Consider the following 60,948-nt stretch of genomic DNA (forward strand, 5'->3'; position numbering starts at 1 on the left):
AGAATAAATATGTCTATGTCTACGAAAATCGTTGCTGGGATTTTGATGTGGATTTCATTAAATTTATAGATCAATTTTGAAAAATTGGTATCTGATATCTTTACTATGTTGAGTTTTCCAATTCGTGGACCTGGTATACCTCTCCATTTATTTAGGTCTCTTTAGATTTATTTCATCAGCATTTTCTGATTTTCAGCATACAGATCCTATACATATTTGGCTAGCTTTTTATCTAGGTACTTTTTTCTTTTGGGATAATTAAAAATAGTACTTCATTTCAATCGGCACATGTTTGTTAGTATATAGTATTGACATTGATTTTGTGTGTTAAGCTTGTATCCTGCAACTTTACTGAACTCACCTATTCTAGGAGTTTGTTGTGGTTTTGTTTGTTTGTTTGTTTTATAGATTCCTTGGTATTTTCTATGTAGGCAATCACGTCATCTCCAAGTAAGAACAATTTCAAATCTTGCTTTCCAATCCATATGCCTTTTTTTTCATTCCCTTGCTTTCTTGTACTGGCTAGAACTTCCAGTATTACGTTAAATAAAAGGGGTGAGAACAGACATCCCTGCCTTGGTCTTGATCTTAAGGAGAAAGAATTCAGTTTTTCATCATTAATTATAATGATGCCTATAGATTTTTTTGTAGACGCTCTTTTTTCAAGTTGATAAAATTCCCGTCTATTCCTAATTTGCTGAGCATTTTTATCATGAACGGATGTTGGATTTTGACAAATAACTTCTCTACATCAACTGATAACATCATATACTTTTTATTTCTTAGTTGTTTGATATGGTGGATTACATCGATTGGCTTTTTAATATTGTACCAGCTTTGCATACCTGGAATAAATCCCATTTGGTCATGGTATATAATTCTTTTCCCACATATCTGGATTTAATGTGCTAAAATTTTGTTGAAGATTTTTGTATCTAAGTTCATGAGAGATATTAATCTGTAGTTGGTTTGTTGGGGTTTTTTTGTACTGTCTTTGCCTGGGTATGATATCAAGATAAAACTGGCCTCATAAAATGAGTTGGGAGTGTTCCCTCCTCTTCTATGTTCCAGAAGAAATTGTAAAAATTAGTGTTAATTCTTCTTCAACTGTTTGGTAAAATTCTCCCGTGAAAGTATCTGGGCCTAGAGATTTCCTTTCTGGGAGCTTTTTAAGTTCAAATTCAATTTCTTTAATGTTTATAGGATTATTTGGATTATCTATTTCTTCTTGATTGAGCCAGGTAGTTTGTGGTTTTAAAGGTATTGGTTCCTAGTGTTTAAACTGTCAGATTTTTTAACATAAAGTTGTTCATAGTATTCTCTTATTACGCTTGTAAAGGCTGCAGGATTTGTAGTGATATAAACCATTTGAGTCCTGATATTAGTGATTTGTGTCTTTTCTCTTTTTATCTTTGTCAATCTTACTAGAAGTTCACTAATTTTAGGGATTTTTTTTTTCAAAGAACCAGCACTTTGTTTCATTCATTTTTTTCTATTGTTTCTCTGTTTCTAATTTCATTGGTTTCTGCTATTATCTTTATTGTTTTCTTCCTTTTGCTTCTCTGAGTTTGTTTTGCTCTTCTTTTTCTAGTTTTTCTGGTAGAAACTTAGACTATCGATTTGAAATCTTTCTTTTCTAATGTAAGCATTTAGTGCTTTTTCTCTCTTTTATTTCTAATCTACCTATATTAAATTTGATGTGAATTTCTTATAGATAATATATATTTTGGGGGTTTCTTAATCCATTCTCTGTCTTTTAATTGGTCTATTTCATTTTCATTTAAAGTAATTAATGCTATGGTGGAGCTGAAGTCTGCCATTTTATTATCTGTTTTCTGTTTGTTCCCTGTGTTTCTCATTCCTCTGTTTCTCTTTCCTGCTTTCCTATGTTTTTGTTTTTTTTTAATTTTTTAAAATTCAACTTTGGGTTACTTATAGTAGTTTTTTAGTATATCACATTGTATTATTTTCTTAGTGGTTGCTCTAGATATTACTCTCTCTCTCCCTCTCTATCTCTCTGTGTCTCTCCCTTTCTATATATATACATTATATAATATTAATATAGTTGTAATATATTAATATAATATATATTATTAAATATAATATAAATAAAATACATATTTATCACAGTCTATGGGTTTTGATGTGTTACCACTACAAGTGAAATATAGAAACCTTATTTCCATTTATATCCTTTTATCCTCCTCACTTTTAAAGTATGATTGTCTTAGTTATTTTCTCTACATGCATAAAGAACCTCATCAGATGGTGTTCTAATTATTGCTTATCTATTAAACATGATTTAAGAAACTCCTGATGAGAAGGATTATTTATTATACTTGCCTCTATTTTTACGTGTCTGAAGTTATTCTTTTTTCATTTCTGAAGTTCCTTGTCTTTATCTGTTATCATTTCTTTGGAGAATTTCCTTTAGCCATACTTTAGAGTAGTTTCCTTTGAATGTTTCTTCTTTGTTTTTAACTGCAGATGTTGTCCTGATTCTAAGACAAATCCATTCCTTACTCTTTTTTATTCCGTTCATTTTAGATTTTAAATTTTTATATTTAATATTTCAACAATACCTGTTCTTTAAAAATGAAATATAATAAATATTATAATTACCAATAAATTATACACATAAAACATAATTGTTAAGATTTAGAAAATATTTTGTCATTAGCCATATTTTCATATATTAGTATATTATATAATGATTTGTATGTCACATTTTTACTTAATGTTACAAAAGGATTTCCCTTGTCACAAAATATACTTCATGTGTATGTTAAACTTAATTTATTATTGACTAATATATTTTCATGTAAACAATATATTTCAAAATCTATATTTTAGCCAAGCAGTAGATTCTTGTTGAAAGTTTATTTTCAAATGATTGCAAGTACGAGTAAAGTTGCCATAAACGTAATTGTGCATAAACCTTTCTGCTCTGTATTTGTTTTTATATGGAATAGATTCTTGAAAAATTTTTATTTACATTTGATGTGCTCCTGGCCAGACTGTATATGTACAAAGTGTTAAGAAAATATACATTATATATACTAAAATCATTTGTGTTTTTCAACTACATTGAAAATAATTAAATGAAAATTTGTTAAATTAAGATGTCAATCGCATCACAAGAAAAATTTTTGTAACTATGTATGGTGACAAGTGTTCATTGGACTTGTTGAGGTGATCATTTTGCAATACATACAAATGTCTAATCATTATGTTGTATACCTAAAACTGACATAGTGTTATATGTCAATTATACCTAAATAAATACATAAATAAAGTTGGAAAATAAACCAGTCTTAAAAAAAAAAAAGAGGTCAGTATGAATTAACTATAATTTATATCACAAATTTTTATCCAGCAGAAATGTCTTTATAAATTTTTATTTCTGCAAAAATGATGACCTTCGTCCAATAGCTGGACGTACACAATCAAAGTGCCCACAGCAGTGCTTAGCTGTCAAAAAAATTCAGCTAGGGCAGATCCCTGAGTGAGGTGGAAAGTTAGAGATTAATGACTCTACCCTAGCCCAATCAGTCTGTGATCCTCAGGGATAAACTTGTAGTCCACCAAATTCAGGGTTATTTATTTTTTCACCATTGCAGGGAGGAAGACCAAACAAATGAAAAGTTAGAGTTATCACAGAATTTAGGGTACAGATTGGTTTTAGGCAGAATATAAATAAATCAGTGTTCTGGTAAACTCAAAGTAAAGCAAGGGTGTCTATAAAGGGATCAACATAAGTTCTTGAATCTTATTTTATGGTTCAACTGCCTGAGCTGAAAAAGGGTGGCTAAGCTTTCCTGGTTGGCCTTTGATGAAGCTATTTTATGAATTTTGTTCTGAAAATCTATAATTCTCTACTTGGGCATATGTAATTAAAATTGGGTGGTCAGAGAAGTTCTCACTGAGAAGAGGACATCTGGGCTGAGACTTATGTGATAAATAGTAAGCCACAGAAAAATAGGCAGAGAGAGTATTTGGGGCACTGGATAAAGAAAGTTCAAAGAGACCACGCTTGAAATGAGATGGAAGAGTTAAAAGAAAGGAGAGTCAGGCTTGGAGCAGGTAGTTGTGGAGGTGAGGTAGGAAATAAATTAGGTGAGATAAATAGGAGTCCAATATGGTAGGGCCAAATATGCAAAGTTTAAGATTTGAAGATTTGATTTATAGATTTTTTTTCCTGGTTGATTCTTGGAAAATCACAGGTGAGATGTGGGGGGAAATTAATGCCACGGAAGCAGCGTAAAGAGGAGAGAATAGACAGCCATTTTCAAATCTATTTAGAGGTTGAAAAAGATAAGGAGAGAAAAATGACCATTGACAACTCAAACACATAAATTGCACCATTATTACTCACATAATAAATGTTCTGTGATCTACAGTATAGGGTGATGTGCCACTACAGTCTTTTCAGGAGAAAAAATAAAGTCGTTGCTTGAAATTGTAGGTAGTTAACAAATATCAGAGAAATGACTAGATTCACCATCACAGGATTGGTGGAGTGAAAAAAGTCTGGAAATTTCTGATATTCTTAAATATCGTGATTGTTAGTGTTTTTGAAGAAAAACATGTAGCTGTAAGAACCACACTACATAAGATAATTAAGACACTAATTAATGTTTCTGTCTTGTTGACATAATGGAAATAACGTACCACAAGAGAAAAATAGAATGCTGAATCAAAATTCATTATGTTCAGGAGTATAATCTTTACTTTAAAAATGCTAAGATAAGTTGGTCCCTTTATTTTGTGTATATTCTCAATTCAAGCAAGACAAAAGAAAGTATCTCATTTTGCATTATATACATATGCTACTACAAATTAAAGCCTTAAAAATCCAAAATTAAATTAATCTCAAAGTATAATGAAAAAAATCTATGATCATTTTTTGTATTCAGATGAAAATGGTAGAAATAATATGTCTTTTTGGCCCAAAAAGCATAAATATTTATTCTCTTCAGGCTAAATGTTATTAACTCGTTATTTTTATGTTGTTAAGGCAAGCATGAACCAGTCTCTCAAAACTTTTGCTTTGGATACGACATAGTAGATAATGCCATGATAATGTTCCCATTGTGGCAACTACAAAAAGACAAATACATTGCCAAAATCATATATTAAGTCATCAGAGAGCTAGGGAAACAAGGATAAGACCAACAAAAATTCAAGAGACAGGAGAACCATTGAAAAGCAAGTTGACAATTGCACACCACTTTCTCCCCCCGGAACTATCTGCTGATTCTGGACATGGGCTAAGGATCAATCTCGGCCCAGGAAGAGGGCTTCTCCTAGGGGAAGGAAGAAAAGCCAACAGAGCTTTTGGTAGCCATACAGGACTGCAGTAAAAACCTCAGAACTTTCATGTCTCAAATGCACCATTTTCTCCTACATTTCCTGAGGACTGTGGCTGCTCTCAAAGCTGGGGAACTAAGCCAAATATTCTAAAAGGCAATATGAAATTTCTTGCATTCCTGCCAGGGTGAGGAGGCATGACCAAACCATGTCTTAACCTCTCTTTTCTGTCATTTTTCAAAGTTTGAAGCCACATGGAGTGGAGTCTAAAGAGATAAGTTAAAAGACTGAAGGGAAGAACTGAATCTTCCATAGTTATTTGTAAGACTGAGGAGAAAAGGGCCTTCCAGGATCTTAACTGAAATCTCTAAAGACTTCTGCTCTAGGAATAAGAGTATAGAAGACAAAGACTGAGTCTGACTAAAACTCAAACCTGGTCTTGACTCAGGCCAAGGCCTCAATGGAGTGAGTGGTCAGCTGCTTGCCTTGTTTGTACAACGAAAGATAGAGAAAACACTTCTGATGGAAGACAACATCATCTGCAGCCTCTATAGGTTATTTATTAGATTATCAATCATAAAATAAAAAACTACTAGACATAAAAACAGGAAAAACTTTATGATCAGTGATCAAGGAAAAAGCTAAAAAGAAAAGCAGACTGATAGATGACCCAGTAATTGGAGTTATCAGACAAGGACTATAAAATTTTAATAAATATTTTCTTTAAGAGAGAAAATATGGTGAAATTATTTAAAAGTATGAAGAATTTATCCAGAGAATTAGAATCTGGGAAAAATTTAAATGAATATTAGAAGACTGAAAAACCTGATTATCTGATAATAAGCTTTAATGAATGACCAGATTTTACAGAGCAGAACAGGATTAGTGAACTGGAAGATAGATTGATAGAAATAACAGAAACTGAAGTAAGAAAGAGAAAAAAATAATGACAAAAATAATAATAAATGAGCATAAGACACATAATAGACACACTCAAAATTTCTAAATATATTGAGAGAGGAGAGAGAAAATGGGGCAGAAATAGTGTTCAAGGAGATAATTGCTGAAAATTTTCCAAAACTGATGAAAAGTATAAACTCACATACTCAAGAAGTTCAGAAAATCCCAAGAAGGATACATGCAAAGCAAACCACATATAGACACATGGTAATAAATATTCTGAAAAAACAAAAAGACAAAAGAAAATCTGAAATGTTGCCAGAAATAAAAGCACAATACATTCAAAGGAGCAACAATAAAATTTTTAGGTGAATTCTCAATATAAAAGGAGAAAGATGGCAATAGAAGGAAATTTTTAAAGTTCTGAAAAAAATCCCTGCCGATTAAAAATTCTATACCGATGAATAATTTTTTAAAAAATGAAGACAAAATTAAAACATTTTCAGATAAGCAAAACCTAAAATAATTCATCTCTTGCATTCCTACACTAAAAGAAATAATAATGGTGTTTGATAATACCTCTATTTATGTTTGCTCCTATGGATAGAACATTAATATTTTATTAATATAATGGTGTGGCATATTTCAAAAGCAGTAAATAAATCTTTAAAAATATTAGATCTTACGGCATTAAGTGGAAAATAACACAACAGAAATGTCAAATACACCTTTGGGGAGGATTATAAAATAATAAAGTTGAATGGCCACCACATCTCTTTTTTAAAAACTTTCACTTAGCCTTTTTTGTGTAAATCATGTTCACTGAATAACTGATAGACAATTCAGACTAAAATTTTTACAAAAATCACCTGTATCTTATGATTCATATATATGCACCAATCATATGATTTTAGCATAGGTTTATGCATACATGCATAGAAAATATATTTTAATCCATAATATTTAACTTTCTGATCTGGAATGTACTTCTCTGTCCTAAAAAAGCATATTTAGAGCATAGTCCAGTCACCAAAGACACAGACCCACTATGTGGGTTTATTTCTCACTGGTCTATTATATTATATGTAATTCATGTGCTGTCATTAATTTAGGCAATATTACTCTTTTTTTCTTTTGATGAGAGAGATTGGCCCTGAGCTAACATCTGTGCCAGTATTTTGTCTATTTTTTTTGTATGTGGGACACCTCTACAGCATGGCTTAACGAGTGGTGTAGATCCATGCCCAGGATCCGAACCCACGAACCTGGCCTGCCAAAGCAGATCATGCCGAACTTAACCACTATGCCACCGGGCCAGCCCAAGGCAGTTTACTCTTTAGAAATCATTTCTTATACTTCACCATAATTTTTGGTTAACGATTACTTAATATACTATTAGGTATATAATGTATTTTAGCCAAGCAGTAGACTATTGTTAAATATTTATTTCCAAACATTTAAAAGTAGGAATAAAAATGTCATGAACATAAGAAATAATAAATTTTTGCTCCATTTTGTGTTCCAGGAAAGAGAAGAAAAATATAAATACACATATACATATAATTTATGCTAAAATTATAAGGTACAGATGAATTTTTTTGTAATAATTTGTGTGGGAAGTAAAAATTTGAATATGCAGAGGTTATTGAGGAGAATGGCAGAAGAAATGTGCATAAGAGGAATAAAACAAGTACAGCTCTTCATAGTTTAAAATACATCAGAAAAGAAAATTTTAGCAACTATCCAAGAAGAGCTACTGTCTCCAGTTCATATTATTCCAATAGCCAGTCTAAGGTTATAGGGTATAAGTGGTTTAAAGAGGTGAACTGATCTAGTTCTTAACTCTATGAATGAGAAAACTAAGCACCTAAAGACACTGAGATCTAATGACTAATTAGAAGTTTTGGAAGAAACATGAGCAAAATTGTCCCAATGCTGTTGCTCTAGAGACACCAATACCTGGAGTCATTCAACTAGTTTCGCAGCTGTACATTACCACACCCTGAGACTAAAGCTCACCTCATTCATAGAGAGAATTATTGAGAAAAGTACAATGTTAGTTTCCATCACTACATTCATTTCTGCCTTGTAAAGAACACATGAACTACCTGGTCCCTGATCTGTTTTGTCTTGATCCCATAAATGATGGGATTCAGCATAGGTGGAACAAGAATATAGACACTGGCCAGCAGGACATGGATATGGGGTGAGATATGATGTCCAAATCGCTGAGTGAGGACTGAGAAGATGCCCGGTGCATAAAAGAGGATGATGACACAGACATGGGAGCCACACGTGTTGAGAGCTTTGTGGCGAGTATCTCGGGAAGGGATGTGGAAGACAGTACGGAGAATGAGCACATAAGAAATAAAAATTAGCACATCTATGACCAAGGTTGACATTAGGACAAAAAACACATACCAGATGTTTACTTGTATGTCATCACAGGAAACATGGGCCAAGACAATGTGCTTACAAGCAGTGTTTGGGAGGATGTTACTTTTACAGAAAGTCAATCTTTTCAGAAGAAATACTATGGGGAAAACTGTACCATAACTTCTCAGAAAGATAGTCACACCAATTTTCCCTATAAGTGCATATGTAAGAATAGTGGTGTATCTCAGTGGGTAGCAAATGGCAATGTAGCAGTCAAACGCCATCACCAGCAAGATCCCTGACTCAAAGATGAAAGTGGAAGAGAGGAAGAATACCTGAGTAATACAACGATCAAGGGAGATCTTCCCAGCATGGAACCAGAAGATGGCCAAAGCTTGTGGTACTGTGCATGTGGAGAGGACAATGTCTGCTCCAGCCAGCATGCAGAGGAAGAGGTACATGGGTTGATGGAGGCTACTTTTTGTGAGGATAATGCAGATGAGCAGGCTATTCCCAGGAAGGGCAATGACATAGGAAATGAAGAAGGGGATGGAAATCCACACATGCTGGTCCTCAAGGCCGGGGATGCCCAGCAAGCGGAAGACTGTGTGGCTAACACCAGTGTGGTTTAAGGAAGCCGTGTCTGGCGAGACCACTTGAGACTCCACCATCTGTGTACAGAGACAGAGAAAAATACAGATTACATTCAAAGATTTTCTTTGATATCATCAGCACTTTTGGCACCTTACCTGATCCCATTCAATTCAAAGAATGCCAGAAGCTATGTTACATGTAATGATGAAGACTTAGTTTGTTCTCTAAATGAGATCTTAATCACAAAACAAGATAGACATTTATATAACTAAAGAAAATAAAATTATTTAATTAATATCTTAGTTGTACAAAATAAAATTAATACAGTAACACAAGAGAAGAAGTAATGCATTCTGTATTTGTGAAGTTTTTGAGAATGAGTACATATCCAAAGTTACCCTTGAAGATAGTGTAACATGTCAATAGGTGGGAGGAGTGGCAAAAAGAATTTTTCTTATGGGAGGCACTGAATAGAGCTAAGGAGCTCAGGGATTAAGGTCTAGTCCATAGGTGAACTTGCATGTACTACAGTGGTTGATTGTTTAACCCAAGGTCACTATAAAAAATTTCTCAAATGCTTCATGAAAGTTTTCACAGCCCTGATCCAGATGTCTTCTGCATCCTGGAGAAGTCGTCTCAATGTTTCTGCTTTGTTCTGCTGAGAGAATTACCCCTGTTTGGGGCACTTCTCACCTCCTTCATGACACATCTGCCCTTAAGTTACTCTTTTGCCGGCTTTCACAAGGAGTCTCATATCAGAGTACTTATCTCTCAGATAGGAGCATATCTGACTACCTGTCAATGATCCCCCAATTGACTGTGAACTTTCTGTGGTCTGAGTAGTGCCTTTTTCCTTTGTGTATTTCTGGAACCTAGCACACTGAAGCACAGCATAAGTCCTCAAAATGTTCAACAAAACAACCTAATAACAAATATTAAATGAGTGTGATAATGAGCAAGGAAGTCATGAATAAGGCCCTTTAAATACTTTGGATGTTTACAATAGTCAGGATCTGGAGGCCAATACAGAACCTTATCTGTAGGGACTCAGGGGTCATTGGTACATTAAGAGCTAAACAGTTCCTCAAACCCAGAGTCTCTTTGCTCTCCACTCCATGATAGCACTTTACCTTCTCCTAAGACATTCCATAATTGTGACTCTGGTCCAGTGGTATGCTGGTAAACTGGCTCATCAAAATATATACATATATATACACACACACACACAAATATATATAAATAAAATAAATAAAGCTTGATTTGTAGTGTTTTTCAGCTTCCATGATGCATATACTCCCACCATGGACCATTTTAAGGGACCAATATGATATCACAATATCTACAGTTGATGCTCATAAACCTGTATAAACGGCTCCAGCACATAACTGCTCTATTCTTTCCAACTGGGTCTATTTCACTCCAAAAAAAAAAGGTCTTAATATTTTCAGCCACCTGTTTTATGTCCCATAACATCTAGTCAGGAGCAGGTCTTCCCGCCTGAAATTTCCCCTCACAACAAAAAAATTCACTCACCAGCTTCAAATGGAGTTCTCACGGGCTAAAATGGGATTAGTCGCCAAAGGACTCTCAGAGTGATGGGGGCCAGGGACCTGAGATTTTACACATTTGCCTGAAACCCTCAGGGACAACTATTACCCCAGGCGGTGCAGACATAGCGCTGTCCTTTCAACAACACCCTTTCTGACCCATACATTTGGGTCCCATTGTTATGGCTCTTCAACTCTGCCCACACCACTTCTTCCTCCTCAACACCATTCCTGGATTAGGTGGGCACATGTGCCTTCTTCAAATTAATAAACTGTTAGCATTACTGCACAAATATTCCTGTTTCCATTTTAATGAGAATTAGCAAATATTAATTCCACTTTCAGTCCACATGAATAATTTGAAATTAACATATAAATTATTTTAAGCACTGATTATAACAAATATATTCCTTCAAAGTTTAGACAAACTTGAAATTAAATATATACCATATGTTTAAAGTCATTTAAACTTTGGAATTTATAATAATAATGTTTTAAATATTAACATGAGAATACTTTAATATCTTTTTTTAATCTATTTACACTACCCATGTGAGTCAAGGTCAACAATGAAAAATGTTCTGTACTCTTTTCTCTTTTGGCTACCAAATAGTCTACATTTACTTTTCAGTTATCTTATCTAGTAATGCGCCTCTTATTGACACAACGGTCTCCTCTTTTTTATATTGTGTTCCTTATTTTTATTTAGTTAATCCAAGTAAATAGTACATACATATTTGTAAAGGAGAAACAGCTTTATGTCTAACAATCATCTTCGTGTCTGTGTGTGGTAATAGAACCACAGAATTCTAATTGAAATGTTGTAAGAAGCTGATTCAAAAAAACTCTACTCCCACTTAAATTAGAGAGGAGCTCGATAAAAATTCTTACTTATTTGTTGTTGTTGATGAGTTGTACTTTCATTATATGAATATATCTGTTCTCATTGGTGGAGGCTCTGAAGGTTAATGTTATCCACTAGTCAACTTGCCTAGGCCACAGTATCCAGCCATTTGGTCAAACACTAGTCTGGATGTTGCTGTGAAGATATTTTTAGATGAGATTAACATTTAAATCAGACTTTCACTTTGAGCAAAGCAGATTACTCCTCATAATGTTGGTGGGCCTCATCCAATCAGTTGAATGCTTTAAGAGAAAACAGACTGAGGTCCCCTCAAAAAGAGGGAAGTTTTCCTCCAGGCTGTCTTTGGACTAGAGCTGTAACACTAGCTCTTCCCTGGGTCTCCATCCTGCAGCCTACCTTGCAGATTTGGGGCTTGCCAGCCTCCACAAGTGTGTGAGCCAATTCCTTAAAATAAATAAACACACACACACACACTATTGGTTCTGTATCTCTGGAGAACCATGACTAACACAGAGGCCAAGGGTATTTTTTATGGACATAATTTTTTATTTCTTTTGGGAAAATGCCTGGGATTTGAATTGCTTGGTCATGCAGAAGATGTATATCTGATTTCATAAGAAACTGCCAAAACTTCTTTCAAAGTGGCTGTACCGTTTTACACTCTCACCAACATGGTATGAGAATTCTAGTTGCTACACATCCTCATCAACATTTGTTATTTGTCTTTATATTTTTAGCAATTGTGTTAGGAGGCTACTGGTGCTTCATTTATGTTTTAATTTGCATTTCCCTAATGACCAATAAATACTGAGCACACTTCTTGTGTGCTTATTGTGCATTTGCATGTCTTCTTTAGTGAATTGTCTTTTCTAATGTGTTGCCCATTTTTTAGTACATTTCTTCTATTTTTTTTATTGAGTTATAGGAGGTCTTATATATCCTGGATACCAGTCCTTTGTCAGATGTATGTTCAATGAATACATTCTCTTGGCCTGTAGCTTGCCTTTTTAATTTTTTAAATGTATCTTTTGATGAGAAAAGCTTTTATTTTAATGAAATATGACTTACAAATGTGTTTTATATGTATGGTTATTTTTTTTTGTGACCTAGTAAGAAATCTTTCTCTACCCTCATGTCATGGAAATATTCTCCTGTTTCCTTCTAAAACTTTTATGGTTTAAACCTTTACATTTAGATCTATGGTCATATTTGGATTAATTTTTATAAACAGTGTGAGGTAAGAGTAGAGATCTATTTGTTTCTATATGGATATACAGTTTTCCTAGAACCATTTTTTAATATGACTCTTCTTTACTCATTGAATTGTTTTGTCAACTGTGTTGAAAAATCAAATGTCCCTATAAGTAAGTTTCCATTTCTGGGATCTCTATTCTATTCTGTTGATCTATTTGTCTATTTTTATGCCAGTACCACACTACTGAAGCTTTACAGTAAATATTAAAGTAGAGTAAGTTCTTCAACTTTTTGTTCCTCTTTTCCAGATTGCTTTAGATAGTCTAGGTCCTTTGCATTTCTATCTGAAGTTTAGAATCAACTTGTAACTTTCGGTTTAAAAACCTTCCTAGGAATATGATTGAGGTTCTAATGAATCTATAGACCCTTTTGGGTAGATTTGAGTCTTAATGATATTGAGTCTTCTAATCCATGGACATGGTATGTCTCATCTGTTATTTAGGTCTGCTTTAATTTTTCTCAGCAATATTTTTTAGTTTTCTGTGTGGGGATCCTGCATCTCTTTTACTAAACTTGTTCTTAGATATTTTGGGGGGACATTGATCCTATAGTAAATGAAATAATTCTTAATTTATGTTCTGGTTACTTGATGCTCTTATATAAAAATACAAATATATATAGATATATATAATTTATTTATGTATTTTAAACTTGCATTCTATGACACTACTAAATTCAATTACTAGTCCTGGTAGTTGTTGTGCAGATTCCTTAGGATTTTCACATACCTTATAATATCATCTGCAAATCAATACAGTTATATTTCTTCCTTAGCAACTTGAATACATTTTATTTATTTTTCTTCCATTATTGTAATAATGTTGAATAAAATTAGCGAGACTGGGTATACTTGCCTTGCTCCTGATTTTAGGGAAAAGTGTTTAATTTCACATTTAAATATAATGTTACTGGCTGATTTCACATGGATGCTATTTGTCAGGTTTATAAAGTTGAGGAAGTTCCCTTCTACTCCTTGTTGCTGAGAGTTTTTATTCTGAGTAAATCTTGAATTTTGCCAAATGCTTTCTTCATATTGTACAACTTCACAGAAAATATGGAAACCTCTGCAGCTGCATTCCCTTCATCACTCCGTCTCTTTCTATAATTGTTATATGTATTATGTCTGCCTATACATTATAAACCCCCCAGGACAATGTTATAATTTTTGCTCTAAATAGTCATGCATATTTAAAGAAATCAAGATGAAAATAAATTTTTGTATTTAATCCAATATTTGCAATTTCTGATACAATTTTCTTCCTCAGGAACCAAGTTTCCATCTAGTATCAGTGGTACCATTTCCTTTCAGCCTGAAGAACCTCCTCTAGTATTTCTTGTATTGCAGTTTCCGGACAGCAAGTTTTCTTGGTGTCTTTTATTTGAATATATCTTTATCTCAGCTTCTTTAAAGGGGTATTTTTACTCCAGATTTCTGGGTTAGCAGTTCTTTCATTTATTTCTGCACTTTCCAGATTTTTTCCACTCTTTTCTGTCCCCTCACAGTCTCTTGAAAAGTCAATGGTAATTCAAATTGCTATTCCCATATATAATGTGTTATTTTTATATAATTCCCATATATAATATAATTCTCATGTATATGTGTCGTTCTTTGGCTGCTTTCAGGATATTTCTCTATATTTAGTTTTCAGAGGCATGTGCCTGGGTGTATTGTTCTTTGTATATACCATTCTTGGGTTCCATTGAGCCTCTTGAATCTAAATTTTTTCACCTAATTTTGAAAACTTCAGCAATTATTTTTATAAACATTTTTTTCTGCCACAATCTCTTTTCAAGATCCCCATCTCAAAAATGTTAGACTTATTGATATTATCACACAGATCTAAGGCTATTTTCATTTTATTCTACCTTTTTTTTTTTCTATCTGTTGCTCATATTAGTTAGTTTAATTGATGTATCAATAGGCTCTCACACTTTTTTGTCATCACCTTATTTCTTTCAAACCCATGCACTGAATTTAATATTATTTTAGAAAATGTATTTATCGATTCTAAAAATTTCCGTTCAGATCTTTTTATCCTATTTTATTCTGTGATTTTCTATCTTTTCATATTTTATTAACGTTTTTCTTTATTCACTGAGCATATTTAAAACACCAGCTTTCATCGCATTTAATCTTAAATTCAAGATTTTATTCATCTCAAGATTGATCTCTGTTGATCATCTTATCCCCTGAATTTGGATCACATTTTTCTGATTATTCCTTAGTCAAATAATTTTACATTAAGTACTGGGTAGTGTTAATGATATGTTGTAGAGACCTTTGATTCTGTTAAATTTAGAACATTAGAATTTAGAACATTAGAAATTACCTTATCTGAACAAGAAAGAGAAAATAGACTGAAAAAGAGGAACAGAAACTCAGGGACCCATGGGATTGTAACAGAAGATCTAACATTCACATCATCAAAGTCCCAAAAGAAGCGAAAATGGGCAGGGCTAGAAAAATACTCTAAGAAATCACGGCTGTAAACTTCCCAAATTAAGCAAAAGACATAAACCCACATATTCAAGAATCTGATAAACTCTAAATAAATGCAATGAAATCCATGCCAACGTACATCATAATCAAAACCTGAAAACTAAAGAAAAAGAAAAAGTCTTGAAGCCAGCAAGAGAGAAACAAAACCTTATCTATAGGGGAAAAACAAATTGAATGACTGTGAATGTCTCATCAGAACCATGGATTTCAGAAGGAAATAACACAGCATTTTTCCAGTGCTGAAAGAAAATAGCTATTAACCTGGAATCATATATCCAGTGAAAATATCCTTCAGCAATGAAGAGGAAATAAAGACATTCTCAGATGGAGGGAAACTAAGAGAATTTGTCACTAGCAAACCTACCCTAAAAGAATGGCTAAAAGGAAGTTCTCTATAAAGAAAAGAAAGCGTAAAAGAAGGAATCTTGGAACATCAGTAAGAAAGAAAGAATATGGTAAGCAAAATTAAGGGTAAAAAGAATAGATTTTCTTGGGGCCAGCCCAGTGGCAGTAGTGGTTGAGTCTGCATGCTCTGCTTGGGCAGCCCGGGGTTCACAGGTTTGGATCCCAGGCACTGAACTACGCACAGCCCATCAGGCCATGCTGGGGCAGCGTCCCACATGCAAAATGGGGGAGGATTGGCACAGACATTGCCTCAGGGACAGTCTTCCTCAGGCAAAGAGAGAAGGATTGGCAGCAGATGTTAGCTCAAGGCCAATCTCCCTCACCAAAAAAAAAAAAAAAAAGAACAGACTTCCTTTCTCCTTTTGTATCTCCTAAATATGTTTGAAGGTTTGTATTAGTTTGCTAGGGCCATTATAACAAAATACCACAGACTGGATGGCTTACACAACAGAAATTTATTTTCTCATCATTCTAGAGTCTAGACGTTTGAGACCAAGATGTTGGCAGGATTGATTTCTTCTGCAGCCTCTCTCCTTGGCTTATAGATGGCCCTCTCCTCCCTGTGTCTTCACATGGTCTTCCCTCTGTGTGTATCTGTGTCCTAATCTCTTCTTATAATGACCACAGTCATATTGGATTGAAACCCACCCTAATGACTTCATTTTAATTTAATTACCTCTTTAAAGACCCTATCTACAAATTCAGACACATTCTGAGATACTGGAGGTTAGGAATTCAATACATGAATCGCAAGCAGACAAAATTCAACGCATAGCATGGTTAAAGCAAAAATTATAATACCATCTGATGTGGTTCTCACTATACACAGAGGAAATGTTTAACACATTAATATATATTTTGTTTTATATAATTATATATAATTACTAGAATAATATATTATAAATTTGGCAGAGTGAAGAGATATAAAGGGAAGTACAGTTTCTACACTTCACTTGAGCTGGTAAAATGACACCAGTAGATTGTGATAAATTATGTATACATGATGTAGTACCTGTAGCAACAACTTAAAAAGTTGTACAAATAAATACATTCAAAAACACTGTAAAATAGAGAAAGATGGGCACGGACATTATCCCAGGGCCAATCTTCCTCGGCAAAAAGAGGAGGATTGGCATCAGATGTCAGCTCAAGGCTAATCTTCCTCACAAAAAAAAATAAAAATTTAAAAAATTTTAAAAAACACTATAGGCAAATCAAAATGTATTTCCAAAATGTGTTCCTACAACCCACAGAAAGGCAACCAAAAATGCAGAGAAAAGAAAAACAAAGAAAAAAAACAGAAAACAAAAATAAAAGGGCACATTTAAGCCCTAACACATCAATAATTACATTAAAGGAAAATAATCTAAATACACTAATTAAAACACAGAGACTAGCAGAGAGTATTAAAAAATAACCAACTATATGATCTCCACAAGAACCTCATTTCAAATATAACAATATCAGCAGATCGGATAGAAAAGGATATGCCATGCAAATATTAATCAAAATAAAACAAGAATGGCTGTAGTAACATCAGATAAAATAGATTTAGAGCAAAAAAAAATTAGCAGAGAGAATGAAAGATATAATATAATGATAAAAGGGTCAATCCACCAAAGACATACCAATCCTAAATGTATATGCACCAAACAGTACGTGCAAAATATGTAAAACCGAAAATTCTGCCATTTATTTTATTCAAGTTGATAGATTTATATTTAAGTATTTCCATTTTTTGGAGTTATTGGAAATGATATTGTTTTTGTCATTTCAAATTCCAATTGTTTATTACTGGATTATGTGGTGACCATGGAGACAAAGAGGCAGATTTGGGACATTGTTTGGAGGTCAAATTTCCAGGGCTCATTGAGGGATTGGACTATATTGAAAAACTGAAGAAGAGGGGGAAACTGAGGACAATCTCAGATTTGGGGTTGGAGTAACTAAGTGGATGGACATTTATTAAAATAAGAAAGAATAGAGAAAAAAAATTTCAGGAGAAAAACCACGAGTTCGGTAATATTGCCCTCAAGGACTTCATAAGCACATAGAATTTAAGGTTTGGGATATTTTTTGTGATTAGATTTTTAATAGCAGATTTAATTTCTCCAAAGGATGGACTATTCAGATTTTCCAGTTCTTCTTGTGTCAGTTTCGGTAAGTTTTTTTTTGTGTGTGTGTGAGGAAGATCAGCCCTGAGCTAACATCCGTGCTAATCCTCCTCATTTTGCTGAGGAAGACCAGCTCTGAGCTAACATCTATTGCCAATCCTCCTCCTTTTTTCCCCCTCAAAGCCCCAGTAGATAGTTGTATGTCATAGATGCACATCCTGCTAGTTGCTGTGTGTGGGCCGCGGCCTCAGCATGGCCGGAGAAGCGGTGCGTCAGTGCACGCCCGGGATCCAAACCCCTGCCGCCAGTAGCAGAGCGTGTGCACTTAACCGCTAAGCCACGGGGCCGGCCAGTAAGTTTTATTTTTTAATGAATTTTAATATCTCACCTAAACTGTCAAACATATTGGTGTAATGTTACCGATAATATACTTTTACATTTTTAATGTCTCCAGTATCTGTCATGATGCTTCATATTCCGATCCTGATATTGGTAATTTGTGTTTATTCTTTTTTTCCTGATTGATCTGTCTTGGAGTTGATCAAATGTATTAATCTTTTGAAAGTGTCAACTTTGCCTTTGGCTATTGTCTCGAAAATATTTTAGTTTTATATTGTATTGATTTTTGTTCTCATCTTTATTATTTCTTTTCTTCTAGATTCTTTAAATTGATTTGTTAATCCTTTCCCAGTATCTTGAGATGGAAGTATAGATAACTGGTTTTCAACTTTTTCTTCTCTTCTACTATATGCAATTAAAGCCTATAAATTTCTCTCTAAGCACTTCTTTAGCTGCATCACACAGATTTTAATATTTTGTTTTTCTATTTTAATATAGTTCAAAATGTTCCTAATTTCCATGCGACTTCTCGAACCAATGTTATTTTGAGGTATATTTTATATAGTTGTGGATTTTTTAACTATCTTTGTGTAATTGATCTCTGTTTTAATTTTGCTATGGGCAGGCAACCTGCTCTGAATGATTTCATTTCTTGGAAATTTGATAAAGTTTGCATTATAACTTAGCACACAGTGAATTTTGGTAACAGCTCCATGTGCATATGAAAAGATTATGCACTCTCTTGTTATTGAATGCAGTGTTCTATAAATATCAAATAAGTCAATTTGTTTAAATTATGCTGATTATTTTCCATGTCCCTATCACACCTATTAGTCTTTTGTCTCCTTGTTTTTCATTTATTGGAAGATGTGTCAAAGTCTCCCACTATGATATTGGATTTGATTATTTTTCCTTTTAGTACTGTCAATTTTTACTTTATGTATTTTGAAGCTATGCTACTTGGTACATAAAGGCTTAGAATATTCATGTCTTTCTCGTGAACTCATGCCTTAATTATTATAAAATATCCCTCTATATCTCCAGTTATGATTCTTACCCTAACACCCACTCTCTATTTTATTAGTTTAGCAACATTAGCCTTCTTTTGGTTGGTATTTGCATGTATATGTTTTTCCATCTTTTTACTTCTAACTTTTCAATGCCTCTATGCTTAAGATATTTATTTGTAGGCAGCATATAGTTTTTTTTGTCTGTTATCCAACATAAATAAATAAAGTTCAATTTATTTATTATTTTCTTTTATATTTATGAGTTTTATGTCATATTTAAGAAATCTTTTGCCAAACCCAAGACTACTAAGATCTTCTCCTCTAGATGATTTCCTCTAGAAGTTTTATAGTTTTAACTCTTACATGTAGGCCTATGATTCTTTGGAGTCAAATTTTATATATGATGTGAAGTAGCAGTTGAGGTCTTTTTCTGTCATATGGTGATCCAAATGTTCAAGCACCATCTGTCGTAAACATTATGCTATTCTCATTGAACTGCCTTGCCACTTTTGCCAAAAATAAGTTGACTATTCAACAAAATGGACAGAGTAGGGAAGTCCAAGGACTTGTTGTTTTGCAGAAAAGCCAAAAAAAATGAGCAAAAACTGTCAGAATCAACTTTCTCAGAACTCTGGAAAATAGTCAAAAGTTTCCAGCATCCAAGCAAACCAACAAAAAGATGATGTAAACATGGTAGGAGAGGTTTGTGGTATTTTAACTTACCCTTGTTCAACCCCTTTCCCCAGCTCAGTGGCAGTCTTGAAGAAGGCAACCAGCATTCCTTATGTGGGTCTCTGCTTCTAGAGGGAGCAAGGTAGATCTTGTTCTCAAAGAATTGTGTTTGTCTCTTTTGACCTCTCTGAGTGTTGCCTAAAGGACTAATGCACAGTGCTCTCATTTGTTTTATCTAACTCTGAATTCTCTGGGGTATGAAAGCAGCTATATGGAGGATATTTCTCAAAAACATTGAAAGGTAATGACCTCGGGCTTTTGCTGCCATTACCACCCGGGACAAAAGATTAGCGTTGAGGCAAACAATAGATGCACCAAAAGATTGGCGGGGAAATCTGGAAAGAGAGATACTTTGGAGAATAAGGGCCTTGAAAAGCTCCTGCATATAATGGAGAGTATAGAAAGCATCACTCAAACCTGGGGTAGGATGCATGCTCAAAGAACACACAACACAAAAAATCACTTGTATTTCTATATACTGGCAATAAAAAAATTGAAATTAAAAAAATTTCATTTACAATAGCATCAAAAAATTAAGACTAATGAATAAACTTAACCAAGAAGGTGTAAGACTTGTACACTGAAAACCACAAAACATTGCTGAAAGAAATTCAAGAAAGCAAGGAAGAACTCTGTGATGTTGCATTGGAATTAAAGCTATCAGTATGAATTAATGATTCAGGGAGGGGGAAAAAAGCTTTCATTCTTCCTGACTCTTATAAATGAAAGAACCTAGAAGCAATGACGCCAAAATAGCAACGAACACTTCTAGTGATCAAACTTGTTTTCTAAATACTATACACCATTAAAAGTATCTAAGGGATCTTAGAGACTAGTTTATTCCAAGGCTGATGTGGAAAATTATAAGATGATTCTGGAACATCTTGTGCTAAAATGTGATAAATAAATGGCAAGCAATAAGACATATTGGAGTATGTCTTAACCTTCCATTTGGTTTAAAACTAATTTGGCCTGATCTTGTTTTTCCAAAAGGGCCAGATGTGGCCTTTGAACATGCATTGTATATTTGCTTTAAGCATTTATTATGTCACAAAGACAAGAACAAATGTCCTTAAGATAGAGTAACTTCCCCTACATCAGCATTTCCTTAAGGATAAGCATCTCTCTCTGTCTAGGCTAGGGATTGATTGCTGACCTGCTGTGACCACCCAGCTGGAGACCACAGAGCTGCTACCTGCTGTGATCATCAATTGCTATGTGAATCACTGTGCCAGCTAGGCAGGCTAGGCAATCTCATGACTGTTGTAAAAGGGACATTCCAATCATATGTGATACATGCTCTTTGACAGTATATAACTGTTCTGTACACCCCACTTCTTTGGTGCCCTTCCTGCCTCGGGGAAGGAAGGCCCCAGGCTATATGGTCTTCAAATTTGGCTCATAATAAACTCTCCCCAATTTTGATTTATAGGTTTATTATGGATTATTGTGTTGACAAATGTAAGGAAGTGCTCGAAAAAATGATAGGGAAATGGCAAAGATTGCAAGAGCCAGTTTGATGTGGCTCTCACTAGTCAAACCTGGGAGAATTTGAGTATCAAAATGAATAATGATTGCATTAGATTATACAAGTTATTGAATAAAAAAGAATCCATGAGTCCATACCAATACTAAAAAAACAAACAAACAGTAAAGATGAAGCCTCTTCTTTACAGTAGAATACCAACTAATAAATGTAATGGGAAAGACTGAGTTGGAAAACCACCATTTTGCACCCTCAAAATAAAAATTGATTCAGGCAAGAATCATCAACGAGGAACTCTCATACACTGCTGGTGGGAGTGCAAACTGGTGCAGTCACTATAGAAAACAGTATGGAGATTCCTCAAAAAATTAAGGATAGAACTACCACATGATCCAGCTATTCCACTGCTGGGTATTTATCCAAAGAACTTGAAAACACCAATGCGTAAAGATACATGCACCCCTGTGTTCATTGCAGCGTTATTCACAATAGCCAAGACTTGGAAGCAACCTAAGGGCCCATTAAGGGACAAATGGATAAAGAAGATGTGGTATACATACACAATGGAATACTACTCAGCCATAAGAAACGATGAAATCCAGCCATTTGTGACAACATGGAAGGACACCGAGGCTATTATGCAAAGTGAAATAAGTCAGAGGGAGAAGGTCAAATACCATGTGATCTCACTCATTAAGTGCTAGATAATAACAACAACAAACAAACACATCGAGACAGAGATTGGATTGGTGGTTACCAGAGGGGAAGCAGGGAGGGACGAGGGCGAAAGGGATAATTCGGCACATGTGTGTGGTGATGGGTTGTAATTAGTATTTGGGCGGTGAACATGATGTAATCTATGCAGAAATAGAAGTATAATGATGTACACCTGAAATTTATACAGTGTTATAAACCAATGTTACTGCAATAAACAAAAAATTAAAAAAACAAAAAAAGAATCATCAATGAAAGCTAAAACTCCTAGATGTAGGTTTGTTGGGGAATAGTGTACTTCACAGTCTCAAAGATTATGTATTTCATTGGTTTAAATGATGGGGATGATATCTTTTTAGTGAGGAAATCTGGTGGACACACTTTAACTAGTTAATTATTCATCAATGATAACATTACCAATAATGTGACAAAAAAACTTTATATCAGGTAACTGCTGTATGTGATACAACAAGAAGGACACAGCATCACTTATGTAGTATTCTGACCAAAAATGTATAATCTGAATCTTATGAAGAATACATCCAAATTGAGGAACATTATACAAAATACGGGCCTGTATTCTTCTTTAAAAATGGCATTATCATGAAAGACAATAAAAGGTTGAAGGACTGTTCCAGATTACAGGAGAGTAAATATATGGCAACTTAATACAATATGTGGTCCTAAATTGAAAAAACTAATAATTAACTGTGAAAAAGAATTTTAGGACAACTAGCAAATTTTCAATATGTACTGTATATTGGATTACAGCATTGTATCAATGTTAAATATTATGAATTTGATAATTGCACGGCTATATGAAAGATATTGTCCTTGTTCGTGACTTCACTCATATGTGGAAGATAAACAAACAAATAAACACATAGATACAGAGAACAGATTGGTGGTTATCAGAGGGGAAGGAAGTGGAGGGAGGGCAAAAGGGGTAAAGGGGCACATATGTATAGTGACAGACAAAAGCTAGACTTTTGTGGGCGAACACGATGCAGTCTATACAGAAGTCAGAATATAATGATGTACACCTGAAATTTATATAATGTTATAAACCAATGTGACCTCAATAAAATAAAATTTTAAAAAGAGAATTATGAGACAGAGAATGTGGCCAAATGTTAACAATGATTGAATCTACATGAAAGTTTTATTGAAATTTATGGTAATATTTATGTAGATTTTCTGTGTTTTAATATTCTCAAAATAAGCATTGAATAGAAAAATAATATTTTGTCAAGTATTTATATAAGTTAAGCAAGCATGGAGTCTTTCTGAGTAAGCTCAATATACCATTTTAATAGAAACTTATGAATTTATTATCATACACACACACACACACACAAAGCTCTCTCTTTACACATATGTATGTAACACTTACTTGGGCTAATTTAATGAAGATAAAACACAGAGAATATTTTAAAGGGTGGAGATATGTTACCAGCAAAAACATATTGGGAAATGTGATAAGTGAGCATTAATTACAGATTTACTGGCAGCCAAAGGAGAGAAGCATGGAGAGTTTTTCTTTGTCAGATCCTGACTCATATAAATACCTTAAAGACACTAAAATTTTCTCACATTACCTATTAAAACTCATCATTTCAGGTTCTAGAATGTGAAATGATATGAAAAATAAGGTACAAATTTCATTTCAAATTTATCAAAATTACAAAGAAATCCTTGTAAAATGTATTTTTAAATAATCTATGTATTCAACAGTTAATGTATTTGTACTAATTTAAAATACAATTAATATTTACTAATTCTCATTAAAACGGAAACAGGAATATTTGGCATAGTAACACTAACATTTTGTTTATTAGAAATAACACATGTTCAAACTCAATCCAGGGATGGAGTTGTGGAGGCTGGGGTAGTGGTGGCAGGCACAGAGAGCCATAATAACTTGACTCATGTGTTTGCGATGGAGGGGGTGTTGTTGAAAATACAGCTCCAAATCTGGGTTCCCTGGGGTAGTAGCTTACCCTGGAGTCTCCAGAAAAATGCATAAAAATCTCTGTTCCCTGGTACCCGACGTTCAGAGTCCTCCGTGATCATCATAATCTAGGTCATGAAGACTGCGTTTGAGCAGGTATATTTACAGATGTGGGGTAAACTTCTATGGGAGGAAAAAGAATGAGAATACCCCTTCGAGACTAGGGGTTATAGGGGCTAAGGTAGGTGTTTGAGAATATCGGGACCTTTGTCTGGCGTTAAGTAAGCAGAGTGAAGGAGACCAGAATCACGAATATGGGTGATCCTAGTAGAATGGAAACTGCTGTTTGGGAGGGGAGAATGAGAGGTTCTGAAAGCCTTTTTAGACTAGTGTGCCAAGGACCCCTGAGCTCCTCTCAAAAAGGTACTGCTTAGGCCCCAGGTCCTGACTACCATGAATATCTTACTTCTTTACTCTTGTCTAACATTTTTGTGTGCTAGATTCTGGAAATGCACAGATGAAAAACAAGTTCCAGAACTCAAGGAGGTCACAACAAATGAAATAGGAATTTTAATGATTACATTCTTTGTGAAATCAGAATAGGGGGGTGACTTTTGGGGAGTTGGGTCTCTCCAGCACGTTCCTGACATGGTAAATATTGGAAGATGGTGAGTGTGCTCTGAATAGAACCAGTTCTCTTAGCAGCACAAAGCAGAGGGATGGAGGTGACTTCTCTAGGATGCTGAAGATACCTGAATCTCATCATCCTTCATGAGGAGACCTTCATGAGGCATTTGAGGAGTTTTTTTCAGATGACTCTAAGTTAGACAAGCAGTCATGCTAGTTCAGGCAACTTCTCCCACAGACCAACCCCCAATCTCTGAGCTCTCTGGCCTCTCCTATGTGCTTCCCAAAAGAAAATTCTTCTTTGTGATCCATAACGCATTCGACATTCATCAACATCTGGAAGCTAGTTCTCTTCCAGATCCTCTTTCTAGTTACTTAAGAATTATTTTGCTTTATCTTCATCTCCTTTTCCTGCTATTTCTTTTCAGGGATGTGGTGCATATAGTTGGCCTTCAGTTCCCTGTGCCATTTTCATTTCTGTTTTAATTTCTTTCACCTCGTCCAGGAGGCTGACTTCCCTCAGGGGAGCATATATTTTCACAGTGTTTGTGTGGTCATCGACTGATCTTGTGGTAATTGATGTCCACAGTAGGACTGATCCTCACTCTTCAGCAAATAGTCCCCATCCAAAAACCTACATCCGAGCACCAGCCTCTCCTGGCTCTCCTCTCACGTGATTTTATTGTCAATACAGTTTCTGCTTGGGGATGGATCAGAGTGGATGGATTTCCTCCTCCAGATACCGAAGATGAGAAAAAAGCAAAATTGAACCTGTAGGGGAAGAAACTCAAGATAGGTTGCTTGCTATGCACTAGGCCCGGAGTTGGGCACTGACTAAATAAATGCAGAGAGGCTGGCAGTTATTTATCTGTGCTTCTTCATTTCTTGGATCCCCAAACGTCTCATGACCTCTGAATTTCTCACTACCCGAGTTCTGCACCAAGCTCATCTCCTGAGAATGGGAATGGGAATATCAAGTTTAACTCTAAGCCAAAGAGGGTATGAGAGAGAGTAAGATCTAGAGTAGAATTTCCCAACCTTGATGCTATTGACATTTTGGGCCAGACGTGCTGTTGTGGGGATCATTCTGTGCATTGTAGAATGTTTAGCAGCATCCCTTGCCTCTACCCACTGGATGCCAGTAGCAAGCACTCCCCAGTGTGACAACCAAACTGTCTTCAGGCATTGTTAAATGTCCCTTGGAGGACAAAGTCACCTCCATTTGAAAACCACTGACCTAGAGTGTGGCCTTGAGAGTGAAAAAGCATTTATTTCATATATAATGCTACTTGTGTCTCCATGGTAATAACGAGCCCTCTGGCTGCTTAATCACCTGAGTTTCTTCTGGATCATCTAAATATGAGTCAGTTTGACTTATTTTTCTCCACCAGTTATTTGAGTTGGGTCCACTTGCCCTTTTTCTTTGTTAGCACCTGAGCCCCTCTCTTTCTGTAGCACTTTGGAAAGCAGAGCCTTTTCTCAATTTCTTAGCCTTCAGCCTCCCTGGGTGCACAATTCTTTTATGGCTTTGCCAGAATTTTACTACTGGTAGCTAAAGGGTCATAGAAAAGGAAACAAAGTATCAAAACTGCTGGAATTTCAATTATAAATTATTTCAAAACCCTTGTGATGTTAAATATACTCTACATACAGAGATACAAGGGATAGGGCATGGCTATCTTCTCAGGGACTCTCCCCGCTATCTCTTACCCCTTGCCTCAGGACTTCGCAATTTCCCTCAGTTCAATACAATCTCTTGCCCTTTGACCCATTTTCATAGACCAGAAAATGATGTATTCCACAGTTAGAGAAGCTTCAAATTCGAGATCTATATCTTAACAGTTGTGCCAAGTTCCACAAGCTTCAACTTCCTATTCTAAAAAATTGAAGATGGTAATATCTATTTTCCCTGGATTGTTATAAGTAATTAATGAGTTACTATAAGTAATCTTTTACACCTGTGGCTGACATAAAGTAGGTACTTTAAAAAGTCATTTTGTTAATCCTATTTCCCTGCACAACTATTATGTCAATACATCATTTTATACTAATAAGAAAAACATTCAACTTTCCTTTTAAATTATTTCTCCCCTCCAATCCATTGTCCAACCACTTCCAGAAAAATATATCTAAGGCTTTCCAATTTAAAAACTCGTGGTGGTTGACTATCTCCTCCCAGGATACCATTCAAGAGCCAAAATATTTTTGTTTCTTTTTACCATTGCACAATATATGCAATCACACAACCACACACAGCTGCAAACTATTTTAAATGCATTAACTATGTGACAGCTATCCATCTTTTGCTCTCAAATGACTTCATCCCATTCTCCACCTAATTAACCTCCATCCAATGACTCCTACAGCCAAATACACTGAATTACCTATTCCATTGGGTTCCTGTAGTAGGTTTTCTGTACCACTAATATGTTTACTTAACATGTTACTTTAGTTAGCTATGTAAACGTCTATCTTCTATGTAAGATTATTACCACATTGAAAAAAACAGACAATATCTTATTTATTTTCTCACCCTGTATTGTTCCTGGCACACTGACTATGGAAAAGAATGAGGTAGATGCCGTAAGCTTTGAGTACAATCTAAACTTCAACTGTCTCTAAACAGGAAGTGAGGTCCCAGGTCATATGCTCCAGGCATGACTACCTTAAACCACACTAGTGTTAGCCACACAGTCTTCCACTTGCTGGGCATCCCAGGCCTTAAGGACCAGCGCTTGTGGATTTCCATCCCCTTCTTCATTTCCTATGTCATTGCCCTCCTTGGGAATAGCCTACTCATCTTCGTTATCCTCACATGAACCCATGTACCTCTTCCTCTGCACGCTAGCTGGAGCAGATTTTGTCCTCTCTACATGCACAGTGCCTCAAGCCTTTGCCATCTTCTTGTTTCATGCTGGGGCAATCTCCCTGGATCGCTGTATTACTCAGCTCTTCTTCATCCATTCCACTTTCATCTCTGAGTCTGGGATCTTGTTGGTGATGGCGTTTGACCACTACGTTGCCATATGCTACCCACTGAGATACACCACTATTCTTACACGTGCACTGATTGGGAAAATTGGAGTGACTATCATTCTGAGAAGTTATGGTACAATTTTCCCCATAATATTTCTTCTGAAAAGACTGACTTTTTGCAGAGGTCTTTCTTCCACACACTGCTTGTGAGCACATTGTCTTGGCCCAGTTTTCCTGTGATGACATACAAGTAAACATCTGGTATGGGTTTTTTGTCCTAACGTCAACAGTGACTTTAGATGTTATGCTTATTTTTGTTTCATATATGCTTATTCTCCGTGCTGTCTTCCACACGCCTTCCCAAGATGCTCGTCACATATCTCTCAACACGTGTGGCTCACATGTCTGTGTCATCATCCTCTTTTATGGGCCTGGGATCTTCTCAGTCCTCACTCAGCGGTTTGGACACCACATCTCACCCCAAATCCATGTCCTGCTGGCCACTGTCTGCATTCTGGCTCCTCCTATGCTGAATCTCATCATTTATGGGATCAAGACCAAACAGATCTGGGACCAGATGACTCATATCTTATTTTCAAAAGAGATATGACTTTGAGAATGGAAACTAAACTATTGTTTTCTCAACATTCCTAGCTGTACACAAGGTGGGCTTTAGCAGCCCTAGTAGGTGAGGGATCACTGAGACTAGAAAAATATCTCAATGAGTATATGTTTCTGGAGCAAATCCACAGAGAAGCTTGGGGACATGCTTTTCAAAGTCTCTGATCAATAATAAGATATCTATTTCTTTGTGGCCTGGCAAGCTTTCTCATTCAGGGTCTGAGAAATAAACCCCTCCTAGTCTGTAACCCTAGATAGGTATTTGGAAAGAGATGAATTATGGATAATTGCTGGACTGTTCTTTCCTGCTTTGTTTCATGCCTTGACCTGGTGAAGTAGTTCCCATTCCTCTAATCTACCTTGGGACACTGCTCTACATCTTCTTCCCTCTGTCCTCTCCATCACAATTTTTTATTCTTCACAGGCTCACTTCTATCTGTATGCATTCTGTTATTTGTTATATCTACAGGGAGGAAGGGAGGGAGGGAAGGAGGGAAAACCTCTGGCACCCACATTCCCCTACAGCCTTTCCTCTGCCTCTCTCTCTCTTTCCTCTCCTTCTTCTTTCTCTTCTTCCTCTTCCTCCCCCTGCTCCTCCACATCATCTTCTCCTTCTCTTTCTCCTTCTTATTTCTCTCTCCATCACATTAAAACACCTTGAAAAAGTTGCCTATACATTCGAGATTCAAAAAGGGAGATTCTTTCTCCCTATTTTTCTTGACATCACGCCAGTCAGACATTTTTCCTATGCCATTGCACTGTTTGTCACAGTGACCTCCACCCTGCTGAATTCATGGGTCGATACTCAGTCTACATCTTACAGGACACATCAGCAAGATTAGGTACAGTCAAGCATTCTCTCATTCTTGTATATTAGATAGTATATTAGAAATAAAATCTGTAAAAAATTATCCTTTTTGCCAACATAAAGATATTTTTCACTGCTGATATTTTATGGAAGAGTGGTATATATTTTCTACTATGTATGTGTGTGCAGGTAAATAAGTTTTTTAAATTGAACTATCTTCCTCCTACTCTTCTAGAATGCACCTTTCTCATTTACAAAGTAATGTGAACATATTCCCATGCCAAAAATATACACGTTTGCCGGCATTTTTCTCCTCTCTCCACTGTATTCATATAAGGATGTGCCATGCATAATTTAGCCAAGCCAAATATAAGTATTTGTCACATTTTTTAACATAATTTTAGTTGGCTGTAAAATATACCATTTTATAAAGAAGCACAATTTACCTAACCATTTCATTATTATTAAGATGCAGTATATTTAAAATTTTTCAGTTCTCCAAGAAAGTAATGTTTATTAAAACATTTCCTCATTTTGCCTATTAACCTTAGTTGTACATGAGTCCTTAAATATTATGTTGTCAAATTACAAGTCTTCTCCTTTGTTTCCTTTGTGTTCCTCTGAAGTGCTTCAAGGGGCCAGCCCCGTGGCTTAGCGGTTAAGTGCACGCACTCTGCTACTAGCTGCCCAGGTTCGGATCCCGGGCGCACACCGATGCACTGCTTGTCCGGCCATGCTGAGGCGGCATCCAACATACAGCAACTAGAAGGATGTGCAACTGTGATGTATAGCTATCTACTGGGGCTTTGGGGAGAAAAAGGGAAAAAAAAAAAAAGGAGGATTGGCAATAGATGTTAGCTCAGAGCCTGTCTTCCTCAGCAAAAAGAGGAGGATTGGCATGGCTGTTAGCTCAGGCCTGATCTTCCTCACAAAAAAAAAAGAAGTTCTTCAAAATCAAAGAAGAATTACATTATTTTAATGTAAAATCTTGTTTCTACTTAATTTAGCACTTGAATAATTATAGTCAATATTTCAAAATTATCTGTAGATTTAAAAATACAAAATAACAAAGAAGCATTTTAATGACCACTAATCATACCCATTAGCCAGCCCTGGCGGTCTAGTGGTTAAGATTCAGGGCTCTCACCGCCATGACCTGGATTCGTGTCCAGGTCAGGGAACCACACCCCACCCTTCTATCAGTTGTCATACTGTGGTGGCTGCATGTTGCTGTGATGCTGAAAGCTATGCCACCTGTATTTCAAATACCAGCAGGGTAACCCCATGGTAGGCAGGTTTCAGTGCAACTTCCAGACTAGACAGACTAGGAAGAAGGACCTTGCCACCCACTTTCAGAACAATTGGCCATGAAAACCCTCTGAATAGCAATGGAGCATTGTCTGATACAGCACTGCAAGATGAGAGGATGGCGCGAAAACACCAGGCAGGGTTCCACTCTGCTGTACACAGGCTCACTAGGATTTGAAATCAACTCGACAGCACTAACAACAAAATCATACCCATTAACAAAATAGTTCATAATTACAATATATTTTGTCATTTAAGTATTTTTTCACATATTATGAACTGTGCAAGTATTTTATACTTTTCTTTTTTTTTTTTTTTTTTTTTTTTTTTTTTACTTAATGTTATATAACAAGTATTTTCCTTTGGCACCAAGAAAGTTACATAAATATTAAGTTTACTAAGTGCATAATATACTGTTAAGTGTTGTACTGTATTTTAGTAAACTAGTGGATTCTTGTTAAATATTTGCATCCAAGTAATTGACAGTATAAGAAAATTGTTATGAACATAAGCATTAATAAATATTTGCTATATTTTGTGCCCTTGTGGTATATTATAGGAAAAATTCTTGAAAAATTTTACTGCATATATTTGTTAGTAGATTCTGGCTAGGTTGCGTATGTGTTTTATATGTGCAAAAAGTGGATTTTCAATTAAATTATATTTTTCTGTGTTTTAAAGATACAATTTAATACAGTGAAATTCACTTTTTAGTTTAAATTTCTGTGAGTTTCAATAAACATGTAACCACTAACATAATAAAGATATAAAACAGTCTTATCACCCCCCGCCCCCACCACCCCACAAAAGAAAAAACACTCCAGTGCCCCTTTCTAGTCAACTGCTCCCACCAGCCCTGGTAGCCATTTATCTGTTTTCTGTGCTTGTGTTTTTTTGCCTTTTCTAAAATGTCACGCAAATGAAATCATACAGTATGTAGCCTTTTGAGTCTGAATTATTTCAATTAGCTTAATGCACGTGAGATTCATCCATGTCGCACACATATCAGTAGCTCATTCTTTTTCATTGCTAGCAGTATTCCATTGTATGGATATAACAGAGTCAATTTATCCATTCTCCAATTGAAGCACCTTTGGATTGTTTTCAGATTTTGGCCATTACAAATAAAGTTATTAAAATTATCATACATGTCTGATATGAAATAAAAACATATATTTACATTTCATTTGGCTAAATACGTAAGAGTGAGATTGCCAGTCATAGGATAAATATATGTTTAACTTTATAAAAAATTGCCCAACTCTTAAAAGTGTCTGTACTATTATGCATTTCCACCATCAATGTATGAGCAACAGTTGCTCCACATCCTCATCAGTACTTGGTAATATCATTTTTTTTTAATTTTAGCATTCTAATAGGTGGTTAGTGGTACATCATTATAGTTTGATTTACATTTCCCTAATGATTAGTAGCGTTGAGCATTTATTCAAATACTCATTTGCCATGTGTACATCTTCTTTGGTGAAATGTGTGTTCAAATCTTTTGGCCATTTTTAGTACATTGTTTTCTTTTATTGAACTTGCAATTCTTTTATTCTGGATACATGCCTTTTATCTTATATATGATTTGCACATATTTTGTCTCACTTTATGACTTGTATTTCCGTTTTCTTAACAGTGTCTTTCAAAGAGGATAAACTCTTAATTTTGATGACGCTAATCTTTTCTTTTATACATGATGTTTTTGATATTGTATCTAAGACACATTTGCCTAATTCTAGGTCACAAAAATTTTCTCCTATGTCTTCTTTTAGAAGTTTCATACTTTTAGCTTTTATATTAAGATCTATGATCCATTTTGAGTTAATTTGTTCATGGAAGGTGAAGCATGGATTAAAAATCATTATTTCGCATATGGATATCTACATGTTCAACTATTTGTTGAAAAGACTATTCTTTCTCCATTAATTTGCCTTCACACCTTTGTTAAATAAATTTACCATGTGTGTGGGTCTGTTTCTGATCTCTCTATTCTGTTCCATTGATTTATATGTCCTTCGTTCTTCAATACTACAAATTCTTAAAACAAGATAATGTTAGTACTCCAACTTTGTTCTTCTTTAAAATCATTTTAGCTATTAGAATTTGTTTGGTTTTTCATATAAATTTTAAAATCAGCTTATCAATGCATACCCCCCAAAAAAATTCTGAGTTTTTTTAATTGGGATTGTGTTGAATCTATAGATTAGATTAGTGAGAATTGATATTTTATCAATATTGTGTCTTCCAATCTATAAACATGATTTATCTCTACATTTGTGTAGGTCTTCTTTGATTTATGTCAAACATGTTTTGTAGTTTTAAGCACAAGACCTTTTCTATCTCATATTTTTTCATATTTATTTTTCACGTTTATTTCATATTTTCATAAACTGAGTGCAATTGTAAGTGGTAATCTTTAAATGTATATTTCCAATTGTTCTTTGTTTATATATATAAATACAATTGATATTTGTATATTGACCTTGTATCCTGCAACCTTGAAAAATTCAGTTGTAAATTTTAATAGATTCTTGTAGATGTTTTTTGGAGGGGGAATTTCTACATAATCATATCGTAAGTGAATTGTTTTATTTCTTTATTTCCAGTGTGTTTGTCTTTTATTTTCTTTTTTTTTTTTTGCCTTATTGCACTGTCTAACATCTCTAACATGATGTTAAATGTCAGTGACAAGTATAGATATCCCTGCATTATTCCAGATCCTAGGGGGAAAGCATTCTGTGTTTCAGCACTTTGTGTGATTGATGTTAGATATAGGGTTTTATGTAGAATAGTGCTGCTATCAACATTCAAATACACATTTTTGAGTGACATATGTTTTCAGTTCTCTTGGGTATATACCTAGGAGAGGAATTGCTGGGTCATATGGTAACTCCATCTTTAACTTTTTGAGGAAATGCTAAAATCCAAAGTCACTGTGCAATTTTACATTCCTACCAACAAAGTGGGAGGGTTCCATTTTCTCCACATCCTCATCAACACTTGTTATTGTTTATCTTTTTATTATACTCATCCTAGTATGTGTGAAGTGGTATCTCATTATGGTTTTGATTTGCATTTTCCTAAAGACTAATAAAATTGAGCATCTTTTGATAGCTTATTGGTCATTTGGATATCTTCTTTGGAGAAACAATTATTCAAATCTTCTGTCCAGTTTTTAATTGGGTTACTTGTCTTTGTATTGTTGAATTGTAAGAGTTTTTAATATATTCTGGATACTAGACCCTTAACAGATACACAATTTGAAAATATTTTCTCCTGTTCAGGGGGTTGTTTTTTCACTTTCTTGATAATAAGCTTTCAAGCATAAAAGTTTTAATTTTAATGAAGTCCAATTTATCTATTTTTGTTTTTGTTACTTGTGCTTTTGGTGTCATACCTAAGAAACCATTGCCTAATCCAAAATCACAAAGATTTATAACTACGTTTTCTTCTAAGATTTTTATAGTTTTAGCTCTTGTGTTTATGTATTTGCACCATTTCGAGATAATTTTTGTATATGGTTTGAGTTAGGGATTTATCTTTTGCATGTAGATATTCAGTTTTGTCAGCACCATGTGTTGAAAAGACTATTGTTTCACCCCTTTGAATTGACTTGTCACACTTGTTTTTTCTGTCTTATTTCTCAGGATTGCTTTGGGTATTTGGGATCTTTTGTGGTTCCATACAAATTTTAGAATTGTTTTTTTATTCCTATGAAAATTGCCAGTGGAATTTTGATAGGGATTTCATTGAATCTATAGATGGCTTTGGGTAGTATGGACTTTTTAACAATATTAATTCTTCTGATCCATAAGCATGGGATAGCTTTCCATTTGTTTGTGTCTTCTTCAGTTTCCTTCATTAAAGTCTTATAGTTTCTAGTGCAGATCTTTCACATCCTTGGTTAAATTTATTCCTAAGTATTTGGTTCTTTTTGAAGCCATTGTAAATGGGATTGTTTTCCTTACTTCTTTTTCAGATAATCTGTTATTAGTTTATAGAAATGCAACTGATTTGTGTAGGTTGATTTTGTATCCTACAACTTCACTAAATTTGTTGATTAGTTCTAAGAGTTTTTTGGTGGCGCCTTTAATATCTTCTATATATAAGATCATATCATCTGCAAACAAAGGCAATTTTACTTCTACCTTTATGATTTGGATGCCTTTTATTTCTTTGCCTTGCCTAATTTCTCTGGCTACGACTTCCAGTACTATGATGAATAAGAGTGGTGAGAGGGACACTCTTGTCTTTTTCCTGATCTTAGAGGAGATCAAACTAGCCTTTTCAAAAGATTGTCCTAGAACAACAGAATATCCACATGCAAAACAAAAAAATGAATCTAGACACAGACTGTATACCCTTTACAAAATTACCTTGAAATAGATCATATATTTAAATGTAAAATGCAAATTATAAAACTCCTAGAAGATAACATTGGAGAAAATCTAGATGACTTTGGATTTGGCAATGACTTTTTATATACAACACCAAAGATCCATGAAAGAAATAATTGATAAACTGGACTTCATTAAAATTAAAAACTTCTGCTCTGCAAAACACTGTCAAGAGAATAAGAAGACAAGCCACATATTGGGAGAAAATATTTGCAAAGACATGTATGATAAAGAACTGTTATCCAAAATATACAAAGAACTCTTAAAACTGAACAATAAGAAAATGAACAACCCAATTTAAAAATGGGCAAAAAATCTGAACATACACCTCACTCAAGAAGACATGTAGGGTTCCAAGTCGAGACAGCAATGTAGAAAGATTCTGAACTCATCTCCTCCCACAGACACACCAAATTTACAGCTACATATGGAACAACTTCTTCTGAAACAACCTAAAAACCAGCTGAGTGACTCCTACACATTGGGCAAGTGAGAAAAGAAAAAACACATCAAAGCAGGTAGGAGAGGCTGAAACAAAATCTCGCCGTAAACCCCAACCACAACATGGCAACCCACAATCAGGATGAGGAAAATCCATCAAAAGAGTCACAGGGACAAAGCCAGAAAAATCATAGAAATACAAGGAGAGTAAGATAAGGAAAGATTTTCAAGAAAGAGAGAATGGTATCAAAATGCTACTATTACATTGAATAAGAGGAGGTCTGATTTTGACTGTTGATTAGATGTGTGTAGATCACTATGACCCTGACAAGTGCAATTTAGGTGAGATGCTATAGGTGAAAGCCAAAGTGGAGTGGGATCAAGAGAAAAATGAGGATATTCGAGCCTGCAAGTGAACAAACCATTCTAGGTGCTTTTCTCATTGATGAAGAAGAGAAATGAAGTAGTAACTACAGGTGAATGTAGGTTCAGGAGTTATTTTTCAAGTTTATTTTTGTTTTGGTATGTTGTTACATTGGAGAAAAAGTTATGTAAAAAGATGGGAATAATCCAATAAAGAAAAAAAGGTGAAGATACAGAGGAAGGACATAGAAGAGAATGGCAGGAAAAATGTCCTAAACTTGATGAGAGTCAAGGTATTCAAAGCATAAAACACTCTAGGAAAGAATAGTTCTGCAAATTGCCAGGAAAAATCACTGTCAAAGATTCATCTCATTGAATTCTCCAGTCCGGGGTCATAGAGGTAAGCGAGACTTAGAAAGGTAGCCTGATCTAGTTCTCAATCTTATGGGTGAGAAAGCTAACTAATGCCCCAAAGACACTGATATTTAATGGCAGATTACAGGCTTTGGAAGAATCATGATGCACCAATACCTCACTGGTGCAATTTCACTAGAAACACCAACATCTGGAATCATTTGACTAGTATGTCACCTGCTGTTATATACAGATGCTAAATCTCACTTCACACATAGATAGAATTGCTAAAAAAAAAAAAAAAAAAGAATTTCAGCTTCCAACGTCAAAGTTATTTCTGCTTTGTAAACAACACATAAACCACCTGGTCCTGGATCTGTTTGGTCTTGATCCCATAAATGATGGGATTTAGCATAGGAGGAGCCAGAATGCAGACATTGGCCAGCAGGACATCGATATGGGGTGCAATGTGGTGTCCAAACCTTTGAGTAAGAGTTGTAAAGATACCAGGCCCATAAAAGAGGATGATGACACAGACATGGGAGCCACAAGTATTGAGAGCTTTGTAGCGAGCATCTTGGGATGGAATGTGTAAGACAGCATGGAGAATCAACACATATGAAAAAAAGATTAGCACAATATCTAAGACCACTGTTGACATTAGGACAAAAAGCCCGTACCAGATGTTTACTTGTATGTCATCACAGGAAACATGGGCCAAGACAATGTGCTTACAAGCAGTTTGGGAGGATGTTACTTTTGCAGAAAGTCAGTCTTTTCAGAAGAAATATTATGGGGAAAATTGTACAATAACTTCTCAGAAAGATTATAACACCGATTTTCCCAATCAGTGCATGTGTAAGAATAGTGGTGTATCTCAGTGGGTAGCATACAGCAATGTAGCGGTCAAACGCCATCACCAACAAGATCCCAGACTCAGAGATGAAAGTGGAATGGATGAAGAAGAGCTGAGTAATTCAGCAATCCAGGGAGATCTCCCCAGCATGGAACCAAAAGATGGCCAAGGCCTGAGGCACTGTGCATGTGGAGAGCACAACATCTGCTCCAGCCAGCATGCAGAGGAAGAAGTACATGGGTTCATGGAGGCTGCGCTTTGTGAGGATGATGAAGATGAGCAGGCTGTTCCCAAGCAGGGCGATGAGATAGGAAATAAAGAAGGGAATGGAAATCCACCTGTGCTGGTCCTCAAGGCCAGGGATGCCCAGCAAGCGGAAGACTGTGTGGCTAACACCTGTGTGGTTTAAGGAAGCCGTGTCTGGAGCAGATGACCTGGGACCTCACCTCCTATTCACAGACAGAGAGGAAAATTCAGATTCTATTCTAATACTTTCTTTGCTGTCACCAGGGGCTTTTCATACCTACATGATTCTATCCATTCTGAGGGTGCCAGGAACTACGATACTAAATGTGAATAATGTATGGTTTGTTTACTGAAGGAGGTCTTAAGCTCATAAATAATATAGACATTTATATAACTAATTAAAATTAAATGATTAAGTGGAAATATTAGTTAAAAAATTTAAATGGAAACACTATAGAAGTAATTCTCACTGTTCATATGTGTAATGGTCTTAAGAATGACTTCATATCTGAACTTAGACCTGAAAATACAGTAGGATTCAGCAGGTTGAGGGAGTTCCTAGTAATGAATGGAGTGAAGTCATTTGGGAGTTTAAGGAGAAATGTTTGACACTCAAATGCAAAAGATGTTTAAAGCAGCTTTCAGCTCTATGATGTTGTGACTTTGCCAATTAGGAACAATTGAGAAAATAACGTCAACAAAAGTAGATTGGCTCTGAATATAAATAAAGGAGTATGGACTTCATCATGTTAGGAAAAGTGGTCAGCCATGAATATAGGAAAGCAGTTTGAATATATTTATCTGGCAGCTACATGGAAGATAGAAAGGATGCAAAAAGATAGCCAAAACCGGAACTCAACGAAATAGTGAAGTTTGAGCTAGTAAAAGAAATTGATGTGTTGCTGAATTACTGTCACAGTGAAATAAGATCAAGAAAGTATCCTTTTTAAAGCACTTTCTCAAAATTTAGTCACTGATGTAAAAATGTTACTTATGACATTCATTTCTTCTGCCAACAAACGCCAGTGGGGATTGTCATCATCAACTTTTCAGAAAAGGAAGGGAATTTCAGGCTCAAGAATATTGCCACAGCTCAAAGATCAGAGCTGGAATTTGAATCTGTTCTAAATTTACTAGACATAATTTCATTTTAAAAGAGACCTTTCTGGGGCCGGCCCCGTGGCTTAGCGGTTAAGTGCGCGTGCTCCGCTACTGGCGGCCCGGGTTCGGATCCCGGCCGCGCACCTACGCACCGCTTCTCGGGCCATGCTGAGGCCGCGTCCCACATACAGCAACTAGAAGGATGTGCAACTATGACATGCAACTATCTACTGGGGCTTTGGGGAAAAGAAAAAAAAAGAGGAAGATTGGCAATAGATGTTAGCTCAGAGCCTGTCTTCCTCAGCAAAAAGAGGAGGATTAGCACAGATGTTAGCTCAGGGCTGATCTTCCTCACAAAAAAATGAATAAATAAATAAAACTGTTAAACAAAAAAAAAAAAAAAGAGAGACCTTTCTAAACTAAGCAAACAGATGCCCTCCTGTCCTGGGGGTGAGAGTAGCAGAGGAAAGGCAGCCCCTCCGCAGCAGTTATATCCCATCCCCTTTACCGCAGAATAAAAAGCAGGAAAAATACTACAAAGGTGTATAATTATGATTGAAAGTCCACCAGCTTTTGATGTTTGCTTCCTTGGTAATGTCTCCAGAAAGAAAAAGGGTAAAGTTTTGGTAAGGATATAAAACACTGTGCATCCTGTATCCCAGCCAGGAGAAGATGGCTCTGTTGTCCAGTGTCCTACAGAATAAAGAACCAGGGGCTAACATGGATGGAGGGCCAGTGGGCCCAAACTATAAGGACTCTCCAGTCCTGAGAAGACAGAAAAAAAGTTAAACTGTTCCAAATTATAGAGGAAATGCAGGAGGTTTAGTGGACAGAAGACTCATTATTCCCCTAAAGAAGGAAGAACCATTATTTGTAAAAGGAATAATTTTCACTCTCAGGGAAAACCTCTAGGTCCTAAACTCTCCGCACTCTCTTCAGGTGATTGTTTAACTAGATATGGATCTGCAGGATGTGAGCTTGGTGCAGCACACAGTAGTGAAAAGTTCAGAGATTCGAGGGATGAAGAAGCACAGGTAAACTATTGTCTGCATCTTTGCATTTATTTGGGGCCTGGCAAGAACCTAGAACATAGTGGGTACACAGACCCCTGAGTTCCCTTGCCCTCCTGGTTTTATTCTCCTCACCTCTCAACTTAATTTCCAGAGTAGGAAAATCCATTCCTATTTTTATTGCTATGATACCCTTAAGAAATGACTAAAACTGTACTGAAAATAAACTCACAATAATGAAGCCCAGTAGAGCCTTGTGAGGATGCACCTTCTGGGGACAGCAACCACCACCGGGTCAGTCCACAGCCGCACAATCACTATGAGAATATGCAACACTCTGAGGAAAGCCATCCTCCTGGAGGAGGTGGAAGAAATCAAAATCAACATGAAAATACCATTAGGGCTTATGGAAAAGTGTGTGCGCACTATGCTGACAAAGTAATAGCAGGAAAAGGTGATGAAGATAAAGCAAATAAGTCTTAAGTAACTAAAAAGAGCTGAAGAGGACCTGCTTACAGATGCTGATGGACATTGGATACTGTGGAATTTTTCTTTGGATAGGAAGGAATATAGGCTAAGGAGCTTGCCAATTGGGGGCTGGTCTCTGGGTGAAGTTGCATGAACTAGAGTGGCTCCCTGTGTATCACAAAATCACCTTGAAAATCTTCTCAAATGCCTCTTGAAGGTCTCTGCTGCCTTTATCCAGGCACCTTCAGTCTCTGGAAAAGCTGCCTATCTCTCTCTGATTTGTGCCGTGGAGCCAACTGCCCCAACTCAGGGCCCTCTCACAGTCTGCCCACCATGTCAAGAATGTGCCTGCATGACACATCTTTCCCCATGTCACTCCTTTCCCTCTGATGTCACAAGGAGTCTAACCATCAGAGCACCTATCTCAACGATAGGAGCATATCTGTCAATGTTTCCCAATTGATTATGAACTTGCTGAGGTCTGAGAATTGCCTTTTAAAAAAAGTTATGCTCCCATAATCCAGCTCACTGACACACAATGTAATTCCTCAAGAATGATAAATACTGAATGGGAGGTATAAAGGGTCATGAGGAGTCATGGATGAGTCCCTTCCAAAGCCTAAAATGTTTATAGTCATCAGGATCTGTTGCCCAAGTGGAACTTTCTCTGGAGGGGCTCAGGGCTCCTTGGCACACTGAGAGCTAAAGTGTGGACTCAAGCCCAAATTGCTCCACTCTCCTTTCCGGGACAGCACTTTCTATTCTACTGAGACAGTCCATATTTGTGACTCTGGTCCAGTGGTGTGCTGGTAAAACAGTTCTTTAAAAAAAGTCCTTCTTTGTTGTGTTTGCCAATTCCTTGGGTGAAAGTACTCCTGTGTTACCCAGTTTCAAATTCCCAACATGATGTCCTTATATGCAGAGTTTGAATGAAATGTGTACAATTGATGCTCACACACAAATGAGCTGGCTTCAGCACACCACTGCTGTCATAGCTCCCATTCTACCCACCTAACGCCAGACAAAGATCCTAATACGTTCAACCACCTGCCTTAGGCCCCATAACCCCACAACTCCTGGTCTTCCTCCTGAAATTTCATTTCACAGCAATAAATTAGTCACTCACCTGCTTCAAATGGAGTCCTCATGGGCTAGAATGGGATGAGTCACAGGAGGACTCTGAGCAATGGGCATCAGGGAGCAGAGATTTTATGTACTTGCCTTAAGACTGCAGAATGAGCTAATACACAAGGGATCTCAGACTTAGTGCACATGGGTTAAGTCATTATGGTTCTTCAGTCATGCCCACACCACTGGCTCTTCCACAACTCCACTCCTAGATTACGTGTGCACATGTATTATTTTTAAGAAATCCAATGTTAACATTGTATGTGAAATATTCCTGTTTCCATTTTAATGGAAATTAGTAAATATTAATCCCATTGTCAATCAACACATACAACTTGAAAATCAATATACATAATTATTATTTATAAATTTGCTTTTTGGAATATTTACATTTAAAGAAAAATTGCATAGTACACAGTTGCTGTAGTAGACCCAGTTTCCCCTATTATTAATATCTTATGTTAGTATGATACATTTGTTACAATTAATTCACCAATATTGATGCATTATTATTAACTAACATTCATACTTTATTTAGACTTCGTTAGTTTTTGCCTGATGTCCTTTTCTATTCCAGGATCCCCTTCAGGAAACCACGTTTTATTTAGTGGTCATTTTTCTTTAGGCTGACCTTACTTGTGACAGTTTCTCAGATTTACCTTGTTTTTGATGCCCTTTACAGTTTTGATCAGTAGTGGTCAAGTATTTTGTAAGATGTCATTCAATTAGGATTTGTCTGATGTTCTTTCATGATTATACTGAGGTTCTGGGTTTTGGGAAGGAAGGCCACAGAGTAAATTGTCATTTTTATCACATTGTAACAAGGGTACATACTATAACCTGGCTTATCACTGTTGATATTGACTTGATTCACAGGGCTCAGTGTCTGTCAGTCTTCTTCACTGTAAAGTTACGCTTTCTCCCTTCCCAGACTATACGCTTCAGAAGAAAGCCACTATGTGCAGCCCATGCCTAGGAGATGGGGAGTTAGGCTCACTTCCTCATGGGTGGAGTATCTATATAAATTATATAGAATTATTCTGCTCAGATATGTCTATTCTCCTCCCAATTAATGTATTTATTCAATTATTTATTTATGTCAGTATGGGAGCTTGATTATTTATTTTCAACCTTGACATAATCCAATCCTGCTTTCTTTTGCTGCCCTAAATGTTTCCGTTTTGGCCATTAGGAGAGCTTTTACTTGATTCCGGTGTCCCTTTGATATACCCCTGTCGTTGTGTTTTGTTTTGTTTTGTTTTGTTTTGTTTTGTTTTGTTTTGTTTTGTTTTGTTTTGTTTTGTTTAGCATGTCTCTACTTTCCGGCACTACAAGATGTTGTCCGGCTCATCTTATGTATTTCCTGCCTCAGGCCGAGAATCAGCAATTTCTCCAAAGAACTCCGTTCCTTTTCATGGAGAATGGTATTAGAAATCAAAATCTGGGCGCTAGGTCTGCTTCTTGCTACTAAAGTGCCATTGCTTCTAGGCCCTCTCAGCTGAAAGAACGAGGAAATATATGTGCGTATACTATCCCACATATGTACACGTATCTATAAATATTTCCATATGCAATTGTCTGTTTCTGTATTAAGTGAAACATGAGTTCATGCTGATGTGTGCAACTCTAATCCATTATCACATGGATCATTCTAGACTCTTTTTCTTACTTATCTGTAAATACCCACTCCAACAGAGAGAAACCTGGTTCCTACTGTCTTCCATCCATTTACTTAATTGTCCACTTTTAGTATACATGTATAGAAGTATCAGAATTGATACCCCGTATCAGCAACTTTATCAACTAAAGAACAGTGCTTATGTACAATTTATTTGGCTTCTAGTTTACAGAATCCATTAATTTCCAAATCTTGTTAGGTCAGCACCTCTTTCCCCCACTCCATTTAGTGAGGTTGTTTCACATATTGTAATGCAGTTAGATTGTCACATTTGGCATTTGACACTAGGATCCCCTTAACTCCTAAACTATTTTTTTCAATTTTAATAAACTAAGGTTTATTTTTCTGCTATCTGTGGGTTTCAAAAACTACATGGTACCACATATCAACTATGTGTCATATATAGTAGTTTCACCATCCTAAAAATGCCCCATATTTCAGCTGATCAACCATCTCCCCTTCCCCCAGGCCCCTGAAAACCACTGATTTTTTTTTTTTTAACTATTGCTATAGTTTCGCCTTTTTCATATTGTCGTATAGTTGGAATCATACGGTATATAGTCTTTCCAGACTGGCTTCTTTCACTTAACAATATGCATTCAAAATTCATGCATGTTTTTCCTGGCTTCATAGCTCATTTCCTTTGATCACCGAATAATATTCCATTGTGTGGCTATGCCATAGTTTGTTTCTCCATTTACCTATGACGGCTGTCTTGGTTGCTTCAAGTTTCTGGTGATTATGGATAAAGCTGCTATATATATTCACATGTAGGTTTCTATGTGGTCATAAATTTCGAATCGGTTGAGTAAATACCTAGGAATACAATCGCTGAGTGTGGTAAGACTATGTTTAGCTTTGTAATAAAATGTCAACTTTCTTCCAAAGTGACTGTACCATTTTGTATTCTCAGCAATGAATAAAGGTTCTGGTTGTTCCTTTCCTCGCCAACAATTGGTATTATCAAGTTTGGGGATGTTAGCCATTGTAATAGGTGTGTAATGGTATCTCATTTTAACTTAATTCTCAATTCTCTAATGATAAAATGTTGAGTATCTTTCCATAAGCTTTTTTACAACCTATATATCACCTTTGCTGAGGTATCTGCTCAGATATTTTGTTCACTTTATAATTGGGTTGTTTGTTTCTCGTTGAGTTTTCAGAATCCTTTGTATCTTTTGGATAGAATTCCTTTATCAGATACACATTTTGAACATATTTTCTCCTAGTTTGTGAATTGTCTTTTCATTCTTTCAACAGTATCTTTCACAGGAAAAAAGAATTTACTCTTTATAAAGCCCAACTTACCACTTTTTCTTTCATGGATCATACTTTTGGCGTGATACTGCCAAAAACACGGTCACACAGATTTTCGCCCATGTTTTCTCCTGAAAGTTTTATAGTTTTGAATTTTACATTTATATCTGTGATCCATTTTGAGTTAATTTTAGTGAAATGTGTTCAGGTCTGTGTCAGGATTAATTTTTTTCCATGAGGACATAGAATTGTTCCCCCATCACTTGTTGAAATGCCAATCCTTTCTCCATTGAATTGCCTTTACTCCTGTGTCAAAGATCAATTGACTCTACATGTGTGAGTCTATCTGGGCTCTCTACTCTGTTCCACTGATCTATGTGTATATTCTTTCACTCATGCCATGTTGTTTTGATTACTGTTGCTTTATAGAAAGTCTTGAAATCAAGTAATGTGAGGACTCCAATTTCATTCTTCATCAGCATTGTGTTGGCTGTTCTGTCTTTTGCCTTTCCACATGTACTTTAGAATTATGTTTGTCAATAACTATAAAATACCATGCTTGGATTCTGATTGGAATTGTGTACAGATAAAGCTAGGAGAAATTAACATCTTAATAATATTGTCTTCTAATCCATGAACACTGACTCTCTCTCCATTTGTTTATATCTTCTTTGGTTTTTTTCATCAGAATTTTGTGGGTTATCACATATGTATCTTGCATATATTTTGTTAGATTTATACCTATTTCAAATTTTTTTCTGTTGCTATTTTAAATGATTTTTTTTTAATTCCAAATCCAGGTGGTTACAGTCTGTATGTAGGAAAACAATTGATTTTTGTATATTAAGCTTGTGTCTTATCTTGCTATTCTTACATATAAATTCCACAAGATTTTTTTTGTCAATACTTTGGAATTCTCTACAGAAACAGTTATATCACCTGTGAGCAGACATAGTTTCAATTTTTCGTTTCCAATTGGTATGTCTGATATTTCCTCTCTTGTCTTCTTTTTTTTTTTTTTTTTTTGTGAGGAAGATCAGCCCTGAGCTAACATCCATGCTAATCCTCCTCTTTTTGCTGAGGAAGACTGGCTCTGAGCTAACATCTATTGCCAATCCTCCTCCTTTTTTCTCCCCAAAGCCCCCATAGATAGTTGTATGTCACAGTTGCACATCCTTCTAGTTGTTGTATGTGGGATGCGGCCTCAGCATGGCTGGAGAAGCGGTGCGTCGGTGCGTGCCTCGGATCCAAACCCGGGCCTCCAGCAGTGGAGCGCGCGCACTTAACCGCTAAGCCAGGGGGCCGGCCCTGTCTTGTCTTCTTGCACTAAGACTTCTAGCACAATATTGAATAAGAGTGACAAGAGAATAAGTCCTTGCCTTGTTCCTAATCTTATGGAGAAGGCATTCAGTTTCTCATCACAAACATGTTAGCTAGATGTCTTTTTAGATGTTCTATATCAGGTTGAGGATGTTCTCTTTTATTCCAACTTTTCTGTGAGTTTTTACCATAAATAGGTGTTGAGGTTTTTTTTAAATGCTTTTTCTGCATAAATGGGTAAGATTATGGTTTTCTTTTTTAGCCTGTTGATGTGGTGGACTACACTGATTTATTTTCAAATGTTGAACCAGCTTTGCATACCTGGAATAAATCCACTTGATCATGCAGTATAATTCTTTTTGTACATATTTGGACTCTACTTGCTAATATATCCTTGAGGATTTTTGCACCTATGTTCACTAGCGATATTTCCCTATAGCTTTTCTTTCTTGTGATGTCTTTGTTCCAGCTTCATTCAGGTATGAATGACAAATAAAAAATTGTATATCTTTAAGGTGTACAATGTGGTGTTTTGATATCAGTATGCCTTGTGTAATGATTACCACAATCAAGCCAATTAACATATTCATTGTTTCACATAGTCACTTTTATTTTTTGTGGTGAGAACACTTAAGATCTACTTTCTTAGCAAATTTCAGGTATACAGTACAATACTATTAACTATAGTTACCATGCTGTACAGTAGACCTCTAGAACTTCTTGTGATATGTTACGTGGTTTGAGGACTAGGGTAATGCTAGAATAATAAAATAAGTAAGGAAGTGTTCCCTCTGCTTTTATTTTCTGGAAGAGGTGTGGAGAATTGGTGTCTTAATCCATCTGGGCTGCTATAACAAAATGCCATTGACTGGATAGCTTATGAATGACAGAAATTTATTTCTCACAGTTCTGGAAGCTGGAAGTCCAGGATCAGAGTGCCAGCATGCATGGGTGAGGGCTCTTTTCCGGATTGCAGACTTCTCCTTGAGTCCACACCTGGCGATTGGGTTGGAGAGCTCTGTGGGATCTCTTCTATAAGAGCACTAATCACATTCATGAGTTCTCCTCCCTTATGACCTAATTATCTCGCAAAGACCCCACCTGCTAATACTACCACCTTAAGGGGTGAGGATTTCAACACATGAATGTTGGGAGGACACAAACATTCAGACCATAACAATTGGTATAATTTCATCCTTCAACATTTGGTAGAATTCTCCAGTGAAATCATCTGAGCCTGCTGCTTACCTTTTTAGAGAAGGGTATTAATTACTTATTCAATTTCTTTACTTGATATAGGCTTATTCAGATTACCTATTTCTCCTTGTATGAATTTTGGTAGTTTGTGTCTTTCAAGGAATTTGTCCCCTTCATCTAAATTATCAAATTTGTGGGCATATACTTGTTTCAGTATCATTTATTATCATTTTGATATCCATGGGCTCAGTATTGATGACCTTTCTTACATTTCTGATATTGGGTATCTGTGTCATCTCTTCTTGTTGTTGTTATTCTGGCTAGAGGTTTATCAATTTATTGATCTTCCTAAAGGAAACAGCTTGTGATTTGTTGATATTCTCTATTGCTTTTCTGTTTTCAATTACATTGATTTCTGCTCTATTTTTTTACTAGTTCTTTTTTCTCCTGTTTTAGGCTTAAGTTGCTCTTCTTCATCTAGTTTCCCAAAATGGAGGGCGAGGTTATTGATTATAGATCATTCTTCTTTCTCATATATGCACTTAGAGATACAAGTTTTCCTTTAAGCATTGCTTTTGCTACATCCCACAAATTTTGGTAAGTTTTATTTTCATTTTCCTTCGCTTCAAAATAGTTTTAAATGTCTCTTAAGACTTCGTTTTTAACCTATGTGTTATTTAGAAGTGTGGTTTAATCTCCAATTATTTCGATATTTTCAAGATATTTTTCTGTTATTGATTTGTAGTTTAATTCCACTGTGTTCTGAGAGCATACTTTATAGAATTGATATGTTTTAAATTTGTTAAGGTGTGTTTTTAATGGCTCAGAATGTGGTCTATCTTAGTGAATGTTCCATGTGAGCTTGAAAATAATCTTTTTTCTGCTGTGAGTGGAAAGAGTATTCCATAAATGTCAATTATATCACATTGATTTATGGTGTTATCATGTTAACTATATCTTTATGGAATTTCTGCCTTCCTGGTCTATTGATTATTGAAAGAAGGGTGATAATGTCTCCAACAGTATTGGTGGGTTTGTCTCTTCCTCCATACAGTTCTATTTGGTTTTGGCTCACATTTTTTTTTTAATTTTTTGTTTATTGCAGTAACATTGGTTTATAACATTGTATAAATTTCAGGTGTACATCATTATACTTCTATTTCTGCATAGATTACATCATGTTCACCACCCAAATACTAATTACAACCCATCACCACACACATGTGCCGAATTATCCCTTTCGCCCTCCTCCCTCCCCCCTTCCCCTCTGGTAACCACCAATCCAATCTCTGTCTCTATGTGTTTGTTTATTGTTGTTATTATCTACTACTTAATGAAGGAAATCATACGTATTTTGACCTCCTTTTGTTAGGGGTATACACATTTCAATTGTTGTATCTTCTTGGAAAATTGACCACTCTATCATTATATAATGCACCACTTTATCCCTGATAGTTTTTCTTCTTCTGAGGTATGCTTTGTCTCAGATTAATATAGCTACTTCAGCTTGCTTTTGATTAGTGTTAGCATGGTATGTCTTACTCCATCGCTTTATTTTTAGCCCATCTGAATCTTTATAGTTAAAATAGGTTTCTTGTAGACAACATATAGTTGTGGGTTTTTTTATTGTGGTCAAATACACATAACATATGATCTACCTTCTTAACAAAATTTTAATTATACTGTACAGTATTGATAACTAGGCATAATGTTGTTCAGCAGATCTCTAGATCTTTTTCATCTTATATGTCTGAAACTTTATACCCACAGAACAGCAATTCCCCATTTCCCTCTCTCCCTAGCTCCTGACAACCACTATTCTTCTTTCTGCTTCTATGGGTTTGACTACTTTAGATACCTCAGATAAGTGGAATTGTACAGTGTTAGTCCTCCTATGACTGGCTTATTTCACTTAGCGTAATGTCCTCAAGGTCCATGCATGTTTTTACAAATGGCAGAATTTCCTTCCTTCTCATGGATGCTTAATATTCTTCTGTATATTTATACTACATCTTCTTTATCCATTCATCAGTACACAGAAACTTAGGCTGTTTCCACATATGGCTATTGTGAATAATGCTGCAAAGAACATGGTAGTGCTGATATCTTTTTGAGATCCTGATTTCATTTCTTTTGGATATACATCCAGAAGTGGGTTTGCTGGACCATGTGGTAGTTTTATTTTTAATTTTTTGAGGAACTTCTATACTGTTTTCCACAGTGACTGAACCAATTTACATTCCCATCAACAATCCACAATGTTTCCCTTTTTTCCACATCCTTGCCAACACTTGCTATCTCTTGTCTTTTTGATAATAGCCACTCAAACAAGTGTGAAGTGATTAATAATTGTGGTTTTGATTTCCATTCTCTGATGATTAGTGATGTTGGGCATCTTTTAATGTACCTATTGGCCATTTGTATGTCTTCTTTGGAAAAATGTCTATTCAGTTCCTCTGCCCATTTTGTCTGGGTTTTTTGCTCTTGAGTTGTATGAGTTTCTTACATATGTTGGGTATTAACCCCTTATCAGATATACATTTTGCAAATATTTTCCCTCATTTCATCGGTTGCTTTTTCATCTTGTTGATTGTTTCTTTTGCTGTGCAGATTATATGAGTTTTATGTAGTCCTACTTGCTGATTTTTGCTTTTGTTGCTTGTGCTTTTGGTGTCATACCCATAATATTGCCAAGACCAATGTTATCATGTGTGTAGATTTGTGTAAGCACCACCACAGTCAATTTATAGAAGTGTTCCATTACCACAAAGTTCCAATACTATCATTTTATAGCTTCATCCACCTCACTCTCTCTCTATCCCTAATCACTGGAAACTATTTACCGTTCTCCATCTATACAAATTTGTTATTTTAAGAATGTTATAGAAATGAAGTCATACGGTATGTAACCAAAATTATTTTTAAATAATAAAGGTAAAATAATGACATTTAAATATAAACAAGCAAAAGTAAATAAGAACCATCCTAATAAAAGCAAATATGTACAACACTTACTATATGTAAGACAATGTGCTAAGTCCTTTTACACATATTAATCCATTTGATCCTCACAAGAACTCAATAATATTGATTTTTTTTAAATTCTCATTTAAGAGATTTTTAAAAGATAAAATAGGGAGATGGGCCAGCCCCGTGGCTTAGCAGTTAAGTGCGTGCGCTCCGATGCAGGCGGCCCGGGTTCGGATCCCGGGCGTGCACAGATGCACTGCTTCTCTGGCCATGCTGAGACCGCGTCCCACATACAGCAACTAGAAGAATGTGCAGCTATGACATACAACTATCTACTGGGGCTTTGGGGGAAAAAATAAATAAATAAATAAAAAAGATAAAATAGGGAGAAGAAATTGATGTGAATAATATTCAAATAGTAGCTTAAAGGAAATTCTCTAAGGTTAAACAACGAAAAAAGACAAAATAAAAGATGTAAATATAACTAATAATATTTAAGTCTGTTTATAAAAACACCAAAATTAAAGGCAAAACATACTGGATAAATACTCAAAATAAATATGAGAGAGATAATAAGTATATATATTCATTGATAAACAAAAAATAGAATAAAATAAAATAGAATAAAAATAGAAGAGAATAACATCTCATAAATGGACAAAGACAGAAACAGACAGGTCTTCTAAGAGAGATAGTACCCAAAAGCACAGCCTTGGAAAATAAAACAAAGCGACCTTGTTCTTACCTCTTCCATTACCTCAGGAGAGCTTCCATTTCGTCATGTGCAATACTTATGTCATGGAGCTACAACATGCTAACCACTTGACAAATGATAATTATGTTTACTTCACTACATGAAATATGGTTATCCAATAAATTTTCAACCAAAATAGCAATCAAAATTTACAAATAAAAATTACAATATTCTTTTATTTTTGATCTTTTAGTTGGCAGAGATTTTTTTGATGAGAAAGATTGGCCCCTAAACTAACATCTGTTGCCAATCTTCCTCTTTTTGGTTGAGGAAGATTGTCCCTGAGCTAACATTTGTGCCAATCTTCCTCCATTTTGTATGTGGGACGCTGCCACAGTGTGGCTTGATGAGTGGGTGTAGGTCTGCACCCAGGATCAGAACCCGTGAGCCCCAAGCGGCCGAAGCAGAGTGCGGGAACTTAACCACCATGCCATCGGGCCAGGCCCATGGCAGAGATTTTTAATAATGAAAATACCTGTCCCTTTTGCCAGTGCACTAACACATATTTTATCATAGACTTTTGACATGAGAGAAAATTACGCATCATTTCTGAGTGCAGTTTTAGAGAAATCATGAAAAATTTGCAGTTTAGAATTCTAGGAATCTATCATTAAAATAAAAGTTTAAAAAAATCAAAGTGAATTTTATGTACAAAGATGTTGATAGCAGGTCTGTTGGTAATAGTTACAGTGGGAAAACTCAAATGCCCAATAATATTGAAAATATTACTATGGAATAGTATGCAAACATTAGAAATTACAATTATTATAAGATTTTTTAATAATGAATATATGTTTATTTTATAATATATAGTGAAAACCAAGATTTCAAGATTTTACATAGTTTGATCTCAATTATAAAAATATATACACATGGGACAAAGAATATTGGGCATCGCACCAAAATCTTGTCAGTAATTCTCACCTGACTAGGATTATTGTTGATATTTTTGTTGTTTTCTGATTGTCTTACATTCCACATCTTATATTAAAAGATGACACAAAAATAATTGATTTAGAAAATAAACTGGGCTGTGCACTTAAGACATAAATAAAAATGAGCTTAAGTGTGTAAATAAACAACCATTAAGACATAGAAGAAGGACTTAAAAGAAGCCAGCTTGATGAAATAAATTACGGTAAAACCCTACAATGAAATAAAATATACATGTAAAATTATATCATGTAGATCTGCAATATTAGAAATTAACAATGTCAGCAATATATTGATAAGTAAGAAAAGTAGGTTCCAGGTCCTTATATGTACTATGACCAATACTACATATAGTATATACATATATAGAAATAAATATAAAGAAATATGGACAACATGATATTTCTCTCATAAAGAAAGTATCAACTAAATAATGCATTGGGGAGTAGTTGCTTCAAGAAAATTTCGCAGAGAAGATAGGATGAGAATGTGGTAGAAAAGGAGAAATAAAAGTTTTCTGACAAGTCAAATGAGGTTATTCCAAGAGAAAGCAGAGATACATGGAGAGTCTGGCATGACCTGGGAAAGGTGAGGAGTTGATGGCCTGGTGTATCTGAAGCTCAGGTTGCTTGGAAGGCAATACAGGAAGTGTCGCTGTAAAGCAGGCCAGAAACCAGGACAGCAAAGGCCTTGAGTGCCCTGCTGAGGAGGAGATCATTGAAGAAGATGGCCAACATAGAGATTGGGGATTACCCCTCCGCAGCATCCTCCCAGCATACACCACCCCGTCAGAAACCACACGAGTCTTTTCCCAGCACAAGAGTGATCAGGCTCCTTAAGTGTTATTCTGTAAAATACGAATCACACAATTCAATTACATTCCCCTATAACAGACACACATGATGAAGGGATGCAAATTATAATAGAAACAACTGCAAAGCCTAGAAATCACTGATTCTAAGAATGTCATTTAGCTAGAATGAGGACATAAAGGAATGGAGATTTGTATGTAAGTATCCAAATATCACAAGATGTCTTAGAGATTGAGAAAATTAATAAGGAATAGTTGGGCAAATTCCAAGGCCAGAGCACAGTTATTATTGATCTATTTCCAATAATCAGGCTTATAGAGGATGTAAAGGATACGTGACTTCAGGAAAAGAATCCATGCTGTCTCGGGTTCTTTGCAGAGGTAGTTTGCCAGTCAAACACAACAAATCTCTCCGAGACTGTTTTGCTGATGAAAGACATAACTCCTGCAAACTCACTGATAAACTTCCTCCAACAGAACTCCCTGACAAACTTTTTGAGCTATCTCCTAGTGTTTCAGCTGACCCCTGCCAAGCACTGTTTCCATTACACTTCCAGTGATAGCTAGAGATGCTGAAAACTCTGTTCCTCTGCCAAAGTTATTTCTGCTTTGGAAACAACATGTGAGACACTTGTTCTCGGATTTTCTTAGTCTTGACTCCATAAATGATGGGATTCAGCATTGGTGGAACCAGAAAGCAGACATTAGCCAACCAGATGTGGATATGAGGTGGAATGTGGCATCCAAACCGCTGAGTAAGGGTTGTGAAGATGCCAGGCCCATAAAAGAGGATGATGATACAGACGTGCGAGCCACATGTGTTGAGAGCTTTGTGGCAAGCATCTTGGGAAGTCATGTGGAAGACAGCATGGAGAATCAGCACATAGGAAACAAAAATTAACAAGATATCTAAGACCACTATTGACACTATGACAAAAAGTCCATACCAGATGTTCACTCGAATGTCATCACAAGCGTATTTGGCCAAGCCAGTGTGTTCACAAAAGGTATGTGGAATGACATTATTTTCACAGAAAGTTAATCTTTTCAAAAGAAATATTATGGGGAAAATTGTACAATAGTTTCTCAGAAAGATGGCAACACCAGTTGTCCCAATCAATGCATGTGTAAGAATAGTGGTGTATCTCAGTGAGTAGCATATGGCAATGTACCTGTCAAAAGCCATCAGCAGCAAGATCCCTAACTCAGACATGAAAGTGCAGTGTGAGAAAAAGAAGTGAGTGATGCAGCGATTCAGGGACATCTCCCCAGCCCAGAACCAGAGGATGGCCAAGGCCCGCGGGACTGTGCACATAGAGAGGATAACGTCTGCTCCATCCAGCATGCAAAGGAAGAGGTACATGGGTTCATGGAGGCTGATCTTTGTGAGAATGATGAAGATGAGCAGGCTGTTCCCAAGAAGGGTGATGACATGTCAGGAACTGAAGAAGGGGATGGAAATCCAAATGTGCTGATCCTCAAGGCTGGGGTGCCCAGCAAGTGGAAGACCGTGTGGTGGACACCAGTGTGGTTTATGGTAGTCACGCCTGGGGAGACCACCAGAGATATCACTTCTTATTCACAGAGATAGAAGAAAACACAGATTTTTTTGTAATATATTTTGGGAAGGCACCAGGAGATTTTGGCATATTCCACACTCTCCATCTTCTTTGAACACGCAAATAATGACTCATACAAAGGTGAATAGTTCTCTACCTCAATGAGTAACACTCTGATTGAAGATACACATGTTTCCAACTAATAAAGGTAAAATGCTCTTCTCCTACAAACAGAGGGTCATGAATGTAGAGAGGAAACCATTGTGTGTGTCTGGGAAGGCAGCAATAGATGGTACTTGACTTGAGTTGGGTAGTTTATTATATGATAAAGAGTGATAATGGGGGAATCACTATGAGAAATGTTTGCATTCTTGAAACTTTCTCAGTCCAGGGTGGCTGATGCATAGGAAGTACAGGAGAAGACAGGGAACGGGGTGCACAGACAGATTTTTCCTGATTGTGAAGGGCCTCGATCACAACTTCATACTTTGATGCCATCCTTTTCACAGTGGGCAGCCACCAGATGTCTTGAAGCCAGTAGTTTAGAATAATGACTCTACTCTAGAAAGATTACATGTGGAGGTTCTAATTGACTGAAGAGACAGGATTCTCAGTGAACAGTCGTGTTCCAGGAATACAATGAATCTGAACATAATACAGTCACAGAGGAATTAATCTAATATTTGTTACGCATCTGCTTTATTCCAGAGACTGTAGTAAGACTTTGCATGTTGCACTTTATATGCTTTTGCATTTAGATGTTGAATATCTAAAGGAACTAAATATTTTTACTTCCACTCTAGGACCTAAATATTTTCCCCCTTTCACACTAAAGGAAAGTAAGACTCAGTCAGCGGAAATCATTTGGCAAATATCACTAACCAATAACTGATAGAAATGAGATTTGAAATTTCTGAATTTATCACTTACAGTTTGCTCACTTGTGAAGAAGGTCAAGAGACCTTAAGGGGTAACATTGACAAGGTCTGTGTGCCTGAGAGGAGGCACTCTCTGTGCTCAAACCTTAGGGAGCTGAGGGTATGAATGACTGAAATTGAAAAAAGAAACGTGTTATTGCTGGGAGTGTGGGGAGGGCTGCCTGAAGCTTGGACGATTTTTTGCAGGTGGAAGTTTAACATTTATTTCTTAGTTATATTTTGATTTATTAATTAACTCAGTCATTCAGCAAGTGTATTTTGAGCAGTAACAATTTACAGGCACCGTATCACAAACTGGGGACAGAAAAAGAAAATTGGGAATATTTTGGATCCTATAAACTTGTGGATTCAAGAGAGGCAAATTTGTAAGCAGACAGGTTTGAAGAATTGGAGACAATCATTAAATCACTCTGATGAAGGGGTAGTTAAAAATATTTATGGGCCAGTCCTGTGGCCCAGTGGTTAAGTTCAGCGTGCTCTGCTTCAGCAGCCCAGGTTCCATTCCCAGGCACAGACCTACACCACTCATCGGCAGCCATGCTGTGGCAGCAACCCACATACAAAATAGAGGATGACTGGCAACAGATGTTAGCTCAAAGTGAACCTTCCTCAGCAAAAAAAAAAAAAAAAATCATTTAGCTCAGTGGCTAAGTTATATCTTATATGCTCATTAACATTCCAGTTACCCTCTTGATGCCCCTAATCTTCCTTTCTGGGAAGGAAAATATACTCCAATGACCATGCTCCAAGTGCTGAGACATGTGGTTCTGTCATCAGAGTCAAGCATCAAAGGAGTCCAGTCAGCTGGCCTTGGGTTTGGAACTATCTCCTATTGAGCATATTGCTGCTCTGTAAGAAAGTTCTCCGCAGTGAGGGCGGCCTTCCTCTTGGAGAAAGTGGAAAAACAGGAGACAGAAGAAGAGCACCACAGGGAAATGAGAGTAGCTGTGTGCCACACAGCCTGATAAAAAATGGAGAGTAGATGAAAGCAAGAAAAGCAAGGCCAGGGAAGACACAAGTCAACAAAGTCTGGGCAGGAGAGCAGGGAATTAAGAAGCTCATGAAAACCGTGTATTTGGGGAAAGGGAACAGCAGCCAAAATTTTTAAATCAGAGACACAGAAAGAGGCCAAGAAGCTAGGGAAATTCTCTATCCCTAGAGGAACTAGTGGCCTGATAGAGTGACTTTGGTCTGACACAAGCTCATCCTAAATGCCCCACTCAATGCTTCCTTCAATAGTTCTCTCCTCACACATGCCCAAGTCACCCTGCTAGCTCTCCAAAGCCCCTTCCCACACCCTGCTTGAGGTAATACAGCTGATCCCAGTCACTTTCAGGATCTTTCTCATATTTTGCCAAGAGGGGTCAATGGTAAGTCCATCTGTTTTCTGTTTCTCACATCCAGTCTAATTATTACAGCACTTGTTATTTATTGGATGTTATCTCTTTATTTACTAATTTTTGGTAACTTCAGCTAATCCATAAATTTTCAACCTCTTTTCCCAGACCTCATCCTCCACTTCTGCTCTAACCCACCAGATTGGTGCCTCTGGTCTTTACCATTCATTGTCCACATATATCAATAGCCTTAAGAGCCCTGTCCTCTGAGGGACATAACACCAGCCCAGTCCTTACCTTGATCCTGCAACCGCCTCACCTGCCGATGTCTAATTCAGTCACCAGCCTTTCCTGAGTCTTCAGGAACAGACATGAAATTGGAGATGAAATTCAGCTTGTTGGGGGCCAGGCCGTTAGGTTGTTCATTCTCTTTCGTGAGATCCCTTGAGAGAAGCACTTACATCAGGGCCCCAGGGACACAGCTGTCTCCACCAGCCTCACCCTCTTCCCAAATGGCCTGGATCCCACACCCCTAAGTCCATTTCCCCACCTCCCTAGCCTTCTTATGACTATTTTCTCTCCTGCTCCTCCCCACATGCTCTGATCTCCATCCCACACTGAGCGTTCACATTTATGATGTTTCACTGCAAAAACCTCTCCCAGCTAATCCAGCCTTGCTACAGGCCTGTTGTAATACCTACGCTGGCATAAATATTGAATTAAGTTACTGATTATTAAAGTTGTTTTCACACCACATCTGACCGGGCAAGAGAAACAATAGAAAAAATAAACAAATGGGACTACATCAAACTAAAAAGCTTCTGCACAGCAAAGGAAACCATCAACAAAACGAAAAGACAACCTAACAATTGGGAGAAGATATTTGCAAACCATACATCTGATAAGGGCTTAATCTCCAAAATATATAAAGAACTCATGCATCTCAACAACAAAAAAACTACCAACCCAATTAAAAAATGGGCAAAAGACCTGAACAGACATTTCTCCAAAGAAGATATACAGATGGCCAACAGACACATGAAAAGATGTTCAAAATCACTAACTATCAGGGAAATGCAAATCAAAACTACAATGAGATATCACCTCACGCCCGTCAGAATGGCTATAATTAACAAGACAGGAAACAACATGTGTTGGAGAGGTTGTGGAGAGAAGGGAACTCTCATACACTGCTGGTGGGAGTGCAAACTGGTGCAGCCACTATGGAAAACAGTATGGAGATTCCTCAAAAAATCAACGATAGAACTACCATATGATCCAGCTATTCCACTGTTGGGTATTTATCCAAAGAACTTGAAAACACCAATTTGCAAAGGTACATGCACCCCTGTGTTCATGGCAGCCTTATTCACGATAGCCAAGACTTGGAAGCAACCTAAGTGCCCATCAAGGGACGAATGGATAAAAAAGCTGTGGTATATATACACAATGGAATACTACTCAGCCATAAGAAACGATGAAATCCAGCCATTTGTGACAACGTGGATGGACATTGAGGGTATGATGCAAAGTGAAATAAGTCAGAGGGAGAAGGTCAAATACCGTATGATTTCCTTCATTAAGTAGTAGATAATAACAACAATAAACAAACACATAGGGACAGAGATTGGATTGGTGGTACCAGAGGGGAAGGGGGGAGGGAGGAGGGTGAAGGGGATAATTCGGTACATGTGTGTGGTGATGGGTTGTAATTAGTATTTTGGTGGTGAACATGATGTAGTCCATGCAGAAATAGAAGTACAATGATGTACACCTGAAATTTTTACAATGTTATAAACCAATGTTACTGCAATAAACAAAAAATTAAAAAATAAAATAAAATAAAATAAAAAATAAAAAAATAAAGTTGTTTTCAATCTGCAATATCAGTGCAATTAGTATGTAAAGATGATTTTCAAATTTTTGTTCTTCATGTAAAGGATGATGTTGCAGTTACATTTCTCCTTGGAGTGGTCGTGAGATTCATATTTTGGTCATAAAGAACCCATTTTAACCCACTCCTAAGGGTACATAAATGTCCATGCACAATTTGTAGAATACATGTGATTCTTGACATTTGTGACACATTTTTACCTCACTTCCCTGCCTAGTGTATCACTCTATTTAGTGGTTAGTCATCAAAAACTTTATTTATGGTTACTGGAAAAAAATTCTCCTGCTTTCTTTATATACTTTTATAAGTAATTTTATCTATATTTTACTCATCCTGAATGGATATTGTGAACCTTTTTAACTTGGAAATAACTTTATATTCTCACTGATTATAAAAGTAATCTTGTACATTATTTTAAAAAATCAGATAATAAACACAGTAAAGAAGAAAGTATTCTCACCTTCAGGAAAAAAAATGTGTGTTTGATATAAAGACAAACAGGTGTATTTTCCTAGCCGGTCCATACTTTATGCTCTTCTGAAAGTGTTACTCGTTTTTCATTAATTAATTAAATAAATATATGAAATTAATGCATTTTACTTATCCATCCACGTCTTTGTGGATAGAATTAGCCCATTTGTCATTTCAGACTCAGGCTCAGGCAGCCCGATGAGCAACCATCAGGACAGACGAGTGCAGACTCCAGAAGTGATTGGATCTGTGTGAAGCCCATTGTGGTCTCAGTCTCAGATAGAATTCTGCTTTTGTGCACTGCATTTCATGCACAATAGGTGATATTTGTGGAATTTTATATTTCCTAGAAATTCTAAGATCCATTATTAATACTTTCAAGAAGACCCATAAATGCTCAGAAATGCATTGCACTTTCTTGTAAAGGTAAGCCCACCCCTCTCTTCTCAGTGTCAACAAGTGTAAATGAACAGCCATAATTGTCATGTGACCAGTGGACTCCTGACGACCTGTTGGCTGAAGCTAATATGTGAACACCCCGTGCAGCTAAACCTTGGAGAAACAGTTCTGAGCATTTTACACGACTACATGAATGAGGCTGCTCCAGACCAGGAGGGGCACCAACTGTCATGTACAGAAAAGCTCATCAACTGGTGGAAAATGTCAGTGGTGGGAGACAACTGAGCTGTGGACACCTGCTGTGCGCACTGCGCCCAGAAATAACAATCAACACTGTGCTTCACACTGAAACAGCTTTTAAGAGGGTAGATCTCATGGCGAGTGTTTTACCACAATAAAATGAACTTTTCAAAAAAAATCATATAGAAGGTTTCCAAGCCAAGGGCAGGTAGGCAGAGGAGCTGAAACAGAGGGGGCTGGAGAAGCCTCATGGTCAGAACAAGGATGTTGCAGTGTCAGGTGGGAGACCAAGAATCTGAGGACTAGAATCGACAAGGTCTATTTCATGGATATCAGCAAGCGTCGACGCTGGTGGTCAGAAGCCACCCTGAACTCCACCAACGTGCAGATGTCCGTATCATGAGTGTCTTCCTCCACACTCATGCCCTGGTGCCACACACAGGCCCTGGAGCTAGAGTCAGCCCTGGAGAGAAAGCAGGAGAGGATGCATCCTGAAATGACTGAGAAACTCTTGAATTGACAGAATTCCGTTACTCAAAAATGGCTAGTTTATGCATTTAACGTTAGGTAGAAAAAGACCTGAATATAAAAACTATATATAACACGAACTGTGTTTAGCCTAGCATCCAAGCACAAAGCTTCTGAGGTCAACTGCCCAAGTTCTCCTCCAGCCTCCACATTCCCAACTGTAGAGTTCCGTTACGTAATCTTTCTCTGCTTCAGTTTCCCAATATGGAAACTGGAATATCAGAATCTACATAGTCGGTATCTGCAGTTTCTCTTTCCACAGTTTAGGTTACATTCAGCAAACTGACACCCAAAGATATTAAATGGAAAATTCCAGAAATAAAGAATTTATAAATTTTAAATTCCATGCCATTCTCAGCAGCATGATCAAATCTCTCGCTGACCCTCTTCCTCCCGCCCAGGATGTGAATCATCCTTTGCCCAGCTATCCACACTGTACACGCTACCTGCCTCTTAGCCAGTTAGTTGGGGAAAATAATAGTATACATAGGATTCGGTACTATCCGTGGTTTTCAGGCATCCACCGGAGGTCTTGGAACATGTGCCCCATGGATAAGGGGGGACTACTGTACTGCAGAAGATTGTTGTTAGGATTAAAAGTTATTGCATACAAAGTGGTTAATCCATAAATGTCACCTAATAAATATTAGAGATATATATTCATTCTGGAAAATAAAAATACCTTTTTCACCCCAGGATTTTGATGTCTAAAAATATCATACCTGTTACAGATGAGAACCTAGTCCATAATTTTAATAACCATCCTGCAGTGCATCCTGCACCATAAATATGTGTGGACCAGAATTTTATCGTGTTTCTACAATAAAAGTATGTGCAAAGATGAAGTAGACCCACCAAAAAGGCCTATCCCTTACCCTGACATCAATGCACTGATCTGGACACAGGTAGAAAGACTCTGGTGTGCGAGAAGATGCCAGGTTCCATTGAAGGGATACACAATGAGCTCTGCTTAGCCCCCCAGGAGAGCTGCTTAGAAATTAGGGAATACAATCACCTTAATTTGGGCTTGCAGGAAAACCTAGCTTCCCATGGTAGACCTTTATGTGGAAGCTAAGGCAGACTAGGGAGTTATGGGGATACCTGTGGTCGTCAACTTGTCCTTCAAGAACATAGGTTCAGTCACACCAATATCCCTGGGGCCCATGAGCTGCAATGTCATTTCTATGAGGGCAGGGGTTAGCTTACTCTATTCCCTGCTGGACCTCTAGTGCAGAGAACAGTGCCTGCCACATGGTGGGAACTCAATAAACATTTGCTAAATGATTGAATGTATCCAGGTTGAGGATTTGAGGATCAATACATTAGAGCAAGGAAACAGGTTGTGATGGCTATTATCCAGATTTGAGAAGAGTTTTTGGAATTTATTCTAAAGGTGGGAATTGAAGATTTGGAAGCAATACATAATATGATCACATCTTTATTTCAAAACACAACTTTCACAGCTATGTGAAAAAAAACATTGAAGGAGAAGAGATGGGAAGTAGAGAGAAAAAGGAAATAACACAGCCATTGATCTATAAGTTCAGTTCATAAATTGCATTTATCATTTCTTGCTTAAGAAAAAAGATTCTGAGGTATGATAGGCTCCCTTAGAGGTCATGATGTGATAGAATCTATAAATTAAAAGCAGCCGGAAGAAATATTATATTTATAGGCACAAGAGCCTAAATTGGGATTCAGAGTCTGAATACATCTGCTGGAGGTTAGGAGCCAGCGCACCCCCTTATCTCATGCAGTGTTGGTGTATATGTTTCAAGACTTGACAAGCCCAAGGGAAGGGAGATGGTTAAAGTTTTAGCGTGAGCACCTGGAGCATAAAAGAGAAAAAGAAGAAGGA

The 60,948-nt window shown here is 36.4% G+C and overlaps 1 protein-coding gene and 3 pseudogenes across 1 annotated transcript; 1 reads left to right on the plus strand and 3 right to left on the minus strand.

Moving 5' to 3' along the window:
* Positions 1 to 8,285: 8,285 nt before the first annotated feature.
* On the minus strand, positions 8,286 to 9,257 carry LOC101400458 (olfactory receptor 52B4-like). The gene has a single exon (XM_004434143.1). It carries the CDS (start codon positions 9,255 to 9,257, stop codon positions 8,286 to 8,288), a length of 972 nt encoding a protein of 323 aa, XP_004434200.1.
* Positions 9,258 to 27,342: 18,085 nt separating this feature from the next.
* Positions 27,343 to 28,310, plus strand: LOC101400719 (olfactory receptor 52B4-like; annotated as a pseudogene).
* An 8,016-nt stretch (positions 28,311 to 36,326) lies between these two features.
* On the minus strand, positions 36,327 to 40,824 carry LOC101400979 (olfactory receptor 52B4-like; annotated as a pseudogene).
* Positions 40,825 to 52,322: 11,498 nt separating this feature from the next.
* On the minus strand, positions 52,323 to 53,373 carry LOC101401244 (olfactory receptor 52B4-like; annotated as a pseudogene).
* Between the last annotated feature and the right edge of the window lie 7,575 nt (positions 53,374 to 60,948).

The sequence above is a fragment of the Ceratotherium simum genome, chromosome 7 (assembly GCF_057802395.1).
Source record: "Ceratotherium simum simum isolate JZ-2026a chromosome 7, ASM5780239v1, whole genome shotgun sequence".
NCBI lineage: Eukaryota > Metazoa > Chordata > Mammalia > Perissodactyla > Rhinocerotidae > Ceratotherium > Ceratotherium simum.

Excerpts from the sequence above, each read along its gene's own strand:
- LOC101400458 (XM_004434143.1), bottom strand. The coding sequence starts at position 9,257 with ATGGTGGAGTCTCAAGTGGTCTCGCCAGACACGGCTTCCTTAAACCAC.